This window comes from Cannabis sativa, unplaced genomic scaffold (genome assembly GCF_029168945.1).
Source record: "Cannabis sativa cultivar Pink pepper isolate KNU-18-1 unplaced genomic scaffold, ASM2916894v1 Contig3, whole genome shotgun sequence".
NCBI lineage: Eukaryota > Viridiplantae > Streptophyta > Magnoliopsida > Rosales > Cannabaceae > Cannabis > Cannabis sativa.
In genome coordinates, this window is record NW_026870039.1 from 100,833 (window position 1) to 172,583 (window position 71,751).

The following is a 71,751-nucleotide window of genomic DNA, read 5'->3' on the forward strand; positions in this document are numbered from 1 at the left end:
TAAAAAATATTTAAAAAATTTATTATAATTATTAAAAAATTCAATCTTAAATATTAATTATTATATAATATGATTTTTTATGTAATTCCTAATTATTTTACGAAACAAAACAATAAAAATTAATATGAAATTATCACTTTTACATTAAAATACATAATTTATTTTAAAATATAATATAATTATTAAAATGTATAATTAGGAAATTAATATCATAGTAATTATACAATTATATCTAAACACTCCTTATTAATAATTTTTGTAACGTGCAATTTTATAAAAATATTTTGTTTTAATAATTGGCCCCCCTAAATTTTTCGTCCTGGCTCCACCCTTGACTTCATTCTTACTTTTTTTAATATTAAATTTAATTTTTTTTTTAAAAATGTATATAAATATCAAATTCAAAAATAATCTAAATTTTAAAAATATCATCAACAATATTAACATAAAATATTTAAAAATAACCTTCCATATATTTTATATTAACAATTTAAAATTTTATATTCACGTTATCATATGAAATTTAAACATATCAATTAAGAATAACAGAACATGGACGGAAAGGTTTTCTCTGACAACAAATTAGTTACGGTGATGACAACATGTGAAATACAGTGATAAAAGGGGTAAGTTGAAAAATGCCTCTTTTATTCATCAATTAATCAAATTTACCTCTAATTTTATATTTATTTGAAACATACCTCTTTTTATATGTATTGTACCCAAATACCCTTACATAAGAGAATCACATGGAGAGTATCTTGAAGTGTCAGGGGCAAAATTGGTACAATGTTTAAAAAAAGAGGTAAAAATGATAGATTTTAAAAAAGAAGGTAAAAATAAAAGAGGACAATATAAAAAGGGTATAGAGTGTAATTTCCTCGTGATAAAAACATATAAGATACAATAATTACAACAATTTTAAATGAATAAATAGTTATTTTTTATTATATTACTTAAAAAAATTAAATTAGCCGCGCGAAAAACGATTTTCACCCTTATATTGCCTATTTTAGTTTATAATGTAGTAGTTTCACACAAAATTATATATTTTTTTTTTGTTAAAACTTAAAAAAAAAACATTTTTTTGTAAGATTTCTTTATTTTTTTTTCTGTAACATGCTGAATTGCTGAGGATGTAAATATTTTAAGGGAAATTTACATGGTATACTAACTTTTGCCATTTTTTTACAAAAATACTGTCAGGCGGTATTTTTTACTTTTTTACTGTGTTTTTTTATAAGTTTCATACTGCAGTATACTGTGTTAAGTTTTTACTGGTGTTCTACTAGTGTTTTACTAGTGTTCTACTGTTGTTTTGAGTTGTTCTGCTTTGTGTTTTACTGGTGTTTTATAAAAATACAGTATTTTTGAAAAAATTTCCGTGTAACAGTATTTTTGTAAAAGTTAACCCAAATTCCAGTATTTTTGTAAATTTCCCTATTTTAACGTATAGCTGCCATGGTTTAAAGAAGAAACATGGGCCGAAGCCCATTTTGTCTTAAAAGATAACCGAAGATTCCTAAAGTTCTTATGTTTTTCATTGATTGTTCTCTTCGCCGCCACCGTAATTTGTAACTCGGAGTTCTGATCTGAGTTCACTGAGTCAGTTTCACTAGTTCACTCCCTACGAAGTTGAAGTTGCTTCTCAAGCTTCGGTATCATTTCCTTTTTCTTCTCTACTCCATTTTTTCGTGTTTAAATTCTTTGTCTTCGTTTATACTTGGTATAATGTTCGATGTTTTGGGTGGTACTGGTCGCGAGTACACATCTTTTCTGCCTGAAACTTAGGTCGACCGGAAAATTTGGTTTAGGGTTTTGTAGGATTCTGGGTATTGAACGGAACATTAGGGTTTAGTGTTTCTTGGTGTTCGAATAAAATGCGTTTAAAAAGTGCCTAATTTCACACTGCTACTAAGTATGTATTTATTCAGATGAAACTTCTCAGTTCTCGCAATGTGATTGGAGTAGGTAGGGTTTAAGGGTTTAATTTGGAATGAATATATGTATATATTTTGGTGGAATTATGATCATATTTACTATTCTTTAAGTGGGTTCTTTCACATTACTTTTCGAATTTTTTCCCTTTGTGATTATTATAGTTATGAACCAGTAAACCCAAGGTGAAAATAATTTATAATTAAACATTAAGGTTTCTAGTTTGAGAGCCGAATCAGTTTCCTTATCAAGAGGTTGAACACGAAAGCAGTAAAATCTACGGTCCTTGATAATATTCTTGTAAAACATTTATCGTTAGACAGTTTAGGCAGTAAATTAGGCATTGGGTAGATTGAGGAAGAACTAGTTTTTGTCATCATTTGGAAGGACTAAAGATTTCTGATTCAGAAACTTGAACTTGCATAGCAGATTTTGTTGATTTTCTGAGCTATCAGAAACTTAGAAGTCGTATATTGGTAATTTAGTTGTCCAACATATGGATTGTATCACCATTATGATCCTAATTTCGTAGTTCAATGCTTAAGCGTTAATTGGTCTCCTTTTCATAACACAAATTGTTGATGTGAAGACATGCTTGTAACCGGTCTCTCTCTTGATATGCTACATTGCTAAGTGCTTCTTTTTTCTCTCAAGCGTCCTTTGCTGTCACTCTCTCTCTCTCTCTCTCTCTCTCTCTCTCTCTCTCTCTCTCTCTCTGACCCCTGTGAGTGTGTGCGTGTGTGTTTTTTTTTTTTTTTTTTAATGAAGGAGCTATGAGCAAGAAGAAAAACCCTCATGTTTTTCTTGATGTTTCAATTGATGGAGATTCTGTGGAAAGAATTGTTATTGAGGTGAAACACCAAACTAGCAGCTTGTTTCATTTATTTGAGCTTCTGGCTTTCCTTCAATTTATGGAAGAAACTTTAAGCCAAGCAGTTTATCTTTAGGGTGCATATAAATTTGTTCTTTTGAAATGTGCAGCTTTTTGCTAATGTGGTCCCCAAGACAGCAGAAAATTTCCGAGCACTCTGCACTGGTAATTTAGCCATTCTCTTTTATTATTATTTTTTTTTATGTATTCTGCTGATGATTTGATTTTCTTGCTATTATGTATTATTTAGTTTCCGTTAAGAGTGGTTGCAGGAACAAAAATCTTCATGTCTTGTTATTTATGATTTGTTAACAAAAGTAGACTAAATCAATAAATGAATAAATCCTAATTGGCTTTTTCTTATATTCTATTATGTTATCTTGAATCCTAGATTCTGGAAGTATTTGTGCATGCTTCAACTAGTTCAAGCTTGAAAAAGAAAGCAAAAAACTAAATAATGCTCAAACTTGTCTTATTTGTGTGATCTGCCATTTTTATTCTTTTTGGGTGTAAAAGCAGTTGCCAACACTATCAAAATTGCTTTGCTTATGGCTGTAGGTGAGAAGGGCATCGGGAAGTCTACTGACAAACCCCTTCATTACAAGGGTTCACATTTTCATCGAATAATCAAAGGATTCATGGCCCAAGTATGTTGTTTAAATCTCTTTTGAACATTTGCATCATTCAAATTGCTTCTGTACAAGTGTGATTTTAGCTATCTATTCAACAAGTTTTAATTATAATTAACATTTGCATTTTGTTTATCTTTGGTCCTACAGGGTGGTGGGGATTTTTCCAAGGGAAATGGTATGACATCTTTCTCTGCAATCCCTTCCTACCAATGCAATTTTCCTATTGACTCCTACATTCGTGCCCTTATATTTAACAACACTTGGTTGGTTTGTAGGTACTGGTGGAGAAAGTATTTATGGAGGAAAGTTTGCAGGTGATTATTTGTGTGGGCACTTAATGGCATGCTTATTAAATATTCTTCATTGGTGATGCGTTATTTCATTTGCTTTGCAGATGAGAATTTTAAGCTTACACATGATGGACCTGGTTTTCTCTCTATGGCAAATAGCGGTCCAAACACAAACGGGTCACAGTTCTTCATACTCTTCAGGCGGCAGCCTCATCTTGATGGGTATTTTTAAAATGCTCGTTGCTAAATTTCATGTTCAAGTTCATGGATTCTTGTTCTCCTTATATTAGTCTGAATTTACTAATAATTGTGTGATCTCAATCTAATTTTGCAGGAAACACGTTGTCTTTGGAAAAGTTGTGAAGGGAATGGATGTACTTGAGAGAATTGAGCAGTTGGGATCCGCTGATGGTAAACCTTCCGGACCTGTAAAGATTGCAGATTGTGGCGAAACTTCTGCAAGTAAAATTACTGATGTAGTTGAGAAAGAGAAAGGTAATAAAAGTAAATGTTGGTGCTGTTGGATATTGTTGCTTGGTTCATACATACTGTGATGCAATAGTATTGATTGTTTTGTCAGTCTATTTGATGATATTGTTTTATTTTTCCCCAGAGAAGAAAAATCAGGGAAAGTACCAACCTCTGATGATAGTGCTGATAAGGGTGGAGGAAGACAAAAGAAGTCATTGAAGGACAAACGAAAGAAAAGAAGAAGAAAAAGATACTCATCATCAGATTCATACAGCTCTGATTCTGAATCTGAGTCTTCTTATTCTGATTCTGAATCGGATTCAGATTCAGATTCAGATTCATCATTATCTGACTCAAGCTCTAGTGATGGAAAGCATAGGAAGAAGAAATCTGCCAGAAAAGATAAATTCCAGCAGGGGAGGAAAAGGAAAGTAAGAGAAAAGGAGAGGAAGAGAGGTCGGAAGGACAAACGATCAAGGCGCATATCCAAACGGTGTGATCATAATTATTTTAAGTGCAAACTTTCCTAAATTTCATTGTATCCTTGGTTTTTTTTTTTTTTTAAAACTAATGTTGATCATGACCTTGCTTGTCCAGTAGATCAGATAGTTCCAGTGGCACAGATAGTGAAAGTATCAGTGGTGGAAGTAGCCGTGACAATCGTAAAAATGGCCGTCTCTCATTGGAGAAAAAGGGTAATAAACCAACTTAAGACTTGCATTTTAATTGGTTTCATTAATTTATATTGTCACATTGACAAATCAACTTAAAACTTGGTTGATTTGGATTCACAGATGTGGAAATTTCTCGAGGAGCTAGAGACACTGATGTAGAACGGCATAGGAGTTCTGAGATGAAGACTAATAAGGGGACTTCATCCCAAGAGGAGGGTGAATTATCTCCGAAACTTGTAAACAATGCGGAGGCTAAAATTGATACTCGACATTCTGACTCAAATCAGTCAAGGTTTCTTTCACTGGCTTATTGCCTTATTTGTTTTTGTCATGAAATTTTTTTGCTGCATATTGGATACTTTACTGGAGTGGCAACCATGTACATCTGGAGTTTTGAAGCTGAGTTTGGATATTACTTTGATTTGCAGAAGTCCATCTCCCAAAAAGAAGGTTAAGAGGGAGCCCTGTGAGAAGTCCTAGCTCGAGTCCTAAAAGAAACCCTCGTGATAGCCCTGTTAGAAATTTTGGTAGGGAGAATAGAATATCTTCAAGGAGTCCCATTCGCAAAGCCCCTGAACATAATGCTCCAAATCTTGTCCAGGGCTTAACAAGAAGCCCGTCTCCTAATGGCAATCCAAAGCGTGTTAGAAAAGGCCGTGGGTTTACTGACCGCTACTCATATGCACGTCGCTATCGAACTCCTTCTCCAGATCGTTCGCCTCGTGGTTATCGTTATGGAGGACTAAATTTACCTAGAAGAAATGATAGGTAACTTCAGCATTTTGTTTTGATAATTAAAATGGTATTATTAAAACATTTATGCAGTTAATATTTTTATTTATGCTTTCCTCATCTTGGAAGGTATTCAAGCTACAGACGTTATCCTGAAAGATCACCACCACATAGGCGTAACCGAAGTCCAATTAGAGGGGAGAGCCCTCCCAGGTTCACTTTCTTTCTCAAAGAATATAATGAAACTCTATCAGACTTGCTTTTTTCATTGCACTTGAATCTTTGATAGTCCAATGATGCTGCTTCTTGATGTTTTGGCATTTAATATGAATTGTTATACTTATGCATATTTTCATTTGTTTATTGTTCTCCTATGTTCCCTATAGGCATCGAGGTCGCAGAAGTCGAAGTAGGAGCATTTCTCGTAGTCCAGGGCGCAGTCATAGGCGTTACAGGGATCGTAGCCGTAGTCCTATCCGTAGTCCTAGTCCCTCAGACAAGCGACCCCTTGTTAGTGAGAGACTTAAATCTCGTCTGGGTCCCCGGATTGATCATCAACGCTCCCCAATTAAGAGTAGCAGGAGGTCAAGGTCCAGGTCCAGGTCCAGGTCTGGGAGCAAAGAACCATCTGTTTCCAGGTCTCCAAATCCCTCACCGCCAAGGCGTCGTAATAGAACACCGGCATCTTCCAGCAAGTCAAGATCAAGCTCTCCACCAGGACAAAGGGGATTGGTTTCATATGGAGATCTTAGTCCAGATACAAGGTAGTTTGCACTGGCATTTTTGGTCATGAAGAGAGGCAATAGTTTTTTCGTTTACCGATGGATGGAATCACCCTTCTCAAAAGGGCTGACCTACCTTTTCAGTCAAATCCATCTCAACGCAAATATTGCAGGGCAAGACGAGATCGTCCCTGTAGTTGGCTTTGAATCTGTGATATGCGTGATTAAAACAGCGACTGATATTAGTAGAATATTTATGGATATGTTTGGCTACAAAAACTTGGTTGAATATGATGTAGGAGCTCAAAATAACCCAGTGAGTATGAGTTGATTATTTCGATCTGACCCTTTTTTTCAAATAGGTTTGATAAGAACGAATACCTGAAATTTTATGTCATTATTTATTCCCAAAAAGGAAAAAAAGTTGTCATTGTTTGGTCACTTATAAAAATGTCATTTTGCACAAACATGAGCACTATTAATAAAATCCATTTTTTTTTTTGAAAAAGAAATAAAAACCATGATCAATATCATAAAACAACGCCATTGTTTGACCATGTTGTATGTTGGGCATAGTTTGCTAGTTATCTTTGAGAAATGCCAAAAGGCAACAGAGCTACCTAGCACATTTTGTGGTATTATAGGCTATAGCATTGATCCAATTAAGTATAGTATCTTATATAATTTATAATAATTTTTATAGAATATTTTTACAAGGTTGGAAATTGCATTTAATATGAGATTTTAAAAGCTTTTTATTTTAATATGGCAAATTTAATTTTGTCTATTTTTTATGACTTGTTTTTTGAGCTTTTTATGGGTTTAAGTTTTCCATAATATTGTAAATATTTTTCTAAATCCTATACTTAATGTTATAATTTTAAAGTTTCTCTCCTTGTTTTGTTTGTAACATAAACTAGAGAAGTTAAATGTATTCTATTATGAAAACTAGTTTCTTCATCAAATCATTTCTTCTTCGAACTTTTCGATCTTTCTATTCATTACTCGTGGGCCCTTCTTTCCCTAATTCTTTCTATTCTGCTAATGAATAATCGAGAATAATTTCCAAATCCAGATCTGCTAGTTGTTCTCTAATAGCACCTGCTCTAGTAGAAATTTCTCAATTTCGAAACGCATCAAAGCCATGAGTAGTAAAAAAAAAGGAATGCTATATTTTCAGGATTGGATTTCATATTCGAATGAACCTCGTAATCGTAAGAAAGTAGGTTTTTAGCTATGGGCCTAGCAAAAGAAAAATTCGAATAGGATCCTATAGGATCTCCCCATTTCAAAATCGAACGTGAAAGTTTCCTTTCATCTGGCTCAAGTAGTTACATTGGACTTAAAAATCCACCTACAGACGCTTTACGGCCAATCATTCCGGGTAACGCTTGCATCCTTTGTATTACCGCAGCTGTTGGCACAGAGTTAGTCGATGCTTATTCCCTAGATACCGTCATTGCTTCTTCTACGGGAAAAGGATTTGATGAGTCGTAGGCCTTCTACCTCCACGCAGCATTGCTCCGTCAGGCTTTCGCTCATTGCGAAAAATTCCTCACTACAGCCTCCCGTAGGAGTTTAGGCCGTGTCTCAGTCCCAGTGTGGTTGATCATCCTCTCGGACCAACTACTGATCATCGCCTTGATAAGCTATTGCCTCACCCTAGAAAGGCGTAGAGATTGGAAAGAACACCTATAGCGAAAGCACTCTACTGGGCCGACACTGCATTGAGAGATGAAAGCTAGAGGCAAATGGGATAGAATTTCATGACGTGTAGGCCTTCTACCTCCACGCGGCATTGCTCCACCAGGCTTTCGCCCATTGTAGAAAATTCCCCACTGATACCTCCCGTAGTAGTTTGGGCTGTGTCTCAGTCCCAGTGTGGCTTATAATAATTCTTCACTTTATTTATATATTTATTCTTTTCCTTTTAAAATAGATATGGATTTGAGAATTATTATGTATTATTCGTTAGCAGAATGGAAATAATTAAGGAAAGAAGGGCCCACGGGTAATGAATGGGAAGATAAGAAGGGCCTACGTGTAATGAATGGGAAGATTGAAAAGTTTGAAGAATAAGAATTTTTTGGTTAGACGCATAGAGTTAGCTATGCATTCCAGTAATCCTAGCCGTAAATAATGGACACTAGGCATTGTGCGTATCGACCCGTGCAATGCTGCAGTTAACGCATTAAGTATCTCGCCTGGGGAGTACGTTCGCAAGCAGTGGAGCATGTGGTTTAATTTGATGCAAAGCGAAGAACCTTACCAGAGCTTGACATGCCACGAATCCTCTTGAAAGAGAAGGATACCTTCGAGAATGCGATTTTAAATTGATGCCGATTTTTTTTTGGGTAACCTAGTGTATTCATATCTCAATTCAAAGTTCCTACAGGTAACTAATTTATGTTTTACTAAGAGACATCCCAGTGTCAATTGTTATTTAGTCATTCAAAGGTCTCTTTAATTTTTTATTACTTTTAAATTTTAATAGTAGAAAAGAAATATATCTTCTATTTTATTTGTATCGTTTATCCTTACAAAATACTAAATAAAATAAAACAATTTTTGAAAGGATATAATAAAATTTTGTAATTGGTTCTTTCCATATAAAAGATTCTTTTATTTGATTGATAGAGACAATAATCAATTAATTATAATATACAGAAAAAAAAATTGAAAACTAAATAATATTCTATTTAATTATAATAATAATAAAAAAGTAATCTTATTCCAAACACCCTTATAATCTTCAATCAATTCTGCACTTCAATATGATTACTAGGAATAAACACTAAAGTAAAAATTATGTATAGTGCTCTTAAATTTTGTATAGTATTCCTTCTTTTCTATTTCTTTATCAAAAAAATAATTTTTTTATCAGAAAACTAATTTCTTCATTATTAAACTAATTTTGATTATATAAAAATAAAATTTACATATAAGTTTTAAGTTCTTTATGTATTCTTTCTTGTCTATGCCAATTTGCATGTCATATATATCAAAACTTTTTTCTTTTTCATATTTTTTTGTAAATATATATATATATATATATATATATATATATTTATATATAAATTGAAAGATTTTAAATGGCCCATTTTACATTACAAAAGATTAGATAATTTAACCACCAATCCAGCTTCTTATGAACGATTAAATTCCTAAAATTTTGAGTAGGAAGAACGAGAAATGGGGGTAGCTGGCCAGTTAAAAAGTGAAAAGAAAAAACTTCAACGGCATAGCATGGTGTTCGAACGAGACAGCAAAAAGACATTCACCCTCAGATAGGTTGGCCTTTTGGTACAATTAGATCTTTTAGCCACATGTAAATAGGCACCAGCACATAGTACATCCCTGCCAAGGACCCCAACAAGAAGCGTAGAAAGAACACAAATGGATTTACTGGCTTTTCTTCTTCTTCTACTTTCGGACCAAGCTGCAATAAACAACAAATCTTCATCAAAAAACCACACCACTTATTGGTAAGAGAGAAACAAGGCACAAGGCACCAGACTTATGGAAAGAAATAAAAATGAATTGATTTACACACAACCTGTTTTCTAGTGATGAAAGATACACCACTATTTTCTTGTGTATATACATACACAAGTGACTATATTATTATATATTAGTATTAAACAGAAGGCAAAACAAGCCACTTTGAATATCACGGAGAAGCAAATAAGATAGCATAAGCCTCTGTAACGTTTCCACGAAACAACATTGGCTATGTTATTTATACTAATGATTTAACAAGGTATGGAAAGAGAATCAATATCATTCATACTGTCAATTAAGGTTAGTGTTTCCATGAGACATTTCATGAACAGAGGTACTAGGTTAGCTCTAATTGCTTTGTGAAAAGAATGAGCATGTTAATTTGGAGCTGCAAACAGAGAAAATCATGAAACAAAGGAATTCTAATATTAACGAATAAAGCAACGAATACCTGAAGAGGAGAATCTCCTGATGCAGGTTTAACACCTGTAACAGAACATCCCATGATCAAACCATGGCGGCGAACCCCACGGTACCACTTTGGGCCAATCCTTTTCAGTTGCACATCCTTAAAACCTGCCTTTTGGAACCAATCAATATACTCTTCCTCCTTTGGAAAGAGCATCCACACATCAGCAAAGAAGCGAGATAACCAGAATGTTGGATACACAGGACCAATCAAGCATGCTTTTCCTCCAAGTTTCAAGACCCTGTATGCTTCTTTGATTCCACGCTGTGGGTCTGGCCAATACTCAATACTGAAGAAAATACAATTTTGTTAACCCCCAGCATTAGGGATACCACCACAATGGTCAGTTTCTAAACGGAAAAAGATTACACATATCTACAATATAAATAGAATGATATTTTAACTCAAGTACATCACTACACAAACATGATAAGGGTTTGATGATAAATTTGAGAGAAGATGTTATCCAAAAAGTTTTGAGATGTACCTTCCTGCAGATACATATCTATCAGCATAATCAGTACGGAAGGGTAAGTCCTCAGCATCCCCCTCAATAATCTTGCACTCCTTCAAGGGCTCCTTCTGCTTAGCCTTAGCAAGCTGATGAGGTGACTGGTCCAAAATGGTCACATTTTTGGCATCCACATGCTTAACTATACCCAAAGTAGTGAAACCAGTCCCACCACCAACATCTACGACAATCATATTCCTGTTGTTCAAATCTGCTGGCTCAAGTGCGTCATCTCTCATGTCCTCAGTCCAATGGCCAGGGTTTATAACATGGTCATACACAATCGAGAGAAACCTATAGAACCAAAACGCCTCTTTCTTGTTCTGAATGAACCTAGGTTGTGAAGCTGGCCTAGAAGCTGAAAGGCTGCATTTGGGCACAATGGCTCTGGTACCAGATTTGGAGATTCTAGTACTACAAACCAAACCCAGCTTGGGAAAATGTTTCCCATGAAAATCTGAACCCCGAAAACCCAATCCATTTGGGGTTATTCCTCTTAGCAGAGTGAGGTTCTCGGCTCCATTAAGCATCGCAGACGCCATAATTTGGAAAAACAAAGATCACCCACAAAAGGAAAATGGAATATCTCAACTGGGTCTCTCAATGATTTGAAGATTACGATGAAAACCCAATACTCGAACTTAGTGGTTCTTCAAAATAAATAAATAAATAAACGATTTGTGAATACTCAATAGCCTCAGCAGGCTTAAAATGAAAAGTGAGAACTTTGGCTTACCAGTTTGAACTTTGAAGTCGGCGGTGTATATTGGCACTGGCACCACAGGATTTGGCCGGATGATACGAACAGACAAAAGATGGTTGTGAGAAGTGACTACCACAAACCAAGTGGTCAGTGTTCTGCCTACGTTTCATAAAATATTGTGGTGGTAGCGTTGTGCTATTGCTACTGCTACACGTGGTGGAATCTCATATTTTTGTACGTTTCTATTGAATTAAGCCAATAATAATGCTACATATTATTTTAGTCTAGGATTAGGATTCCTTTTGAGAAATGTTCTATCTCTACCACTGAAAATTAGTTCCTTAATCATCGTTTTAGATAAGGGACACCGGATTTAATTGACAAAGGGGTAATTAGGAGTAACAAGTTCTCTCTCACGGGTGGCAAAATAGGTTTCGTCCCTACACACATACACTACACGAATTTTATGTGTTAAGATTAAGAAAATTAGATGCAGATGAAAAACGAGTCAACACGATTTAACACAAAATAAAATTAATTAGATTGGATCGGATGATAAAATCTAATATCTAATATATAATTGGATCGAATCTGGATAGACCTAAAAACATGAGATGTAGTCTAATAAACAACCCATAAAAAATTAAATTTGTATTTATTTTTTTTAAGCTAAACAATTAAATAATAATAACAACTAAACAATAACCCAATTATAAAATAAAAATAAATTGAGCACCAACAAATTATGTTAACTCAAAACAAAATTATAAACGACACAAATAATTTTAAAAATTAAAAGTAATACCCATAAACAAATAATTATATACTAATTTAATAACATATGCTATTTTTCTCTTGGCTAACAATTTAATAACAACGAATAAACATGATAATAATTTCACTTTAATATAAAAATTAATTAGGCATCAACATATTGTGTTAAGTTAAAAAATAAATAAAAACAACACATACATAAATAATCTTAAATAATCTTAGGAAAATGAATTACAATTGTAAACGAATTGTACATTAACTCAAAAATAGATGTATAAAAAAAACTAAACATATACCCATTTAACACAATTTAATTTAATATTTTAAATTGGTAATATTTTATATTCACTTAAATTGTTAAAAATTAGCAATAAGTTAGTTAAAAGTTGCTTTAAGTGCTTAAAGAAGCATACTTATATGTATGTAAAAATTCAAAATAAATTAATTTTATTACAAATTTTAAGAAAATTAATGTAATATATTTTTATTCAAAATATTTTGTAAGAAAAATAATTTTGCAGTACATTTGAAAATATAAAATAAAAAAAAGATGAAAATGCCATTTTTATAAATAAAATAAAAAATTAAGTAAAAATTTAAAATAACAACATAAAATAAACTTAGAAGCAACTAAATAAATACTTAACGAGAAAAAATTATGACACAAGAAAAAATGGAAAGAGAGAGAGAAAAATAAAGAGAAAAAAATGGAATTATAAAAAATAAAATGGAAAAACAGATTTTATAAAAAACGTTTAAAAAATTAAACATAAATAAAACTATAAATAAATATAGCATCTTAGTGTAAAAATCTCTTATCTTTATTGGTTTTCTTATCTGGTTCATGTCATTGATTTAATTGCCAAAGAATGCATATCTTGCACTATAATAGATACTGTATGTTATATTATATGGCTCATAGAATATTTGCACCTTTCATCAATAAAATTGTTATTAAAAAAAAAACTACATGATCCATTCCAAAAATAATATGAGCCAAAAATAGAAACATAATAATCATAAGTAAAAGGACACTAGCTTCAATGAATCAGTAATAAATTAAGATATTCTCCTAAAAATGAAATAATAAATTAAGATATTGTTCAAAAAGTATTAACTATAACTTCTTTGGGAGCATCAATTCTAGCTTTATCCGTCACCCAAGTTTGGCAACCATGAATCTCTTATTTTTATATACAAATAAACATATAATCTTACATATATAATGGTACTAATGAATCTCTTCTCCATTGATACTAATAGCAATTATCACATTACAAAATTTGACCACTGATTCTGAAAAGTCCCAAAACTGGAACTCAATGGATGCTATAGCCACGACGACGACCTTGCCAGAGAACCTAATCCCAGATCTCGGTAGCCCAGAATGGATGAGCAAAGGCGACAACGCCTGGCAGCTGACGGCGGCGACTCTGGTGGGCCTGCAGAGCATGCCGGGCCTAGTCATCCTCTACGGCAGCATAGTAAAAAAGAAATGGGCTGTCAACTCGGCCTTCATGGCTTTCTACGCCTTCGCCGCCGTCTTAGTTTGTTGGGTGGGCTGGGCCCACGAGATGTCTTTTGGCAAACCACTCCTACCTTTTCTGGGTCAGCCCAATCCTGCTCTGGCCACTAACTACCTTCTTAAACAAGCCTTTTTGGGCCAAATACCGAACGCCACCATGGTGTATTTCCAGTTTGTGTTTGCGGCCTTAACTTTGATTTTGGTGGGCGGGGCCTTGTTGGGCCGGATGAGCTTTAAAGCATGGATGATGTTCGTGCCTCTTTGGGTTACGCTATCGTACACAGTGTGTGCATACAGTATATGGTGCCCCACTGGTTGGCTCTCAAAGCTGGGTGTTATTGATTACTCTGGTGGCTTTGTCGTTCATTTATCTTCAGGTGTAGCTGGTTTCACCGCAGCTTATTGGGTATATTATATTCATTTGCCATTTTACCTTGTTCGGTGTTGTTTTTTTTTTTAAAAGAGAAATGCTAAAAGAAACATCTTCTATTTTAGTATCGGGTCCATAAAGTTTAATATAATAGTTTTTAGGTAGTATCGTTAGCCAATCATAAAGCGACACGTGTGACGCTGGTGTCTAATAATAATGCTCTTTTTTAGTTTGTAGATCAAATGAACTAAGTTGGGTTACGTGGATGCAGGTGGGGCCTAGGTGGACTAAAGACAGGCAGAGGTTTCCGCCGAACAATCTGCTATTGATGTTGGCAGGAGCAGGACTACTGTGGATGGGGTGGACAGGATTCAATGGTGGAGATCCTTACACCGTGAGTGCCGATGCATCTCTAGCCGTCCTTAACACCCACGTGTGTACAGCCACAAGCCTGCTGACGTGGCTGCTGCTTGATATCATTTTCTTTGGAAAACCTTCTGTAATTGGGGCTACTCAGGGCATGATCACAGGCCTTGTTTGCATCACCCCTGCTGCAGGTCTACCTACTCGATCATCTTCTCAAACCTATTTAAATATGTTCACATGACATTCTTAATTTTTTCGTTGTCAACTTTTTATAATCACCTAACAAATTAATCAAATGACTCCAAAATAAAATATTAAAATTAAAATAATGATTATTACTCACCTCAATACAGGGCTACAACAAAATTATGGAGCTTTTTGTTTTTTAAAGTGGTATTTTAAAAATTACTAAAAAAATATGTGTATTTTTAAAATGGTTATTTTTCTCTTTAAGCTCTAGGCAGAGTAGATCGTAGGCGTAGGCCGAACCCGGCTTAGCCGAGGCCCGGACCTGCCCCAATGACACACAGAAATTCAGTGAAAACAAAGCATTAGTTCTTAATTATAATGATTATATATGTATGTCCAATCTTGTGAAAGTTAACACTAAAATATGTACATTCCATGCATGTTTCCTAAATTTGAAGAACTTTTGAATAGATAACAAAATATGATAAAGAGAAGCTTGTGAATTTAGATCCAATTAAGATTTTTCTAACAATGAAATATAACACTTATGTTGCTCACAAGTCACAACGATGATGATGTTGATAGTACTAGTACAACTTTTCAAGCTCTTGATCTAAATACTATTTAGTATTATAAATTGATATTAATTACTGTTAGCTACATTAAAGAGTACAAGTTAATTTCAAAGCTCGCAGTAATATCATTAATAGTATTTATTTATCTTGATAGAAAATTATATTATTTTGTAAAATACAATTAGACTATAGATTTTTTTTTTATTCTTTTATAACAAATGATTGTGGTTACAAAATTTTTAAAAAAAAACAGGAGTAGTACAAGGGTGGGCAGCCATAATAATGGGAATGATGGGAGGAAGCATCCCATGGTACACAATGATGATCCTCCACAGAGAAATAAATCTCCTCAAGCAAATTGACGACACCATGGCAGTCTTCCACACCCATGCAGTCGCTGGCTCCCTAGGCGGCATTCTCGCCGGCCTATTCGCTGAGCCAAAGCTCAGCCGACTCTTCTACGCTATCCCCAACTCCCAACGCTACATTGGACTCTTCTACGGCATCCAAAACCGCCAGTACAAGGCCGGGTTTCGACAACTTGGCGTTCAACTTCTGGGAATAGTATTTGTTGTTTTTCTAAATGTCATTGCCACTACTGTCGTATGTTTGATTATTAGATTGGTGGTTCCACTTAAGCTCGCTGACGATGTGTTACATAGTGGAGATGATGCCATTCATGGAGAAGAGGCTTATGCTTTATGGGGTGATGGTGATAAGTATAGCTTTGTTCACGCCGTCAAAGACCTCGCTCCGCCGCAGGAACTTGTGCCTGTAGTCACCGATGAAACTAGAGTTGATACTCAAGCTCAAACCTCATAAATGTGGGCTCATGTTGTTAATTGATAATATTTTATATATGCTACATCGTTTTTAATGTTATTATTACTATTTTTTTTTTGTTGTTGACCTAAATATAGAAAACACGAACATATTTTTGTATGTCCATATGGAAATTCTATACAAATTCCTTCTAATCTTATGTGGTAAGTATTTTTTTTTTTAATTAATCAATATAAGATGATGTGATATAGTTTATCCAAATGGAAATATCTCTAGTCAAAGTCTTCACGAAAGCTAGTCTTCATCTGGAAAGGAGTTCCATATAGCTAGCTTGTCCAACCGAAAGAAATCTTACGGAAAGCTGGTCGTCATCCAAAAAAGAGTTCTGAAAGGCTAGCTTATCCATTCGAAAACTAGTCCTTCCAGATTGCGCTTCATCAGTTTGAGATGTCTATCCAAGAAGTGTGATACATGTTCGGAGAGAGAGCTCGATGCCAAGAACTGAGTTGGAGATCTCATTGTAAGGAGCCAATTAAGTCGGTTAAGTCTTAAACAAATTAACTGCTTAGTAGTTGTTTGAAGCCACCACATTTGGGATTCATATCCTTGATTTATAAGTACAATCGTCCTCTTTATTTTTTTTAAAAAATAACACAAAACACCTGAAGCAGAGTACGCAAGTTCTTTGAGAGAGAGTTTTGATTGAACGGTAGAAAGAGAGAGGTATAGAGAAAAGAGATTATTGGGTTGTGTAAAGGGGAGCCTTCTCAAGGAAGAGTGTTAGAGTAAAAACACATTGAGAGAATTCAAACAGAGAATTGCTCTTAACTGTATTGTACTTATGTTCTTGCTCAATCAATAAAGAAAGTTTCGGTGGCGTTCCAGAATTGAAGTATAGCCATATATCATATCGATATATCGAACTTGAACCCGTATAATTTTTAGTGTTATTTTTTACAGTTTTCTTGCATTTTTTATTTTTAGTTTTATCATCTCTGTTATACTTTATTATTCCTCTAATTATTGAATTGTGTTTGGTTGATTTTATCATTGCTAATTGTCTATTGATTCATTTTAAGTTAGTTTGATTCTGCACAATAGTTGAAATTTCCCACAAATCAGAGCTTGGTTATCGATCAGACAGTAAAATTAAGATTCTTTTCGCTACAACAGTCAATGTCATCAGTGGCAACATTCGAATTGGAGAAGAGAACATGAGACTTCACACTATGGAGAGAAAGTCCGAAAGGGGTCCTAGTGCATCAAAAAATCTCCAAAGTCATTAGAAATGAGAAGTTACTGGACGAGAAGAAACTAAACAACATGTTGCCTAGTGCCAGGTGACATGTCGCCAGACATGTTTTTTTAGCACACTTGTCTTTGGAGTTTTGTAACTCTTTTTCGACTCTCTTAATTTCTAATATTTTCTACCTCATTTTAATTACGTAAATGAGTATAGTATTAATTGTTGGGAATATTTTACCAGGATCTAGATTTAATAATGTTGACCGAGATTTTCGGCAACTGATAAAATATGAATATAATAATGAGCTGTAAGAAAGCGAGATGAAGACTTTTTACGTGGTTGGGGCGTTAATGAGCCTTAGTCCACGAGCCACTGATATTTATGGATATCTTTAATACAGATTCTACACTTGGGAGAATGTTTCTCTCTTTAATACAAAGAATGTTCTTGGTGAGTTTTTTCTCTGTTTGCTCTTAAACAGCCAAGATTCTCCGACCCCCTTAAATGAGCTTTGAGGGGGTATTTATAGTGTTTTTGCGGGGCAATCCCTAGAATTATACTTACACATGTGTCTGTAAGTATCCATAAAGTTGGGCATTTCCGATGAATATACCATGGGTGATGCATGGTCAAATCCCTAGGTGCTGTAGGGTTTTTATGGGGAATGTCCTTTTTGTCTTATGATTGACGTGACTCTTCGCAGAGTAGCCGTCACTAGACTTAAATGATCATTACTGTAGCGCTGCTGTTTGGGGGATGTGCCGTCAGACTTTATTGCGTGTACAGTCCCAACACGCTTCCTCCCATGCAGCATTAAATGCGACTTGATGTCTCGGGAGAGACCTGACACATCCCGGAGTGCCTTTGAGCTATGCTCGCTTCCGGGAGTACCTTGTACTCCGGGTGCATCCTCCTGGATCCGTGCGAGTAACGCTTCCTGGTGTCATTCAAAGACTTAGTAGTTCTTCTCAAGTAATTTGATCCACGTGTCCTTTCCTGACTGGTCCACGTATATTGGGCGATTTTAGGAGCAACATTTACCCCCCAAGCCTTGTTTACTTAGTAAAAATAAACCAAGGCTTGTTCATGTGTCTCCGGTTGACTCCTCGTTTCCCCAGCTCGAGTCTCGAGCGCGTGGGGGGCACATTAAATGATGGTATTTAATGCGACAATACGTTTGTTCGTAGGAATGTTTCCAGCCGCCTCCTCGATCTTACGATACGACGTGGGGCGCGTGAAGGTGTGTCTAATAATGGCATTAAATGCAGCGATTCACTTTTGCAGAGGTCGATTCGTTTCACGCCCCATGATTGATGCGGCGCATTGATGGTGTCAGGTGGATACTCAAACGTTTGCACCGCCTTAATGGCGGATTGATCTGGCCCGTTGATCTGCTGGGAATTCGAATCGTGCGTTCTCCCTACCGTACGATTGGTAGGTGAAGACGCCTGTTCCTCATGCATTTTTGCCTATAAAAGCCACCACCTTTCCTTCATTTCGGTTACTTTCCATTCCTTACCATTTTTGCCCGAATTTCTCAGAGAGAAAAATTTCTCAAAGTAGCACAAACCGTCTTAACACTTGAACATTTTCTGTAATCTTCCAGTGTTTGATTTCGCCAGTGCTTCTCAACTCTCGCTCAACCATACCCAGTACCCCCAGTTCATCAATCAATCTGTAAGTCTTTCGCATCTTTAGACAATGGCATGCTTACATTTATTTTGTTTGTTTTCTGGGTTCGCACTCAGAGATTTCTGGAGTGTGAGTGTTGAGCTCTTTGAGTTCTGCTCTTACGTTTTACTGTATTAGTTGTAGGCATACAGTTTTGTTTTAAGAAGGCTGTGTATCCTTCGTTTAGCTTTGGCTTAGGGCATAGGAAGACTTTTTCTTTTCCTTTTTGCAAAACCACTTTTACTGTGATTTTACTGCACCCGACATTTGTTCAGGGATTCTCTTTTGAGTTTCCCAGGTGACACGTGTCCGGAGGGGGCCTCTTTCCAGCGGTTAGGGGACCCCCACTCCCTTTTTTCTGGTTTAGGGTTTGATATGGGGCCTAACTGCTGGGTTTTTTTTTCTTTTCATTTTTCTCAGAGCATATCATGTCTGCTTCTGGCTCAAAGTCCTCGAAGAAGAAGGGGAAGAGTATTGCCACCCTGGAGGAGGTTTCTCTGGGACCTGTTGCCCAGGAAGGGTACAAGTCCCGCGCCACTGGCTGGGAGGCGGCCGAGCTCCGATCGACCCTGACCTGCCCTCACCAGTTGGAGAACATCATTAACGTAGCTGGAATCAAGCCCTCTACCTCAGGGACCTTTCACCGGCCTCCCCGTGACTCGGAAACACCCAACCTCAACTATGATGGCTTCGGGGCTTGGAGTCAGACCCATCTGATGGCCGGTGCAATGCTCCCGCTTCAGGACTATTTTGTTGATTTCCTTGTATTTGTCGGCCTTGCGCCATACCAACTTATTCCCCAAGCATACCGCCTGCTCTCAGGCTTATTTTATTTTTATGCCGCACGCGGCTGGGGGTCTCCCAGCCCGGCGGAAATTTTATATTTTTACGAACTTGTATCCGTCCCCAAGAAAGGGGACAAACTTAAGGACGGTTTTTATGGGTTCCGGATCCACCCTGCTAACGAAGGGGTGGTTCCGTATAATAGGCAGACTCACGTTAAGGAGTACCGCCACCGATTTTTCTTCTCCTCCGGTTTTAGGGCCGTGGACCATCCGGAGCTGCTCACGGAGTGGGTGCGGATCCCACCTTACCAGCGGACGCTCACCACTCAGGCGTTCCTTCGAAGGGCCCAAGGCTTCGCCTCTTACGACCATACCGATCTTGACGTCGGGGGCTTGGTCACCACGGAGAATTGTAGAAAGGCCAAACTTATCCTTTCTCACCAATCCGTGGATGACTCCAACCTTTCTAAGGTTATCTGCCCTAACGTGAGGGCGCCAGTCGCGGAGAAGGCCTTCCGGGATGAGCTTATTGCTACGGCAGAGAAGAAGTACCAAGATTATCTCTACCGGAAGGCCCAGGAGAAGGCGTATTCCAAAGGCCTGTGCCTCTGGGAGAGGGCTCCGTGTGGGGAGCCCGGTGGTGCGGAGGAGCCAAGCCATTGGCGGGAAGTCCGAAGCTAAATTTTTTGATAAGATACTTCAAGAAGAGATTGGAGGTCCTTCCGCCGGGGGACCCCTTCGTCTTGAAGGTTCTTCCGAGAACCGTACTTCCCGGCCCCGGCCTTCGGTCCGAACCAAACTCGGGCGCTCCCGGTGCTAGCACTTCTGGTGCTGGTGGTAAGTCTCCTTTGATAATTCAATATGTTCCTTCCGTTGATGAGTATACCAGTCGTAGGCCCATAGGGTTCGACGAGCGTCTCCGTAGGTTTAAGATGCCGTCGACCCGGTGGGGGGATCATTTGAAGGAGTTTTATTTTACAAACTTAGGAGATTACCTAGGTCGGTCCCGGATGGGCCCCGCCCTCCGAACCTATTCCCTTAGGTCCGTCGGCTTACATAGCGTCCACTGGTTTCGTCCCTCGGACAGTTATCTTGGAGATGATCTTTTGCCCGGCATTAAAGTTCGGGACTTTGCTAGGGCCGAACTAGGGAGTCCGGTAGGAGTAGTTTATTTGTGCACCTCCTTGTAAGTAGCTTCTCACGGACTTTTAACACTTGCTTGTTTTATTGGAACAGTACCTCCATGGATGCCATCCCGGAACGGCCTGGCCGGGGTCCATACTCCGGTGGCTCCTCCGCTTTCACCCCTCTCCCCCGGCCCCTTCCTTGAAGGTTTCTTCCGGCGCTCCTCCCGAAACCATCGACTTGGTGGATGACGAGGAGGTGCTTCCGGGAGAAGGCCAGGGGAAAGGGTGGGACTTCTCGGAGGAAGCCGCCGAGGGTGCTGGAGACCCTCAAGCTCTCCCAGTGGTAGCAGAGGAGGACGAGGAGGAGTCTGAAGTGGCTCTGATCCGCAAGCGCAAGGGCAAGATGATCGCCCAAGACGAACCGAAGAGGCCTCGGAGGGCCGATACTCCCGCTCATGGCCTAGACGGCGGGGTGTCTCCGATGGAGGAAAATCCTGCTCCTCCTCGCATTGAGCTCACCCCGATTCCGGGGGATGAGGCAAGGCAGGAGCTTCGCATAGCGAAACACAACTACGCTATGGACGAGTACTCCCGGGGATATGCCGATGTGGAGGCCCTTAGGAGAATTCTGCGATCGGAGGTTGAGGCGAGCATTAACCATCCGGACTATCATGATCCGTGGAACCTCAACCTGGATCCTTTGGCAGACTGGTTCCGCCCCCTCCTAGGGCCCACTCTGGCTCCTTTTGCCGCGGAAATGACCGGTGAGTTCGCCTCTCAGCTTACACGCTGTGCGCCTAAGCGGTTTGCCACTTGCGCTTCCCTGAACTCTATCTTCCAAGTCCAGGACCTCAGCCATTCCCTCACAGTGGTAAGTACTTTGCAGTTTCTTGCGTTTCCTTTATGGTGTTTGCATTTTGTTTTCTTCCTTTGAGAAATTTCTCCTTACGTCCCGTTATGGTTCAGCTTGCAGCTGAGGCTGGTCGCCTCTCCAAGAACATCATAAGCCATGGCTTCGCTCTGTCCGATTTTGGGGACATGAACGATGTCAAGAAGGTCCTCCAAGACCTTACTGCGGAGAGGCAGATCTACCAGGAGGCCGCCGAACGCCAGGAAGCAGCGGCCAAGGCTAAGGAAGAGAGGGCCAAGGCCAGGGAGGAGGAGGCCATCCGGAGGGAAGCTCAGGCGGAGGACATGATCCAGGCCGAGGCCCAGCGGAGAGGCCGGATGGAGGCCCATCATCAGGAGGAGCTAAGGGCTCAAACCGAGGCTGCCGAGAAGGCTAGGCGGGACCTTCGGGAGGCCAGGGAGGCTTTGGACAAAATGGCCACCAAGGTGAGGTCTCTAGAGGAGACTCACCAGTCGGATATTGAATCCAAGGCCGCTCTGGCTGCGGAGTTGAAGGAGCTTCGGGACTATAAAGATCAGTCTATTAGGAAGGCCAAGAGGGCCGAGCTCCTTTCTCCCGTCTCCTGCGCCCGGTGCCCGAAGCGCTTTGATGATGGTGTCTATATGGCTTGGGCCACCAACGATCAGAGTATCAAGCTTTCTTTCTATCCCAAACCCGAGGACATGATTGCCAAATTTCGGGAGAAGAAGAAGAGACTTGATGCCGAGCTTGAGGCACGGATCGGACCTCGTCTTCCGCCGCGGGCTGACTGAGCTGCCCTATCATTGACCCAGATTGTACCCGTTCTTTTCATAACTCTTTTTTTTTCTTTGTACATACTTGCTGCTGCCTTAGAACAGTTTACTTACAGGCGGCAGCCTTTATTTAAAGGGGAGACAATTTGAGGCCTGTCCCCGGGCCATTTATATGTGTATGACCTAGCCTCCGGGCTAGGATATTTTTTTTTATTTATATATATGTGCGATCTTTTTTCCACACTTTATATATTTCAACCTGTCCTTTGGCTCAGGATTTCATACTTACGCCTTTTATTTTTGCGTATGTTTTTGACCTGCCCTTTGGGTCAGGGTATTTTACTTAGCTTAACCTGCCCTTTGGGTCAGGATGTTTTACTTAGCTTGACCTGCCCTTTGGGTCAGGATATTTTACTTAGCTTAACCTGCCCTTTGGGTCAGGATGTTTTACTTAGCTTGACCTGCCCTTTGGGTCAGGATATTTTACTTAGCTTGTTTTTGTTTGTCCGTGCGGTATACCCTAGTACCCCCCTGAGTGGCATAGAAACTTTGTTTTTAAGGCACTCAGTTTTATTTAATATAGAGGAGGCATACATTTGGACGGTACAAACCCTTTGAACAAAAGCTAAGTTTAATTCGCTACTGGTAGTATTTTCTGAGGTGATCGGCATTCCAGGCTCTTGGGACAGTAGTTCCGTCCATTCTTTTCAATTTGTAAGTGCCAGAGCCGATTTCGTCCTCGATTTCATATGGTCCTTCCCAATTTGGTCCAAGTACCCCCACTCCGGGTTCTTGGGTGGCTGGGAAGACCCTTCTTAGGACCATATCACCGATAGCGAATTTTCTGTTTTTAACCTTGGAGTTAAAATACTTGGTCACCTTCTTTTGATAAGCGGCCATCCGTATTTGGGACTCATCCCGGAGTTCTTCGACCTGATCCAGAGCTTCTTGGAGCAGGGCCTGATTGGTGGCCGGATCATAAGTCGTTCTCCTGTGGGATAGGAATAATGTTTCCACCGGGACCATTGCTTCACAACCGTATGCCATTGAGAACGGCGAGTGACCGGTTGTGGTTCTGGGGGTCGTCCGGTAGGCCCACAATACCCTTGGCAATTCTTCAGGCCAGTTATTTTTACAAGCCAGCCTTCTTTTCAAGGTGACCTTTAGGATTTTATTGATCGCCTCCGCCCGGCCGTTTGTTCGAGGCCGGCTACCGCGGAGAAGCTTTTCACTACTCCGTGTCGGTTGCAGAAGTCAGTAAATTCCTCGCAATCAAATTGCTTTCCATTGTCTGAGACTATTTTGTGAGGTAAGCCGTATCGACACACTATGTTTTTGACCACAAAGTCCGACGCCTTCTTAGCGGTTATTGTCTTCATCGGCTCAGCCTCTGTCCATTTGGTGAAGTAGTCTACTGCTACTATTGCATACTTTACTCCTCCTTTTCCCGTAGGTAGAGACCCGATGAGATCTATGCCCCAGACCGCGAAGGGCCAGGGGCTTGTCATCAGCGTGATCTCATTTGGAGGAGCTCTCGGTATGTTCGCGTACCTTTGGCACGAGTCACACTTTTGGACATAGTCTATACAATCTTTTTTCATTGTTGGCCAGAAGTATCCCTGCCTCAATATTTTCTTTGAGAGGCTGGGTCCTCCCGTATGATCTCCACAGAACCCTTCGTGGACCTCCAGCATGATTTGTCTAGCTTCAGGGTCCGATACACACCTTAAATAAGGCATGCTGAGTCCTCTCCGGTAGAGAATTTGGTCCATCATTACATAACGATGAGCCTGATACTGAATCTTTCGAGACAGTGCCCTCTCTTGGGGCAACTCACCTGTGGTTATGTATTTTATGATGGGGACCATCCAGCTGGGTTCTTGCCCAACCGTTTGTGTGGTCTCTTTTATTTTGATGCTTGGCTCTGCCAAATGTTCCACGGGTACTACCCCCAGCTCTTCGATCTCACTATCCGAGGCTAACTTAGCCAGACAGTCCGCATGAGCGTTCTTTTCTCGGGGGATTCTTTCTATTTTATAGTCCGTGAACTCGTGGAGCAGCTCTCGGACTATTGTTACGTACGCGGCCATTCTTTCGCCGCGGGTTTGGTATTCTCCGGACACTTGGTTTACGACCAGCTGAGAATCGCTGTAGACTTCCACCCTTTTGGCTCCTACAGCTTTAGCCAATTTTAGCCCTGCTATTAGGGCCTCATACTCGGCTTCATTATTCGAAGCTGTGAAGTTGAATCGGAGTGCTGCCTGGAGCCGCAACCCAGTGGGTGATATCATAGCTACTCCGGCTCCCGAACCGTTTTCGTTTGAAGCTCCGTCCACGAATACTCTCCAAGTGGGGATGGGTGGCTCCGGAGTATTGGCTGTTGCCTCGGCTTCATTACATTCGGTGATGAAGTCTGCCAAGGCTTGGCCTTTTACAGAAATCCGGGGCACGTAATGCAAGTCAAACTGACTCAGTTCCATTGCCCATTTGAGGAGTCTTCCGGAGGCTTCAGGTTTCTGGAGGACTTGCCGGAGTGGATGATTGGTCAAAACTCTGATTGGATGGGCTTGGAAGTATGGTCTTAACTTCCGTGATGCCATCAGGAGGCAGAACACTAGCTTTTCAATGACCGGGTACCTTGTCTCGGCCCCTATCATGCGTTTACTAACATAGTACACGGGATGCTGGATCTTTTCTTCCTCCCGGACCAATGCAAAGATCGACGGCATGTTCGGAAACAGCCAAGTAAAGGAACAAGTCTTCTCCAAGGACGGGCTTTGATAGGATAGGAGGTTTTGCCATATGGTCTTTTAACCTTTTGAATGCCTCCTCGCATTCGTCCGTCCATTCGAACTTTTGGCATTTCTTCAGTATGTTGAAGAAGGGTATGCACTTGTCCGTGGATCGCGAGATAAAACGGCTCAACGTGGCCACCTTTCCGGTCAAACTTTGCACGTCCTTATGTTTCCTGGGGGATGGCATGTCCAAGAGAGCTTGAATTTTCTCCGGGTTCGCCTCAATCCCTCTTTGGCTGACTATGAAGCCCAGGAATTTTCCCGACTTGACTCCGAAGGTACACTTTTTTGGATTGAGCTTCATGCCGTATCTCCGGACGACTTCGAAACATTCTTCTAAGTCGTCTGCATGGCTATTGCATGCTTTGGATTTGACGAGCATGTCGTCTACATATACTTCCATGTTTCGTCCCAGGAGGCTTTTAAACATCCGGTTAACCATTCTTTGATAGGTTGCTCCGGCGTTTTTCAGTCCGAAGGGCATGACTAGGTAACAGTATACCCCCTTATCGGTCCTGAAGCTAGTGCACTCCTGGTCTGCCGTATGCATCTTTATTTGATTGTACCCAGCATAGGCATCCATGAAAGATAGCAGTTTAAATCCGGAGGTGGCGTCCACCATCTGGTCAATCCTGGGCGGCGGAAAGCGATCCTTTGGGCAGGCTTTGTTTAGATCTGTGAAATCTATGCAAACCCGCCAAGTCCCGTTCGGCTTGGGCACCAGGACCGGATTGGCTAGCCATTCCGGATAGTATACGTCGCGGATCATGCTGTTGGACAAAAGTTTATCCACCTCTTTCTCTAAAGCCTCGGCTTTCGCCGAGTCGAGCGGGCGTCTCTTTTGTTGTATAGGGGGCATGTCCGGGTTGACGTTGAGGACATGGGTGATGACATGAGGGCTGATGCCGGTCATGTCCTCTTGGCGCCATGCAAAAACATCAATGGCGCCCTTCAGTGTTTTTATTATTTTATTTTTTTCCTCCGGATCTAGGTCTCTCCCTATCCGGAGTACTTTGGTGGAGTCGTCGTCGCACACTGGGATCTCTTCGACGTCCTCCATTGGTTCTACAACCCTTTCGGATCCTATACGAGGATCCAACTCGTCTTCTTCAGCCTTCTCTACTTCAGGGGGCCCCCGGACCATGAGTACTGGCAAGTGGGTGGCAACGTTGTAACATTGCCTGGCCTCTCCTTGGTTTCCCCTCACCGTTCCGACTCCGGCTTCCTGAGTAGAAAATTTTAGGCATAGGTGTCGGATAGAAGTTATTGCACCAAAGTCGACGAGGGCCGGTCGGCCTAAGATAGCGTTGTAGGCTGTTGGACAGTCTACCACCACGAAGGTGCAATACTTAAACGTGCTCTGTGGAGTGTCCGGGCACAGGGTAACTGGGAGCCTGACTTTTCCCATCGGGATTAGAGTTGTCCCGTTAAACCCTGTGAGCTGCGACCCGCTGGGAGAAAGGTCCCGGTCGGTCAACCCTATCGCAGTGAAGGCCTCCTTGAAGAGCAAGTTCACGGAGCTTCCATTATCAATCAGGACCCTGGCCACCACTTTATTTGCAATGGGGGTCTCTATGACCAGCGGGTCGTGATGAGGAAAACGCACCGTCTTGGCGTCTTCTTCCGTGAACGTTATGGGTTGGTCCATTAGCCGAGGCCTTTGAGCTGGGAGTTGAGTGACCTCCCACACTTCACTGTGCCTTGCGGCCTCGGCATATCTCTTTCGCTCCTTCCGAGTGTTTCCTCCGATATGGGGACCTCCGGAGATCATGGCTACCCGCCCATTAGGCCGGGGCGGTAGTCCGGGTATATGCTGGGTGTCACCTGCGGGAGCAGCTGGAGGCAATACTCCTGCTGTACCCCCTGGTGTCCCCGAAGGCATGCCCCCGGCCACCTGCCCCGGGTTAAGGTGGGGTAACCTATTTTTGATCCACTCATAGAGGTGGCCCAACCGGATCAGATTCTCAATCTCATCCTTGAGATTTTTACACTCGTTGGTGCTGTGGCCAATGTCGTTATGATATTCGCACCTTTTGCTCGGATCTCTCCGGGAGCTGTCCCTGTACAAAGGCTGGGGTCTCCGGTAATGCGTATTCTGCCTTGTGGCAAAGTAGACACGTTCCTGAGAGTCCGTGAGCTCTGTGTACTGGGTGTATTGGGGTGTGTACCCCTTCTTCTGGCGCTTCTCTCCCGTTCGGGTGCTGCCCTTGGAAGACCTCTTGCTTCTAGACCCTTGAGTGGGGCCTGTTAAGCTAGCGGTTGGGGCAGCCTGTGAAGGAGCCCGTCCATTCACCCCGGACGGATTGCCGTAATGGGAAGATGCCGGGGGCAGAGCTTGCCCTTGGTTGTACCCGGGAGTGGCAGAAAACTGTATGCCACTAACCGGAGGGGTCGCGGTCGGGACAGTACCCGAGGGCGATACTCCTGGCATGTATCCAGCCATCCCGGTTGGATAATAGCCTCCGTAAGCCACGATCTGGGCTTCTTCGAGGTTAATATATTTTTGGACTCGCTTCTGGAAGTCCTGAAGGCTAGCAGCGCCTTCTTGCTGTAATTCGTTCCAGAAGGGAGTCCCAGTACGGATTCCTGCTTGGAGAAGCGCAAGCTGTTGTCCGTCGTCAACCTTCTTGGTCTTCGAGGCTTCCTCTCGGAACCTCTTGATGTAATTTTTCAAAGTCTCGGTGGGTAGTTGCTTGATGTTAGTCAAGGCACTAACTTCCAAATTGACCTTCCTAGCGGCGACAAATTGTCTCCGGAAGTTGGTTTGGAGTTTGTTCCAACATCCCACCGAACCTGGTTCTAGTTTCTTGAACCACTCCTCCGCCGAACCGCTCAGAGTGAGGGGGAAGCATAGGCACTTGGCGTCATTGCTGACTCCGCATGACCGTCATGACTCGGTTGAATCGTGACAGTGATCGCCGGGCTCGGAGTTCCCGCATATGCCGCCATTTCGGGCATTTTGAAGTTTTTAGGGAGCTCCGCCTCCAGGATATGCTTGGCGCAAGGCTCCCGGTCCTCACTGTCCGAGTCGGAGTCATCTCCCTTCTGCCTTCGGGAGACTCGGGCAATATCTTTTCGAAGGCTGGCAAGCTCTGCCATAATCCCTTCGTTTACAGTACCCGAGGAGGCTTCGGGTCTGTATCTTTTTTGATCAAGGTGATCCCGGAGGTCACCTTGATTCCCATTGATTTGATTTCTCAAATCAACGGGTGGACATCTCTGTCCTCCTCTTCCTCTACCCCCCGGTTCCTGGTGCACGGAAACGCTCTTTCGGTCCCCTCGATCCTGAGGGCCAAGACTCCCTCTTTGGGGCTTGCCCCTCTGCGGACCTTTCCCTTTAGGGAAATCTGAGCGGACCTTGCGCGGATCCTGCGCCTTTTTCTTCCGACCAGGGGCAGAAGTAGGGTTTTTTGTTTGGTTTTCCTCAGCAGGGTGCCTTATAGGGCTAGGTTCCCTAGGCCTTTGTTGCTGGGAATTAGGCGAAGACGTAGCTGGCTCCTCCTCGAGTCCAGCGGCCATTGCCTTGGGATGCACGTGAATGCCAGCTGCCTCCATGGCTTTTTGCATGGCTAGCATCACCTCATGCATCTTTTGATTTTGCACTTTCTGAGCTTCGATCTCAGCTTCGTGATCGATGGCTTTTTGTCTGAGGAGCACCAGCTCTTGGTAGCTTCCATCATCGTAAGCGTATTCGTCGAGGTGTTCCTCGTGGTTTTCATCTGGAACTTCTTCCTCGGACTCCTCCGCTGCCCTCGAGGCTACATCCTCTTCATTGGGATCTTGAGCGTCTTCTAGAGGGCGAGGGTGACGTGTAGCTCTTGTCTCCACCATTGTTATGAAGTTAAATGCTTGTTGCGAAGCAGCTTTCCTCAGCTCTCAATGAAAGCACCAAAATGTTGACCGAGATTTTCGGCAACTGATAAAATATGAATATAATAATGAGCTGTAAGAAAGCGAGATGAAGACTTTTTACGTGGTTGGGGCGTTAATGAGCCTTAGTCCACGAGCCACTGATATTTATGGATATCTTTAATACAGATTCTACACTTGGGAGAATGTTTCTCTCTTTAATACAAAGAATGTTCTTGGTGAGTTTTTTCTCTGTTTGCTCTTAAACAGCCAAGATTCTCCGACCCCCTTAAATGAGCTTTGAGGGGGTATTTATAGTGTTTTTGCGGGGCAATCCCTAGAATTATACTTACACATGTGTCTGTAAGTATCCATAAAGTTGGGCATTTCCGATGAATATACCATGGGTGATGCATGGTCAAATCCCTAGGTGCTGTAGGGTTTTTATGGAGAATGTCCTTTTTGTCTTATGATTGACGTGACTCTTCGCAGAGTAGCCGTCACTAGACTTAAATGATCATTACTGTAGCGCTGCTGTTTGGGGGATGTGCCGTCAGACTTTATTGCGTGTACAGTCCCAACACGCTTCCTCCCATGCAGCATTAAATGCGACTTGATGTCTCGGGAGAGACCTGACACATCCCGGAGTGCCTTTGAGCTATGCTCGCTTCCGGGAGTACCTTGTACTCCGGGTGCATCCTCCTGGATCCGTGCGAGTAACGCTTCCTGGTGTCATTCAAAGACTTAGTAGTTCTTCTCAAGTAATTTGATCCACGTGTCCTTTCCTGACTGGTCCACGTATATTGGGCGATTTTAGGAGCAACAAATAACAAGTATGTTTTATTAACAGCCTAAATATGAATATCTCTAAAATAATAAAATTAAACACATAATAGTTTAGAAACCTTACATTGGTTGCAGCAGAATAATATGACTCCTTCCGCTCAGATTTCTAACCCTTGTTCCTTTCTTTCGAAGAGTATTATCAATATCTGAGCATGGATCTCTTTCTGTCCTTTAGGTTTGGTTACTACCATCTTACTCACTATGATTGAGTACTTGACTTGCTATGTGTTGGCATGACACTCTATCACTATAGACTCGAGTATGAAGAACAATGAAGGAGGCAAAATCACTATAGAAAGAATTCTCTCATCTACTAATTGTTAGAGAATGAAAACTATATTCTGTAGGTTGAAAAGTCAAGTGTTCAAAAAATTGGATGAGATGAGAACATCATGTTCTTTTTATAGTGTTTCAACTAGAGCATAGGTTTGAAATATATGAATTAAAAAAGAATTAAATATTGGTCAATAATTCACACTAGTGGCCGGCCATAAAGGGATCATTCTCTAGTTACAATTTTGCCACTTCATTTCAACCAGTTATTCTTCTTTCAATAATACCATATTTTTCAATTCATTCATATAAATGCCAAAACTATTTATTTAATAATTATAATTAATTATCAAATAAAATTGCCATTTATATTATTTATTAATTAGATCATACAAAGTCTCTTAATTAATAAATAGACTCCAAAACCTCTTTTCTTCACAATTAAGACCTTGCTTAGTAAAAATTCATAAATAAGATATAGTCTAATTTTAGAATTGTAATTGATTAATTAAAACCAATTAACTGAGTATGCAAGCAGTATTATCTCAATTAGTGAGGGGACCATGAGCCTATATAACCAAGCTTCCAATAAGTATATTTAAAATTTACCAAGTAAATTCCCTAACTTATTAATTCCGCCTTGCGCCACTACAGATTTGAAATTAAATTACACTCTCAATTATATAGAATGCTCTATATGTACCAAGATATAGATACATTATGATTATCCATTGTTACAATCCTAATAGTCGAAGATCATTTATAGATGATCTACATCGAAAAGGGACAAATTTACCGTTCTACCCTTCAATATATTTTATCCTTAAAACACTTAGCTACCTATAAATGATATTCCAATAAACTAATATAATTACTGAAATGAGGCCTCAATCATTTTTATCTCTATTCAGCCAAGCTCGAAGAAAAGCATCGTTTACTTCTAAATACTTAGAGAAGTTATAAATTTCATATCTATGATTAGCGCTCCCACTCAATAGAACTACCATGCTCCCAAGATGTAAATATCTGCCAGAACCATTAGTTAGTTTCCACAAACAACTTGAAGAACATAAATAATACAACTAAGTTGAACTTAACCATATCAGGATTAAGATCCATAGACCTAATATCAACCATTGATATTGACTTAGAAATATATAACGGTAAGTTTATGATCTTATCTAAGTTCAATATTGGTCTCATCCAATGTATACTCCATACATCTGATATTAGTAAATTTTGCCAATGCCCTAGAAAGGACATAACACTTATCCAAGGTGTAAGTATACCTTATCATCGATTATCATGTCAGTCTAATTCCAGTGAACAGAAAAATCATGGGAATTAAATTTTTGAATATATAATCATGATTATATTTCACTGTGCTGACGATATATACTATACTCATGAACAAATTTATATATTTACATATGTTCTAGACTTAATAGAATTTATACATAAAACATAATCATGAAATAAATCATGTGAATTATGCAACATAAAATGATTTCTGATTTTTTTATTAATTAGTAAATCTGATTATATTAAAATGAGTTTTATTTAGGCCTGACAACCTAACACTAATATCAATATGATAACTTTGATCCTATATTAATTTGTATAACAATTTTTTAAATTACACTCTTCTAAATTGTGATGAAGAGTTACAGAACAATTACTTAATTTTTGCTCTTCCAAAAATGAAGTACTAGTTTTATTATCACTTAAACTATATAATTTATTCAAATGTAGAATGGCATGAACAGTCGATTTAATAAAGACAATCCGAGCTGCTAACTCCGGTTTTCCATCGTTCAAACCTACAGTTCACTTTGTCGAGAATGAAAGCAAAATCTATAACTCTTTTGTTCTTGATATTCTATTTAGGTCACTTACATATATGATATATATTTATATATGGGTATGCTCTTAATGGGTATTACCCGTGTATGGGTATTTTATTCTTGACCATTGGATCAAATATCTAATGGTTGATATTTATAATCATTAATTAAATATTAAAAAATTAATATTTCCTATTTTGTATTCACTATATTCCTAAAATAGATAAAACTATTGATAGAAATAAAAAATTTATAAATGGAATTGTTATTTAAAAAATAAAATACACTAAAAAAATTAACAAACTATTTTTTTTAGTAAAAATCATTTTAAAGATTAAAAAGAAAAAAAGTGTATATTTATCTTTTTATAAAATTTCTTCATACTAGAATTCTAAATTGCATTACTGAAAATAAAAAAAAATAATAATTTTAAGCTTTAAACTGTAATACACATAAAATGTATAAGATTTTTTTAAACCTAAAATCTTTAATTTTATAATAATTAACAATTATTTATATTTTTTTTTTTAAATACTTGAGCTTACCAAATCTATAAGAACAAAACCAATGAAGAAAATTTTAACAAAAAAAAAAATGAAGGAAGAAAAAAGTGTCATGAACATTTTGAATAATGGCAATTGCCAACACAAGAATTTCAGCACAAAAAATTATATTTGACCCCTAGACAAGATTATCATCTTCTAATCCTAAAATTATAAATAATGTACAACACCTCATTAGTTATTCTAGGAGAATGATTCATGATAATATCAAAAAAATCATTGGATGGTAATAATATTTTTCTTACAATGATAGCCTAAGTAAGAACTAAGAAGTATTGTAGCATTTTATTTTTAAGAATATGAATAATATTAAGATAATTAGATTCTACAATCAAGCTCCTATTCTTCTAATAAAAAAAAATGCATTAATATACATGTAAATGATTTTTAGTTTTACAATAATAAATTATTAATAAACTCATAATTTCATAAAATAATAAACTAGTAATTTTAATTAATTTTTAAAAATAATTTATAATTTTTTTTTTCAAATTATTAGTTGTAATTATTATTTTCAATTTTATAAAAAATAAATATAATTTTTTTTTTAAAAAAATTATTTTTAGAAACTTGCCATAAAAAGTTTATTAGATTATTACCTTATTAATTTTTTTAAGTTCCCATCAATGGGTATTACCCATTAAGAAGTGTTCCATATATATATATATATATACTAGCAAAAAACTACGTGCGAGGCACGTATACTAAATTTCATGCTAGTTTTTTTTTATGTTAGTTGAAAGTGATACAATTAAAAATTAAAAAAAATATATTATTAGTTATTAGGTGAGATTATTATTATGTGTATCTAAATATTATAGTTTATAATATTGTCAATTAAAAGTGAATACCGAATGTAATATATTGGTGTTTAAGAAAGTTTGATGATTTAAATATGTTCTTAAGTTAATCCAAAAACAAATTAAAAGTTGATGTTCCAATACTTAAAGAAACATTACTTAAATAGGTGTAAGATAAAAAGAAAATTAAAAATCAATCTCTAAATTATTAATAATTGAATATAACATTTGTCTAAAAATTGTAGATAAGAAAACTAATGATAGTCATTAATGGATTTCAATCTTCATTTGCTTCGATAGAGACAATAGTGTAATTTTTATATTTTGTACTTTTCATTCTAGCCGGGTCCACATATATCTGAATTGTCTATTTTTTCGTTGATAAAAATATGGTAGTGTCGACAAAGCGGCAGTGTTCTTGCAAACCGTGATGTATTTTCATTTAAAATGATTAGACATGGTGTGCATAGCTTATTTAATTAAAAAATCAACTTATGAAAGGCATGTAAAACTATTTTATTTTTTTTTTAAATTACACCTCTGCAGTATTAATCATTGGTTGGGCAACAGTACACGAAAATATTTTTTCCACAATATCTGCGAACATGACAGCAGATAGGCTTTTTGTATTGTCATCAAGTTCAACATATGTTATAGCACTGTAAAATGCATAATAAGATTGTTAGTATCTTTTTTTATTTTAACTTAATTTCAATAACATCATATGTTTTTTGTAATGAGTTGAGATTCTCCTTCTCTTTGGTTTCAGAAAAAACCCTAAAAGTGCATCACCCTTCTCCCCGACCTAACTCCGATAGAAATACTGAATCGTTTTTCTAACTGATATATCAATTAACTTGGTATGTGATTCTAAATTTAAAGACAAACCCAAGAAAATAAGCACAAACTATATATTTAAATTAAACGGACCATAAAACATACATTCATGTATACTAACAGTATCATAATTAAGTTATTAGAACAAAAATAAATATATCACAAATAATTGAAAAAAACAGACAAGTTTCAAACATCAAGAGCTGAGACAATGGGAGAGGAAGTGAGGGCAGGAATTTTAGTTGGCCAAAATGGATAGACAATAGGGAAGTGTTGTAGGCGAATTCCAAAAGCATGATAGCCAGGATCATCTAGAAACTGATAAAATTTTTCCATCTTGTCTTCCCTAATATCATATTGGTAAACATGAATATTGTCAAATAGAATGAACAAAACATCACCATTGGTGGGATGGAAAGCCATCACAACCACATACTTAGACTTAAAACCAATTCCCCTCTTCTCAAACTCATGCACCAAACTCCATGAGCTGGTCTTCCCATCATCACCATTGTTATTATCATAATTCAATTCCCATACTTTGACAGAATAGACCCTCTTCTTTCTAGTCATGAAGGTAGTAAGTGAAATCCTTAGCCGCCCTGAACCAGTCCAAGACGAATGTTAATACAATACTTGCGCCTCCAATCATGGGGAAAACCTAAAAGAAATTGAATAAAATTGTAATAATTCCATCAATATTATTTGATTTAATGGGGTTTGCCTAAGAAACTTGAAAGTAACCCTTGAAAAGTTTTATTATCTTGTCCTGCTTTAACTGTAAAACTACGAACAAATTCATTAATTAATTACCAAAACATAAACTCAGCTATTCAAGGAAGTATAATTAAGGTAAACTATTAAACTGAACATCTTATGAAGTGAACAATTCTAGCTACTTTCTTACAACATTCCAATAACATGTAATTGGATTCAAACTATGAAGATAGATCGAGAGCTAAAAATCGATGGGTCAATTAAAGGAAGGAAGAGTCAATTGCAACCCAAATTGGCTCAATTATATAATTGAGTTTACTGATATGAATTTTTTAGAAGTTTTAAAATTCTAATCGCTGTATTCTTAGGTAATAGAGAATTCATTTCAATGGGATCTTTAGGAAGCCCAAAAACATGGGTAACATACCTTAACAACAATCTCTTTACAAGATAAATTATATGAGGAAAAAAATTTCAATAATCAACTCTTTCATATCACTAAGTAAACAACCAACAACATCCTTTTAATACATATATCCTGTTTTTCAACCTCAGATGGTTTAACTACTATCATAAAACTGTATAACATTTTAACCTTTATCACAGACTAAAATTATTATTTTCACTAACTATAGTACTTAAAATTATTAGCTATCAAATTTTAGCCAAAAATTGATACCTTTAGGGAACGCGTAGATCTATAATGTCTCTGCAATTCAATCTCTTTCTATTACCATTACACATGAGCTTTCATTAACACCAAACAATAAAAGATCATTCTCAAAACCTTGTCAATAAGTGAAACAAACATAATTAATATGATGCAAGTAAACAAACAATAAAAACACCAACAAAAGAGATAGAAAAAAAGAGGGTTATGATTTAATTACTCCTTCATCAGTTCGGCTATTGCTTGCCCATGCAATTTTCGGAAAGTTTCCATAATTACTATCTCGAATACCACCGGCCTTAAAAATGGCAATTTCCAGTTCTTTTTCTATAGCTACATTTCAAAATTCTAATGCTTGTTTAGCAAGACCCCAATCCACCAATCTTTAAGCTGAATGAATTATATGACTCTGGTCAATACAAAAAACATATACAAACACCATACTTTCCCCCCAATAAAGACACCACAATTGTAGCAACAAAAAAAACAATAACGAACAATGCATCAATCTCACGAAATGGAATTAAGCTTACTGGATAATGAATGCTCGTCTCGTTGCATTTGTAAGCCTGAAAATAATTATATAAACAAAATGAAAAGCTATTAGAGAGTTGGCAAAATATTAGGAACCAATTGATAATTTCATAGGATATGAAATGAATCTTTGTAATCGGTACCAACATAGCCAACTCGCATAACTACTTTCTTCTTTCGTAAGGGTTCCCATTTCCCCAAATCAATTATTGTATCTTGGGTGGTAAAGGACGCAGAAGAAGTAGAGAAGCAAAGCCCAAACTCCTGAATGCAAAATCTCAAATCTCAAAATCACAGTGTATATTGCCTCACGATCATCGCACCCAAAGATTCGGACGAACAAAACCCAACATCAACCACAAACGAAAAGCCTTCCTAAACAGATTCAACTTCTGACCTGGAAACAAAAAATAAAAACTAAAAAACCAAAAATAAAATTGAAAGAATTTTTTATTTATTAAAATATATATATGTATATCGAATTTTGGCTGTTGGGTTCTTTCTCAATCCTCTTAAACCTACATTTCATCAAAAAAAAAAAAAATTAATAAATTCAAAAGCAAAAACAAAAACGAAAAATAATAATTATAATTATAAAAGTTAGAATTAGAAGAGCAATCTACAAAAACATAAAATAATAATTATAATTATAAAAGTTAGATTAGAAAAGCGATCTTTTATTCAAGGAAACAAGGTTATTATTATCATTCTTTTTCGTACCAATCTCATCAGAAAAACTCAAACTTTTCTTTTTTGATTGGGTTCACATTTATTGTTTTAGTTTATTGAATGTTGTTAAAATCAGTGTATATGGTCTCATGAAATACTTTTTGTATTCAGCGTTCGTCCATCACCGAAACCCCTAAAGTCTACAATCAAAATCTTATCATTTCGGAACTTAAACCTGTTTGTTTTATTTTTATTTTATTATTTTATTATATATAAATAATATTTTATTATTTTATTAAATATAAATAAAAAGTTACCCATAAATTTCTCATAAACCAAGAATTCAGTTATATAGGCACACTTTATATAGAATAGATATATATATATATGGCACACGACTCCCTCCCACACTGTACTAGCTGCGGACACTACATAATAATATGAATTATAAGAATTGAACTTTCTCCAATTATTGTCCATTTACCATAACAGTGAGTGTTACTATGAAGGTTTTGTAGTAGACCCATTTATATTCTCTATTTGTTTTAGTATTTTTTTTTTAAAAAATTAGTCTATTTTTTGTAATCGTATATATTGTACCAATTTATGACTACACATCAATTTTTATAAAGTTTTAAAACAGCAAAAATTATAAAGTAAACAATCAATATCAATATCAATATCAATATCTATATATAAAGGAAAGCACCAAAAAATTCAAGTGACATTCCCTACATTTTTTTATTCTATTTTTCTTAATTTTTAAAAGCTTGACATTTTCTCCAACAAAATAAAATAAGAGATGTGTTGCATTAATTTTGCACATTAATTTTGTAACATTTGATATCTATTAGTATTCTTTAGAAAATAAATTAGTCTTTATTAAGCACAAAAAATTTCATGTATCACAATAATTTTATAAAATTAATTTTTTTTTTTTAAAAAAAAAGTCATGAAAAATAAAAAGCTAATGTAAAAATAATGACAAACCCATAATATTCTAACTATCATCTCTTTGCATTTAAGAAAAAAAAGTTATATCATCCATTTTGTATTTTAGTATATTTTTTTTTATATATTTTGTATTTCTATATATTAAGTGTAAATATCATCCATTTTATATTTGAATATATTTTCTATATATTTTGTATTTCTATGTATTATGTGGAAAAAATAATAAATTTTAAATTTATTTTGTAAAAAAATAATTAAATAAATACTCAATGTTTACGTATATATAATTGAAAAAACAATGGAGATGTAAGGTGATTTCTAATCTTCTTTTAGTTTATATCATCTATTTTTCTTTTCAATAAATTTTACTCATAAAAATATTCAGTTATAAAAGTAATGTATTATTAATAAAATTTATGATTAATTCATTCATTATTAGTAAATACAATGATGTATATTTGATATCAAATATTTACATAGTCCACACTCTTTCATCTTCCTATTTAACTAATATAATAATTATTATTTATAATCAATATTAACAATTGTACATTACTCTTGAAAATTCAAAAGATTACACGTTACTATATATAACATTTATGTTTTGGTGTTTGTGAAGACTATAAAATTCCTAAAAATTACATACTTATATATATAGGTATTTAACTTTAGAAGCTCCAAACGCTAAATCATTCCATCTCTAGAAAACTACATGATAAAAAGTCATTTTTATGTATTTAGTTTGGAAAAACCAAAACTCCAAATGCTAATCATTTCATCTCTAGAATTACACGTTAAAAAATCACTTTTATGTATTCAGTTTAGAGAAATCAACTGAATTTGGTTTATTATTATTTAATTTATTATGATTTTTACGGTTAATATTGTTTAGTCTCTCTTTCTCTCTCTCTTTTTTTTTTTTCTTTTTTCTTTTTTTAAGATTTTGGTCTCTATTTTTTTTTCTTCTATTCTTGTATGAGCCACTAAAAATATTCAAGTAGTATATATTATGAAATTAAAAAATATTATCTTTATTTGTTGGGTTGATTTATTTGTGTTGTTTTTACATGATATTTTTGCAGGGTTGGTGAATAAAAGAGAGAAAGAAAAATGTCTTCAAAGGAATAGGTATATTCTAATTGCTATGGTGGCAAGAAAAATAAAATAAATTAGGTCAGTCATTTTTTTTATCTCTAATATATCTCATAATTCTATTTTTATACCATCCGTTAAAAAATATTCGAGTATGATGTATTTGTCTTTATTTGTTCATTTAATTTATCAGTGTTATAATTCTTACATAATATTTTGCAAGATTTGTGAAAGAGAGAAAGAAAAATATCTTTAAATGACAATATGTATTATGATTACTAAGGAAGAAAAACAATTAGATCTTTCTATTCTATTTTTATTTTAATTTATTTTTATTTTTAATATATTCTTTTACAATCTTATTCTAATGACTTCATATTTTCTATTACAAAATAAAACCAAAGTATATCTATGTATATATCTATATATTTATATAATTTTTTTTGTTAGGGTAAATAAGGTGGCCGCTTAGATAAATTTTCAATTTTTTTTTTTTTATTTTCTCAATTTCTCAATTTTGTTAATTTTTCTTACTTAATATTAATGTAACATTTAAACTAAATAAATAAATAAACCCTTCAAATTCTTCTTATTAAATTCACTTATATTTATATAAATAAATTTATTTTATTATTTAATAATAATATAGCATTATTATTTAAATGAAATTAGTGATAATAATCAACGCCTCTTTATTTTTCTCTTATATATTAACAATAGTTATTAAGTGTTTATTGTGATAATAATTAATTAAAACAAATCATACTCTATTATAAATGAAGCCACCATATTATAAGATGAACCCTTCTTATTGTTAGAGATTTTATAACAATGGAAGAAAATTAAGATTTATTACAACTCTATTGTAAAATAATACAAGGACTAAAATAAGAGATTGATTAAATATATGTTACAATACATATATATACACTATATATTATATATATATGAAAGGTAGAAGAGAAGATTACAACACATGCAATATAAAATATGTATATATATAATAAGAGAATAATATATATATAAACACTCACTCACAACCTTGAGTGTAGATTAGTGGGGATCACCATGACTTGAACAAGGTATTACACCTTTGTCCAAAAGCTTATTTCCCCCTATCTCTAAGCACTAAGGGAACTCTCTAGGAAATAGCTTTGGGAATTATCAAGCCTTAGGGTTTTCTAGCAAAGTGCTTTCTTGATAGAAAACTTCATCTCTTACAAATGAGCACCAAAGACCTCCTTTTATAATGTATAGGTGATCACTTAGAATTCAAAATACACAACACTCATTTCTCTCATATAAATGAGTATTAATATAGTTTGTAACAACTATATTTCATACCATTTGAATCCTATCATCAAATTGTGTAACAACCCTTTTATTACACTAATAATGTGTGATCAACACATGAGTTACAAGTGACAACAAATTGTAACTCCTCTCCAAGTTACAACATGTAGGTTACAAAAGTGTAGGTTATAAAATCATAGGTTACACATTTATTTACCATACACTTAATATATTATTCACATATATTTATCACATTTTAATCTACTTTATTATTATATTATAAAATAATATAACACTTATAGATAAGTTTATTAGACTATATATGACCAATAGCTCTAGATAAGATTATGATTCTGTTTAACTATTTTTTTTTATTATGTTAAAGTTTTTTATTCAATGATAATTTATAAGTAGTTTAATAATAATTTTATTTTTTCTATTGAACTTTTTATAGATTTTGGTTTCCATGAAACACATTTTATTTGGATTCTAAAATATTGTTCTTATACACAAAAACCAATTTGAGGTATTTTTTACATTTGACTTTTTTTATGTTTGTGAAAATAGATTTATAATTTATTTTATGTATATATTCATAATTGTTTTCTCAACCATATTATTTGACTATATCTATTATTTAAGATTTTTATTTATTTTTTTTTTTTTGTAAAAGGAAAAATTCAATAATGTAAGATTATTATATATGAATATATTATTACTTATTTTATAGTGATAATAACATATGTCCCGACTAATTTAGGGTTAAGTGATAAACTTGGCCACAAAGAAATACAAAAGACGATTTTATTTATATTGTGTGATGATTAATTTTGTGCTAATCATATAAAAGAGATTTATTATATAGTATTCATATTATTTATTAATTTAATAATAAAATAATATTCGATTTAAAATTTTATTCATAATAAAATAAAATATTAACTTTGTTATATATATAATTTTGAAAAGTTATTAAAACCGCGCGAAGCGCGGTACTATTCTCTAGTTTATTATATATAAAGAAATAATAGTTGCACGTGCAATTAAATATCACTTTATTTTCAGCACTGTATACTATTTTAAATTTTTTTAAAAATTTACAAGTAATCCTATACAGCTGTAATATATGTGATCATAAAAAAACTTTAACTAAATTTTTTTCTTCATACCGAAACAAATAAAAAATTTACCGAAACAACTCTTTAAATAATGTAATATAAACTCCGCCTAAGGTAATACTAGCATCATAGCATGGCGTGATTTAGTAATAAATTCCACATATCAAGACGATATGTCATGATGTTCTAGATCTAGAGTGGTCGTGCCTTTAACATTTTTCTCATTATAATTCATTCATTAATTGAGTAGAATTTCTCCTTGTTTTTTTCTAACTCTTTGAAGAATGAGTTATTTTAACTCAACTATTAAGAGTACTCTTCATGATAGTGATGGTATGATTATGATACCCAATTCATTTTTTTTTTTTTTTTGAAAAATACCCAATTCATTTTGATTGAAAAGAACACGAAAACGATGCCTTTTATTTTCTTGGCATAGTAAAGCTTCTTTATGAATATAATACTCACTGTTACTAAGAATCCAAGTGAATAAATGAAATGTCTTTCTTGGTAAGACTAAGACATGAAAGCGATGGTTTAAAATATTTTAAGAACCACATGTTTGAACTTTCGGATTATGTATGACTTTTGCACAAAATTTATGATATTGTAGGACAGTTCTAATTACTAATTAATGATAATAATTACTAATTACTAATTAATAATTATAATTTATTTTTCCCGTATACTCACTCTCAAGTGTTGTTATTTTACATTAATAGTATCTAGCACTATTTAAAAATGACATTTTGCCATTAGTTAGTAATAATTTACAAATGAGAAATGTTAAAGGGAAGTATTAGTGCTTAATACCCTCCTATGTGTCAATATCGTTATTGATCCAATTAAGTATCGAGTTTCATATAGTTTAACATAATAATTTTTATAGAGTATCACTAACTAATCGCAATGCGATATGTGGAGAAGGTGTTATTAGGCACCACTAATGCTTAATAACAATACTCTTTACAAATATATCGCATTAAAATTATATAAAATCTATACTTCATTATAATAATAACTTGTAAATGATGGGCCTTTTAGTATTCTAGCTACATCACTCTCGTTTTTGGATTCTAGCTACACCACCAATACCATTAGTTGCTCACTCTAATGTCATAACAATTGACAACTCATAACAAGTGACAACTCACTATAAAAATATGATTAGCCTAACATTATTTGAGATAACACGGTTATAAATTTAATAATATTATAATTATTAAATTAAAATTATTGAATCTCTTGGCCATGATCAAACTCAAGTAACAAGAACAGAGAAACAAGAAGAACAGAGTATAGAAGGAAAGAGAAAGAAAGATTGAAAGGAAAGGAAAGAGAGAGATTGTTTAACCAAAGATCAATCTTATTCAATAGGTAAAATGATTGTACATGATTATATAGTGACAGATTGAAGCTTAGAAAGAGAGAATTAGTTACAGTAGGAATAACAAACTCTAACTGAATCTTGATAACAACTAACGACAATAACTGTCACTAACAGTACAGACCATATACCCTTAACACGGCCCCTCAAGGTTACAATTCAAGGCTTCTGCAGCAGTAGATAGGTCTTGAATTGTGAGCTTGGAACAAAAGAGGGGAAAGCGTTCACTGGAGATTGCTTTGGTAAGACCATCAGCAAGTTGGTCAATAGCTGGGACATGCTTGACATGAACCAGTTTCTGCAGCACTTTCTCACGCACGAAATATAGATCAAGTTCAATATGTTTTGTTCGTGCGTGAAGAACAGGATTGGCTGTGAGTAGTATAGTGCTGAGATTATCACACCACACAACAGGTGGTTTAGAGAGTTGAATTTGAAGCTCTGTGAAGAGAGAGTGTATCCAGGTTATTTCAGCCACAGTATTCGCGAGACTTCGAAATTCAGCTTCAGTGCTGGAACGGGAAATAGTATGCTGCTTCTTACATTGCCAAGCCACAAGGTTGTTACCGAGAAAAATGGTAAAACCAGAGGTAGACCGACGATCATCTGGATCGGTTGCCCAGTCAGCATCACAAAATGCAACAATGTCAAGGTCTGGTGGTCGTTTTAAAGTTAAACCGTGAGTGAGAGTGCCACTGAGATATCGCAGAATGCGTTTCACGGCAAGCCAGTGAGTGAGGAGTGGTTTGTGCATAAACTGACAGACCTTATTGACACTGAATGAGAGGTCAGGTCTTGTGATGAGTAGATACTGAAGAGCTCCAACTATGGAGCGATATAATTGAGGATCCGACATTGGTTCACTACCATGAGCAGAAAGACGAAGACCACTCGTCATTGGTGTTGGAGATGGCTTGGCATCATGCATTTGAGCTTTTGCAAGTAAGTCACGAGCATATTTGGCTTGAGATAGATGCAGACCAGTTGGTGTTTTATGAACTGCAATGCCCAGAAAGTAGTGAAGATCACCAAGATCTTTTAACGAGAATTTGTCATTGAGTGCAGCAATCAGATTTGACACTACTTGAGGGTCACTCCCAGTGACAAGAATGTCGTCCACATATATAAGAACAAGAGTGGTGAAGGTGGAGGTATGTTGGATGAATAGAGAGTGATCCGATTTGGAAGGAAAGAACCCCAACTGAAGCAGGCACTGGTGTAATTTGTCAAACCAGGCTCTAGGAGCCTGTTTGAGGCCGTATAGAGCTTTGTGTAGTTTACACACAAGTGGAGGTGTTGATGGGATTTCGAAACCTGGGGGTTGTACCATGTACACCTCTTCTTTGAGATCACCATTCAGAAACGCGTTGTTAACATCTAGTTGTTTGATGCACCAACCATGAGACAAGGCTAGAGTGATAACAATGCGAATAGTGACCGGTTTGACAACGGGGCTAAATGTCTCTGTAAAGTCGAATCCTGGCTGTTGATGAAAGCCTTTGGCTACTAGGCGAGCCTTGAACTTGTTGTGAGTGCCATCTGAGTTTTCTTTGTGTCGAAATATCCATTTGCACCCTATAGGTTCTCGACCAGGTGGTAATGGAACAAGTGTATAAGTAGCATTGCGAATTAAGGCAAGCATTTCATCAGACATTGCTTGGTTCCATTGTTCGATTTGTAGGGCTTCCTTCACTGTTTTGGGAATTTTGAGAGCCATGTACGCCTTCATTTTTCGAATACCAGATTTGCCACGAGTTTGCATAGGATGGGAGTTGATCATGGGAGACTGAGTAGCTGCAGCAGATGAGCTTTCAGTGGGAACAACAGGAGGAGATGCATGACCAGTGAGCGTAGGAGCATTAAAAGGAGCAGTAGTTTCTCTCAGGCCTGATTCTTGTGTAGTCGCACCATGTTCAGTATTAGCAGCACTGATATTATGAGGGACAGTTGGCTCTGGAGGAGGCTGAGTTGAATTTGCTGGTGTTGACACACCAGAACCCTGCAAAGGCACAAGATAACTTGCCAAGTTTGGCACAATTGGATTAGAGGGTGTAATTCTTTCATTAATGATATTGGATGAGGGAGTGTGTGCTGTAGGAATGATAGCAGATGTAAAGAATTCATCATAGGCATAGGAATCAGTGTCAGATGGAGAAATAGCAGAAAAAGGGAATGATATTTCTTCAAAGATAACATCCCTTGAAATATAGACACGACCCGAAGCATCTAAGCACTTATAACCCTTATGATTCAAACTGTATCCTATGAATGTACATGGGGAAGACCTGAACTGGAGTTTGTGTTTATTGTATGGGCGAATGTTGGGAAAACATTTGCAGCCAAAAGTTTTTAGAGTTGTGTAATCAGGTGTAATAGAAAAAAGTTTTTCTATTGGAGAGACATTCTGTAGGACAGGAGTTGGTAGTCTATTGGAGAGATACACAGCTGTTCGAAAAGCCTCATCCCAATATTTTAATGGCATAGAAGCATGAGCAAGTAATGTTAAGCCATTTTCAACAACATGCCTATGTTTTCTCTCTACTAGACCATTTTGTTCATGGGTTGTGGGACAAGGGTGCCTATGCAAGATGCCAAATTGTTTAAGTAGATCTGTGAATGGTCGAAATTCACCCCCCAATCTGTTTGTAGACATTTAATTTGTTTTCCCAATTGCAATTCAGATTCGGCTTTAAATTGAGAAAATGTTCTTAAAGCATCAGACTTGTTCTTTAGTAAGTATAGCCAAGTGAATCTGGAAAAGGCATCAACAAATTGAATATAGTATCGATAACCATTGACAGATGTAGTTTTTGCAGGACCCCATAAGTCAGCAACAACAAGTTGCAGGGGTTCAGAATAGATGGTGAGAGACGATTTGGGAAATGGCAATTTATGTATTTTGCCTAAGCAACAAGCAGTACATACAGAGAAATGGTTTTTATTACTGATCTTTACATTACAAGAATCAAGAACAGATTTGACAATCCTTTGAGAAGGATGTCCAAGCCTATTATGCCACAAATCGTAGTCAGATATATGAGAGGGAGAGCTCTGAGGACAACCAGTAGCAACTGGGTCATTATTCTGGGGTAGGGAGGCTGTCAAAGCTCTTGGGGAGACACCAGGTTGTGGGACTTGAACACTGAAGTGGGAAGGATTAAAAGTATAGAGGCCATTCTGGTGTATCCCAGTGAGTAGAATGGCTTGATTGACCTGATCTTTCACAAAGCAAAAATCAGCATGAAACTCAAAAAAAACATTATTGTCACGGGCAAAACGAGAGACACTTAATAGATTTTTTGTGAGTTCAGGCACATGTAAGAGATTATTTAGCACAAGTGGGTGAGATGAATTAGAATTAATGAAAGATTGACCTATGTGTTTGATAGACAGACCTGATCCGTCGCCAACATAGAGCTGATCTGGGCCTTCATATTCAGTGCTACTGGTCAGATTTTGAACATTCGGTGTGCAGTGATTTGTTGCTCCAGAATCAGGGAACCAGCTGGTGTCATCTACTTGTGAGGTTTGCACAAGATTGGCTTGAGTAGTAGGGGGAATGGAACCTGGAAACACCCCTGTAAAGCTTTTATCGAACCTGTAAAAGCAGTCTATTACAGTGTGTCCTAGCTTGTGGCAAAGCTGACACTGAAGACGATTAGGTGTTGTGGAAAATCTGCCTCCTCCTCTGTTGAAACTGGTAACACCACGACCATTGTTTGCAGGAAACGACCCATAATTTCCACCTGTAGACATCCCACGACTCATGAATCCACGGCCACCTCCACGAGATGTGGCTGAAGGAGAAGGTGTCCGATTGTAACTGGGATATCTATTATTTCGATTGGGATAGTTCTGGTAAGCGATATTAGCTTCTGAGACTTGATCAGTATCAACCATGGCAAGATTGACGCTGAGTTCAGAGTCTTGATCAAGATCAGATTTCTCTATTCGCGATTCAGACGCAAGTAATAGAGCTTCGATTTCTGCAACGGAGTATTCTTCTATGCGAGTATTAGAAGATATAATGAAAGTATCATACTCACTGGGTAAGCCTTTGAAGATTGCTGCAATGTGGTCTCTGGCACTAAGAACTTCACCTACAGATGCAAGAAGGTCAACATGTTGTTTGACCTTTAGGAGATAGTCATTTAGGGACATTGATCCTTTACGAAGCTTCTGCAATTTTGTTCGAAACTCCAGGATCTTGGAGGATACTTGCAATGTAAAGTGTTTCTCAAGAGCATGCCAGATCTGCCTTGCCGTATTACAGCCGACCATGCGTGTGAGGAGACTTTCAGTCATTGACGAGAGTAGCCACGACACAAGCAATTGGTCCTGAACCTCCCAATCCAGAAAATCTGGATTAAATGTGTTAGAAGCTTGATCTGCATCATTCAAGAACTGAGGCGGTGGAGCACGATCTTGAATGTATTTGAGCAGTCGATTTCCACGGATTGCTGCAAGTACCTGTTGTTTCCACAAAAGAAAATTGTGATCGTTCAATCTAATGGACATGTTATGATTGAAGTACACAGGGTTAGATTCATCTGAATTGTTTCTTGATCGATTGAACGCCGAGGCTGTATTTTGCTGGTTCTGTTGTCTGCTGGTATTCGAATTCGTCTGATTTCCATTGTTGTTGATTCCTGTGGTCGCCATGTTTGCAGACAGAGGAGGAAAAGGCTCTGATACCATATTGAATCTCTTGGCCATGATCAAACTCAAGTAACAAGAACAGAGAAACAAGAAGAACAGAGTATAGAAGGAAAGAGAAAGAAAGATTGAAAGGAAAGGAAAGAGAGAGATTGTTTAACCAAAGATCAATCTTATTGAATAGGTAAAATGATTGTACATGATTATATAGTGACAGATTGAAGCTTAGAAAGAGAGAATTAGTTACAGTAGGAATAACAAACTCTAACTGAATCTTGATAACAACTAACGACAATAACGGTCACTAACAGTACAGACCATATACCCTTAACAAAAATAAATAAATTCAATATTAAGTTACAGTATATGATACTTCATAATGATATTGCACACCACAAAAACCATTTAAATATTTACCATTTCTCAAATTGTAAACCAAACTTTTAAGTATTAATGTATATAATTTGTAGAATAGATAATGAATTTTGTTAGTATATGTTAATAAAATAATAATTTTCTTTATTTTTATTTTTTATTTTTGATGAATAAATTCTTTATTATTATTATTATTGAAAGATTTAACATAGTCTCTTAGAAAGAAAAATTAAGATTATTTTAGATCATATATTTTGCTATCGTCATCAGTGAATTTTTTATTTTATTTAATGATAAATTAAATTTTATATTTTTCAAAATGATAAAAAAATTATTAAAATTTGAGTCTAGAGTACTATTTTATATTTTTTTAAAAAATATAAAATTTATTTTATTATCTAACAAATGAAAATTTAATGCGTAACTTTTACAAAATACAAAGTTCAAAATTATATTTTTTTAAAAAAAAATAAATAAAACACTTGTAATTTTATATTTGATCTTATCATTAATGTTGACATGGCATCAAAGGAATGTTCATACCATTACCACCACTAGTTTAGCGACCAATAATTCCACCTAAAGATAGTATGCAAATGCTTTTGGATTTAGAACCGTCGGCCTCCACTCACACAGTATGGTGAGCTTAAATTCAAGCCATCATATTACTTTGGTTTATTTTGCACATACATAGTTGATTGTTACATTTTTGAGTTTAAATAACACAAGTGAGATATAAAATTTAGTTCAAGATTTGATTGACTGAGCTCTTTTAAAATTGTGTTGTCAAGCATTTTATTGGCATTTATATTTTATGCTAGATAATAATATACTTGATAGTCATTTTAAAAAAGAAATGGAAGTTCTCTCTAGATCTTTCTGGAACCGTATCCCTCTTTCTCTGTTTGGTACCCGAAATGGGTCTCTGATCCACCCTTAAGAGTTGTGTGGTGGAAGTTGGTATCGTGTCCCTTTTTTCACTACAAGAAAATCATCTTTTGCCGGCGCATTGTTGCGCCGGCAAAAGTACCCTAACTGCGCCGGCAAAGCTTTGCCGGCGCAGTTGTGCGCCGGCAAAGCTTATCTGGGAAGCTTGGTCGGTAAAGGACTTTTTACCGGCGCGTATAGTAACTGCGCCGGTAAAACTTCCTTTTACCGGCGAGAAATAACGCCGGTGAAAAATAAGCGCCGGTGTTAAAAAATGGCCTTATCCGCCATGAACCTGCTATGATAAGTTTTTGCCGGCGCACTACTTGCGCCGGTAAAACTATTGGCGCCAATCTTACTGTTGGCGCCAATAGTTTTTTCCACTTTTTACCGGCGCACTATTGCGCCGGCAAAAGTATTAAATTTTATTTTTAAACAAATTTAATTAATTATATTTAATTAATTATAATATTAATTAATTAAATTTTTTTAAATAATTATAATATTATATTAACAAAATAAACCAACATAATTTACATTAAAAGATAAACCAACATTAATTACTACTAAAATTAGTATATAAACAAAATGTTAAATGTTCGAACCGGATAATAAAAAAAATACAGTTCTATAGGCGGGTAATGTCGTCATCGTTGTTTCTCTGAGTCTCGGGAGGCTGCGATGACGATCCAAAGGCCACGACGGCTCGACGATCTAGCACCAGGAGTGGGCAATGGTGGAAGATCCATGGGAGGCAAGTTGAAACCCGGCACAGCTCGAGAAAGATACTCAAACTGATCTTGAAATCGTCTGAGGTAGAGTTGTTGTGTCTCATACTGCTGCCTCGTATGTTGAGTTGTCTGCTCCGCTTCCTCCACTTTTTTCTGTAAAGCCTCGTACTGTTCCATTGTAACAGTCGGTTGGGCTGAAGGATGCGTGGCAGGTGCTCTTTTGGCCCCAACTCCCTTCAGTCTGGGGAGATGGCCAAAGCCTCTAAGATGCCGAGATCGTTCCCCGAGTACTTGCGTCATAACAGGTAAGTCTCGGGGGTACTGTGTAGGATCGACAGCAGGCTCTTCGGGCGCATCTTCAGTGGGCGCTGGTTGAGTTGCCGCTATTTCAACCATTTGCTCCTAAAACAATTAAACAAAAAAGTTAAATGGTTAATTTTAACACAAAATAAATTGAAAGAAATAAATAAAAATTGAATTAAAACGTAAACTTAAGTAAGCTTGTTGCACGAACTCGTTGCGCCAATCGTTGCCTTTATGGTGAAACTTTTGAAAAGTTTCCACCGCAGTTGGCAGTTCTCCTGTGTCGGGGTTAGCCTATTTTCAAGAGAAAATATATTAGTATTGTTATTTTACTAGAAAAATTTAAATGAATGATAGTTAAATATAAACTTACCCCCTCCACAACATGTGAAACAATAGGCTTGGAGCCCCAGCCTCCTAGAAATTTCATCTTACCCCGACTTTCTTTATTTTTCGCTGCTCTCGCCTGAAATTAATAATTTTTCTAACAATTAATTATTTATTGTTGACTATATAAATTAAACATTACCAAAATTATAAATTTTAAAAAATGTACCTTTTGTTTGTCTGTGCTCCAATAAGCGATGCAGTCACTCCACACCTCTTGAGTTACTCCCTCAGGAGGTGACATGTCGGCCCTCTCCTGTCCAAGCTCCTCAATGTTTTGTATCCACTTCTTCTTGCAGTCTGCCCTCCAGTCACGTAAACCCTTTGACATCTCGTACTCACCGTAGTCTACGAATGTAGGGTTATCTCGTGGGAGGACAAACTTGGTCTGCAAAAAGTTACACATTAATACATTAATTACAATTTAAGTATAGTAATTTAGAAATTAAAAAAATTATTAAGGCATACCTCAAGTCTATCCCAGAGTGCGTTGACGTCAGCTCTACTGACATCTTCCCATTTGAATTTATTAATGGGGATAGACATCCGAGTCATCCATTTGGCCATATTGTTGAATTTTTTTCCGTTTTTGCCTACGGGGGTGCCAGTCTCTGCGTGCATCTCAATCGGTAACTTGGCAGATTGTGTTTTGGAGAGCTCCTCCTCAACATTCTTGCCCTTGTATTTACCTCTGACGCCTTTCTTTTTCGAACTGCTGCCACCTGGTGTAGACATACTACATATACAACACATATTGTTTATTTAAAATAAACTAACATATTGCAAACATATTAAAGAAGAAGGGTTGTAATTTTTATTTTATTTAAAACACTATCTCAATTACAATTCATCATCCTCATCATCAGTTACATATACAGCATTATCATCACTGTCACTCTCTAATTCTAAGGAGTTGTCTTCTTCGGTATTTAGACCCTCGTTGTCATCATCGACAATGAAATCATCTAATTGTTGAGGCTGTGAATTCACACGATGGATGTTTGCAACTTCAGTTGGGTCGACATCATGGCGAACATAGTCAACATCATCCAACTGTGGAAGTTGAACAACGAACTCGGTTTCAGCTGAATTGTTTTCCTGTACAAAGGGTGTCTCCCCATCCGTGTCCGGGAAGTCCCAAACATTGCGCGGTATGTACTCATTTACAATCATCCAGTCTTTACCGTTCTTTAAATCAGGAATGTAGTAGATTAATTTTGCTTGAGATGCAAGTATGAACGGTTCATTTTGGTACCACTGTCGGTTGACGCAGATGCTAGTAATAACACCGTCACTATCCATTCTACTCCCGTTAGTGTCAAACCACTTACAAAAAAATAAGAGAACACTGCAATCTTTCAAATAAGTGAACTCCATAATTTTTTCAAGTGTGCCGTAAAAATTTTGTCCATCTTCACCGGGGACCATGACACCGCTATTCTTTGTTTTGCGGTTATCATCCCTTTTCTTGACCAAAAATTTAATACCGTTCACTATGCACCCTGGATAAAAATAAATTGTTGTATTCGCTGGGTTAGCGATAGCATACAACTCATCTGACACTGCATCCTGGTTGCTCAACCGTAGTTCATTAATCTACATATCAGGGAAAATATTAAATTAAGAAAAGTTGAACAGGTATTGAGAACAAGATTAAGAGTATTGAGAGGCAACAAGGCTTACTTGAGTTTTGAACCATTCAGGGAACTCAGTCTCTTGCACTGTCTCAATATTGCCTACACCCCTTGCTTGAAGCAACTCCTTGTGCTCACTATATAATATAATGCACTTAGTAAGTTAAGAATTTTTTAGATGAAGTCGACATCCGCTATTTTGTGTTTATGGAATTTATACTTACTTGATATACGGTTCAACCTCTGTGCAATTGTTCAAAATGTACCACTCCGCCTTACGCTTGCTTTGCATGGGTAAGGTGTCGACTGTCCTCATACCGAGGGGTCGGCCAACATGCTTGAATACAGAAAATTGTCGAGTTGGCATGTTTTGGACAATGTCATTGTTCCGGTCAGGACGGTTGAATCGAGTTTCCACTTCCCGAAAGTACATTGAGCAAAAGGTTAATGCCTCATTAACCACAAAAGATTCAGCAATAGAGCCTTCCGGACGGGCACGATTCCTGACATATTGCTTGTACACAGACATTGAGCGCTCAATGGGATACATCCACCTGTACTGCACTGGTCCACCTAGTATAGCTTCTTTAGGGAGATGCATAACTACGTGAACCATTATGTCGAAGAAGGCCGGTGGAAAAATTGTTTCTAACTTGCACAAAATAGTTAGAATATTTGTTTGCATTTTTTCTAAATCCGAAACATGAAGTGTTCTTGAGCATAATTGTTTGAAATACACACACAGCTCAATGATTGTGTCCCGGATTTCTTTTTTCAAGAACTTACGGATACCTGCCGGTAGTAAACGTTGTAACAACACTGCAAGTGGGACACGCCATATACCCTTTTGTGCTCCAACCAGACATTAGAGCATAAGCAGGAAAGTCATTTATTGTCCACAACACTGCCGCACGCATTGAAAACACAGTTCCGTTGTAGGCATCTCGGGTTTCAACACCCGTCTCCCACAACTGTTTCAATTCATCAATTAACGGTCTCATGAATACATCTATGTCTTTCCCAGGAGATGATGGACCTGGAATTAATAAGGTCAACAACAACGATTCAGAACTCATACACTTCCACGGTGGCAAATTATATGGGACACAAATAACTGGCCACAGGCTGTAAGAGTTGCTCATGTTGCCAAATGGATTAAAACCGTCAGTCGCCAATCCCAGTCTGACATTTCTAGGTTCAACAGCAAAAGACGGATGAAGGCGGTCAAACTGCTTCCATTCTTGTGCATCCGCAGGATGCCTAAGCACACCGTCTTCTTTTGGTCTCTGCGAGTAATGCCACCGCATATCCTCCACAGTGTGTCTTGAGCAATATTCATTTATAATTTTCTATTTTTTTTAAACTTAAAAATTACAACCTTTTTAAAGTTAATAATATCACTTACTTACTTTTTAAAATTAAACAATAAATAGTAATTTATAATTTTCACATTTATTCATTTAAATTAAAGATTAAAAATTTTTTAAAATAAAAAATAATTGATTACCTATTATAGATTATAATATATACTAATTTATATATTGCATTTTTTTATTTTTATTATTTTTTTTATCATTTATTATTTAAATTAAAATTACTAACTTTTTCAAAATTTTAATGTATAGTAAATTATATATTACATTATTTTTTACTTTTATTATTTTTTAATCATTTATTATTTACATTAAAATTACTAACTTTTTAAAAACATTTAATACCACTTTATTACATTTTAACTTATATATTACATTTTTTAATATTTTTTTAATTAAATATTTTTCTAATTATTTATTATTTAAATTGAAAATAATTTTTTTTTAAAATAAAATTACTTCACTAAATTTTTAAATTACATGTTCCAATTTCAATTTTATGTTTTACTTTATTTATTTTATTTTATCAACAATTACTTTATTAAGTTATTCTTATTTTTTTTTAAAACAATTAATTAATTTCACATTTTACCTACTAAAATTGCAAAAATAACAACTTGTGGCAGCTTGCAGTAATCCCGAGCGGTTGAACACGGTCCTAATTACATAAAAAAAGTCAAATCAAATTAAAAATTTAATACCTAAATACATATCAACACATACACACATATATTAGTATATACACTCACATACACAGCTATTCACCTACACCCACTTATACACATACACATACACATAAACTCACATACACCCATACATATATACGTATATACATATATATGTTTACATACATATATACATACATACACACATATATACATACATATTTACATACATACATACATTCATATATACATACATACACATACATATTTACATACATATATTCATGCATACATACATACATACATACATATATAAATACATACACATACACACATATATACCTACATACATACACATACACAAATATACATACATACACATACACATATACGTATATACACTCACATACATATATATACATACATACATACACATACACATATACATACATATCTACCATACACATACACATATATACAAATCTAAATATTTAATCAATACACAAAAAATTAAAAATACCTTGAGATGGTGCGTTGGGCGGTGCGGTGATGCGGAGGGCAGTGGTGGTGCGGTGGTGCAGCCGGCGGTGGTGAGGTCGGAGTGGTGGTCGGATTTTTTATTTGGGGAAAAAATACATAAACAAAGAGGGATTGAGTGGGGGAGATAGATTTTCAGAGAAATTTAGAGAGATTGAGAGAGATAGAGGGGGCGGCTGAGAGAAAACAAGAGAGAAGAGAGGGGGCGGCTGAGAGAAAACCAGAGAGAAGAGAGGGGGCGGCTGTTTTCCAGAAAATGAAGTGGGGGGAAGAAAGGGGGGGCTTCGTAGCCCCTGATACATATTAATACTTTTACCGGCGCATCCAATTGCGCCGGTAAAAGTATTAAAAAAATATTTGTAAACCTAAACCCAAAACGTGCGTTTCACTTAACACTTTTGCCGGCGCATAATTGCGCCGGCAAAAGTGGCCCCACCTACCACATAAAACCCACGCGGGAATTTTCCCTCCAATATTTTTGGTTACTTTTGCCGGCGCAAATTTGCGCCAGCAAAAGTATAAATGCGCCCCAAAAATGAAATCAAAGGCGGCAAAGTCTCGCGCCTAATGTTTTCACGTTTTACCGGCGCATTTAACTTGACATCGCCGGTATAGATATGTTTTGCCGGCGCACATATGCGCCGACAAAAGTAAACCCAAAAAAAAATTGAAATTCCATATATTTGTTTGTGTCGACAACTTTTGCCGACGCATGTCACGAAATGCGCCGGCAAAAAGCCCTTTTCTTGTAGTGTTTTTTCCTTCATCTTTCTCGTTCTAACCGCATTAATTGTTGCATTAATTGCTTTGACGAAGATTATCTTCGATATCTCCTTCCAGATGACATTTTCAACCAAATTAATTACACTTTGCCCTTTCGATATCTCCAGAAGCTGTGTTCTCTGTCCCCTAAATTAATTTCTCCCTCGACTAAATCTAACCATCAAATCAAAAGCTAGATCAAAGATCCTCTCCTCCCTCTAAAAATGGCGGTAAGACGAAGAGTTTGTGATGATGGAGCTTGGAAGATCGTAATAATCGTGATGTCTAAGGAGTCTACAGCAGGGGCTATGGTCAGAAGCAAGCCAAGAGTCATCCTTCGAAGCCTGGTATTTTTCCTTTATAAAACACAATTATAATTTTATTTTGGGATACGTGTTATTTTCTGTATTTCTTTACCTGTTCAATTAGTCTTTAGCATTAGTTTCAATATGGATGAACTAGGTTTTAACTCTCTTCAACCCATGGTTCTAACTTCTGATGAAAATATGGTCTACACTCTTGATGACATACCAACTGAAACTCCTAATGATATTACTCTACTTCTTAAGATTTGTACTTTCAAACACTTTAGCCGTCTCTCTTTAATCAAAACTCTTTCTCAAATCTAGTCTTCTCAGTGTAGATTTCCTATTATTGTGTCTGAACATTCAGATGGTCTTTTTCTGGTCACATTTGGCTGTGAGGGGAATATAAGCGTAGAATCTTAGATGGCTAGCTTTGGTATTTTGCCCAAAGTCTCACAATCTTTGCTGCTCTTGATAGCTCCTTTCCCATAACCCCAGAGTAGTTGCACTATGTTCCTTTTTGGGTCCAAATTTATGGTATTCCATTTAGGTGTAAGTCTTATGATTTGGCTAAGCTCATTGTCACCATATCTTAATTCCTTTTTTTTTTGGTAAAAAAATAGGGGAATTATTTCATATACTATTTTTTAACTTTTTTTTTAATTTACGGTTTGGGTTTCTAAAATGGTTGCAGCGCTAGTTGCAATAAGAGTTTCTATACGATTTTTTGTTGCAATTTAGGTTGCAGCGTTAGTTGTAATAAGGATTTCTATGTAGAATTCTGTAAAAATTAGGCCTGCACATGGGTTGGGTTGGGCGGTTTTTGGGCGGTTTGGCGGTTTTTTTATTTAGCGGTTTTTTAAAATCACAACCCATACCCGCCCAATAAAAGTTTGGGTTGGGCGGTTTTTTAGGGGGCGGTTTTATGCGGTTTTTTGGGCGGTTTGGGTTGCTTAAAAATCAAAACTTCCAAAGTATATTGTTGCAATGGAAATTGGTAAGCCTCCACATTCATTAACAATTTCAAGTGCCCTTATTTTGGTTCAAGCCCCACTAATATGTGATGCACCCAACACTTAATCATATTGTTATTATTATTACTTAATAGAATACAATACATTTATGTGCCTCACTCTGCTTTCTTTCTCATATATTCCCTTTGTTCGCACTACTGTTGATCATAATCATCATCATCATCATCATCATCCCTGTCGTCTTCGTCTTCGTCGTCATCATCATCATCATCATCCTATATGAATGTTGAAGAAAGAATATATAAGAGCATATAAAGGCAAATATAAAAGTAAAATGTATTATTATATGAAATTGTACATGTTAATTAGGTAGAATAAAGATGAAAGAACTAACCAAGTGGCAAGTACTACACTACCAAAACTCCACCATACTCTATTCTATTAGAAAACATGCATTTGTGTATTTATAATAAACCAGTAGCAAAACATTATCAGATTTATTATTATCACAGCAAAACATTGCATTGGGAGTCAAACTCATCTTCCTAATAAACAAATTAACATCACTGAATTTAATTAGAGGGATTCCATACTTAGAAAGAATCATATACAAGAAGGGGTTGTTAATATGAAATTACCGATTCATCCAAATTGGCCGAAATTTCCATTACCAATTTAAAGGGTTTGTGGATAATATAAAACTACACCAATCACAATCAAACGTGAAGATCACTACCACAAGAGCTATAAACATATATGTATATAAAATTAAAATTAAATAATATATATAAATCTAACTTATTATTCTGTACAAATAAAAAATACATACATATATATAAATAATACCATACATGAGGAATTGAGGAGATCGGTTGTGGAGTGTCGACGGTCCGGCGAAGTGGCTGGATGAAGGTCCGGCGAAGTGGCTGGGTGAACGTCCGGCGCTCGTCTACGCTGGCTGGGTGGGTGAAGGTCCGGCGCTCGTCTACGTTGGGCTGGCTGGAAGGGAGTCGAGGGCCGGGATGGCATGAGGCCGGCCGGCAGCCGACGAGCAGAGAAGAAGGGTGGGGGGGGGGGGGGGCGACGACGAGCGGAGAAGAAGGGGGGGGGGGGACGCTGGCGGCTGTGAAAAAGAGGGGAAGATGATTTAGTTTTAGGTTTTTTTTGTTTTAGTTTTTTAGGCAACCCGTATAAATGAAATTTAAAAAAATATATATACATATATTACGGGTACGGGTTGAACCCGCCCGTTTTTAGGCTAACCCGTACCCGCCCGCCAAACAGCGGGTTAAAATTCAACCCAATCCAATTTTTGCGGGTTTTTAATGGGCGGTTTCCATACGGGCGGATTCTAATGGGTTAGGCGGTTCCCACGGTTTAGCGGTTTTTATGTTCCGGCCTAGTGAGAGCCATGTTAATGAGTTGTCTGTTGCTGTGAGTGTTGTGCCTACTGTTATGTTGTTAGTTGTTTGAGATAAGGCTGTGCTTGTTAGAAGAATAAGAAGAAAACAGAGCTCATAAAACAGAGCCATTTCTTTTTTTTTTTAGGCCTTATTATTTTCTGAGATTTTGGTTACTTCGATTACAAATGTACGGTGATATGATATATATATAATTTCTTTGGAAGATTTGGGTTCAATGAAATTTGACTTTATGTTATCTGAATAGTCAATTAATATTGTTTGAAGGCCTAATTAATATCATGATCGACTCTAAAGTATATGAGACCTAAGATAAAATTAAATTTTGGGTTCTTTATATATTTATTAGTTATTATCAAAATAATTATTCTAGTAATTTAGTGTAATGATAACATTTTTTTTCTTAGATTCAATCCTTTGTAGCTACGCATTTTTACAATTTTGAAACCTTAAGCGTTTAGGAACTCGAAACGTACGCTTGGCTCGTCTACCCTCGACCCTCATTCATATTAATGATAATGAGTTCTTCATGTCGTTTTCATATTAATGATGATCGGGAAAAAATGGGTGGTTAAAAGAAGGCCACGTCATGTTATAAGGTTCACTTGACCACCAATTAAGAACATTGTTTAATTGAATATTGTTGTAGTGTAGGACTTAGTCAAATTGAATTATTTATTTAATCAAAGTGAAAATTCTTACACCACATTTTGTGGACTGGACTGTATGTAGTGTTTGATTATTGTAATTGCATGTTTGAATTCTCACACTATAGATTTTATGGTGCGGAGAGTAATTACATGTTTGAATTCTCACACACTAAATTTTTTTATATGAATGATTTCACCAAGAGATATGAATCTAATAAGTTATCAAACATTTATTTGTGAAATGTTTTTATTTTTTTTTTTATTATTATAGATGGAGTTGTACATTCGGGTCGGTTTTGTTGCACAAGTTTGGTGACACGAGTATTGTGGATATTGTTTCACATGAAATAAATAGTAGAGTATTGAGTCATATATAAGAAGATGACTACTCCATCTATCACAATAGTTTTAAGATGGAATTTTATAATTTTCAACAACGAGTACGACACCGTACGAGATTAAGCATAATACAATAAATCGAATGTAAGAGATGAAATGAAAGCTCCAAAACACGACAAAGCTGCATGAATATGTCCAACTAGACATGGCGGAATCTTCAATTTAAGAACTTCTTCAAGCATTTGTAAAACCTCTCTCATGAAGGGCCTAAGAGAAGGGGCTTCCTCAATACACACAGAGCAACATTCACATACCTCACAAGCCTTTCTCTATCATTCAAGGCATCACTCTCAAAATCCACAAGAATATCTAACAAGATTTCTCTCAAGCAGAGCCGACCCTAAAATTAAGCGGGCCATAGAAAAAAAAAATTTAAACCTTTATTTAGAAAAAATAGTATTTTTCAAAATTAGTAGAAAAAATGTATAATTTTAAAAGAAAATAATATTTTGGAATAATTACATAAAATACTATTTTTTTTGTAAAAATTACGTTCAAAGATTTTATTTTTTATATTTTTTAAGGTATATAAAAATAACACAAAAATAATATGAAAATTACATAAAAGTAATAGAAAAATAGTATCAAAACAACACCAAAACAACAACAAAAAATAATAAAAACTAACAACAAATTAACAAGAGTACAAATCATAAAAATCGTAAAAATATTTAAAATTCTGTTAAATTGTATTTTGTAATTTTTTTTTGTTATTTTTGTGTATTTGTAAAATAATCCCTAATATTTTGGGGCCCCTAAGCTAGGTGAGCCCTAAGCACATACCTAGGCCACCTATGCCCAGAGTCAGGCCTGCTCTGAAGCAATCCTAAGCCCAATGCGTATTAGTAAAATAATTCCTAATATTTTGGGGAACCTAGGCAAAGTGGGTTCTAAGCACATGCTTAGTCTACCTATGCCAGAGTCGGGCCTGCTCTAAAGCAATTATAAGTCCAATCTGTAAATATTTCCTGACCAACTATCCATATCTATTATCTATACAAAAGAACAATAACAAGATAAAAAATTTAGCAGAACATTCTAAATTTCTACAAAAGAAACATTTTTTTTTTTCACAAAGATAGATATGAATTATAAAACTACAAGAGATGAAACATTTAACTGCTCTCTAAGTACTATTTATAAATCATAAAAATCTTAGATACAGCCAACAACACATTTTTTATCCAAGTATATAGAAGTACAAGAAAAATTGTCTTACTGCTTTTTTTTTTTGGGAATTACTTTATCAGCCATTTTCTTGTCACCAAATAATTAACAAATATGAATTAGTAATACAAACATAAAACATAATAAAATGTTAGTCTCAAAAGCACAATTAACTTTAAAAGGTATGGTGAATGAAAAGCTTTAATAACATTATATTAGTATTGTATTTGTTTGTACTTTTTTCTCTCTTTCTTATATTTAATTTTAATGGAAAGTTCATCAAAAGCAAGCAAACCACTCATGGGTCATCAGCAAGCCTACTTCTTTTTTCTTTTTTCTTTTCACACTTACACATTGATTTTATTTTAAAAAATTAATTAATAAATAAATAAATAAGACATGTGTTGTGTATTGTAACTTTGTAACTAACACTACAAGCTACAGCATTCTTTGATTTTAGAATTAACATATATTTTATTGTTTATATTTCTAAGTTTAGCAATTAGTTTAATAATAAAGAATAATTTTTGTGCTGTAATCATTGGAAAGAAAATTATAAAGCATATTTAGTTGGTGGAATACAAATATAAAAGAAAATATATGTGTTATATTGTTAGAAGATGGTAAATATTGAGCTTTAATATGATGAGAATCATGTAATAAATAGAGTAACCCATGTTTTTATATATGATTTAATATTTTACTATTTATTTCATGTGGAATAATATTGATGAGGATCATGAGATTTTATTTTAAAACCAATTCATAATAAGTAGAGTAATCCATATTTTTTTATATATATGGTTCAATATTTTATCATTTATTCATTGTGGGACAACATCTCAAAATATAATATTATGTTAGAATTTGAAAATATGGCAGAGAAAGTATAATAAGGTAAGGTGTATGATAAGATAAGAAGAACCACTTGGGGGTAGCTCAAGTGGCCATAGGTGGGTGTGTGAGTGTTGGAGGTCCTGGGTTCAAGTCCCAGGTAAAACATGTTGTAATATATAAACGCTTCAATCAAAAAAAAAAAAAATGATAAGATAAGAAGTATTGAGTTCTATCTCAAAACTAATTGTTGGGATTAAACTCAATCCCTCAAGTCAGTAGATCCATCTTAACTCTCATCAAATGAATCCGAAGAAAGCTGTTGTTAGTTATAAATAGAAGTGCTTTTACTCTCAAGTAATTTCCAACGCTCATGCTTCAAATTTCAGAGTCAAGTTTAGAGAGAGAAAGAGAGTCCAAGATCATAGTGAGTGTGTGTGTGAAGGGATATAATGGGAGTATCACTCTCGAAGTGATTTTCCTTATTGTAAGATATTTCTTTGTAATTGTTCATATTGTTGAGTTGTATTCTAAAACATATCTCTTTTGTGTGCTACTGACTATTTTTAATCAATAAATATTTAAGTCATTTATTTTTATCTAATTTCATCTAAGTTCTAGTTTTGATTTTGTGATTGGTTCTAGTTTGAATTGTGTGTTCTTGAACATCACTTCTGCTGTAACATCAGTGTTTTGAGGGTGATCATTCACCACACTAATTGGCTAAGAAATGAGTATCCTATCTATTTTGTATTATTGTATTAAGTTTTCACACATTATAATTATATTAATTAACTTCAGTGCTTTAATGAGCTAGCACATATGGTGCACTATTGTTATTATAATAAGATAATTAAACAGATGTGCTTTTCAGAAAGCAAGGAATAAAATTAAGGTATAAGTAGCCAATGTTGAATTTAGCTAAATATTGCTATTAAGTGTAAAAATAAAAAAAAACTCCATTAATATTTGCTGTCTTTTGAGCTATAAATTTATATATACAAAGCAACTGAATATGCATGATGATCGAGCTACTACTCCTCCATCAAAGGACAACCACCAATCAAATTAAAATAAGGCTAATAAGCAATTTTTTTTTTCTCGAACTTTGACATATACCAAATCATGCCCCTTGAACTTTTTTAGTTGTTAAAAATTTTCCTTGAATTATTGAGATTGTTAGATTTAAAAACTTTTGTCTAATTTCATTCAATTTTACTGTTTTTGTTTATGTACTAAACCATACTCCTCAGACTTTAATATCTACCAAATAATGTCCCTCAAACTTTGATATGTATTAAATCATACTCCCTGAACTTTTATCCATGTTAGAATTTTTTTACTAAAATTAGACAAAAGTCCTTAAATCTAACAATCTTAATAGTTCAGGGAGAATTTTTAACGACCAAAAAAGTTCAGAGGACATGATTTAATACATGTCAAAGTTCGGAAGAGAAAATTGCTAATTAGCCTTAAAATAATGATAATAATTCTTAGAACTTACCAAAAACAAATGACCACTTGCTTAAAATTCATTTAAAGTCAATTAGTTTTGAAAAAGAGAAAAAGGTCACTCGTCTTAAACTTCCCCCGATATATTATTCACAGTCTCACTTGTGGTCCTATCCGATCTGCACTTATATAGATAGTGATTATGTCTACTTTAATACGGTTCAGGTTCAAGATTAGTGAGCAAAATAAATAGTGACTATGTATGTAGTATGATTAATAAAGTAAGCACATATCAATTAAGGAGGATGGCACTCGGGTTTCTAATTAAATTAATGAGAATATATTAATTAATTAACTTGTGGTGCTTTGATGAGCTTGCACATATGATGTGCACTATTATTATGGGATTACAATAAGATAATTAAACAAAGGTGCTTTTCAAAAAGCAAGCAATAAAATTAAGGTATAAGCAGCCAATGTTGAATTTAGCTAAATATTGCTTTATAATTTTATCTATTTAAAGCCATATTATTTGCACTGATCATCATCATATGAAATGCAATTCAATTTCAATTAATGATGTTTGATTGAGTGAAAGTGTGATATGGCTGAAGCTATTGTTTCATCTGTAATTGAAAGAGTGGGAGGGTTAGTAGTTTCAGAAGGTAAATTCTTGTATGGACTACAAGTCAACAATGCCCAAATCAAGCTTCAATGTATGAGCGCTTTCTTAAAAGATGCAGATGCTTGGTCAAGAGACGGGCGTAATGAGAGAGTAAGCCTTTTGGTTGAGTTCATGAGAGAAAATTCTCTTGACTTAGAGGATGTTATTGAAACTTACCTCTTCCAAGGGGCTAACAATTCTATTGAGAGCATTGGAGTTTTCAGATATGCAATGAAATTGCCTTTTCTCTTAGTTGATGTTCACATAGTTGGATCAGAGATTGAGAGGATATCATCCAACATTGCTACTTGGACGTCAGAATTAGAAGCACTTGGAGTACAGAGATTAATATATGACAAAGCAGCTAACGAAGCTTGTTCTTCAAGTTACTATACACAAAAGGAGTTGAGGAAAGTTTCTTCTCATGTTGTGGACAATCATGTTGTTGGCTTAAAGGATTACATCGAAGAGTTGGTTGCGCTTTTGATTAAAAAAGAGAATACTCATAAGCATAAGGTGATTTCGGTCCATGGGATGGGCGGTTTGGGCAAGACTACTCTTGCCAGAAAGGTCTATCAGCATCCTGATGTGAGGAAACACTTTGACTTTTATGCTTGGGCCTCGATATCTCAACAATGTAACAAACGGGAAGTCTTGGAAACTATTTTATTCGGTTTCACTTCTCCCAACAAAGAAAGAAGAGAAGAAATCAAAATGAAAAGTGATGTTGAATTAGCCAAGGAGCTTCATGACTTCCAAATAAAGTGGAAATGCTTGGTGGTTCTTGATGATATATGGACTACTACAACTTGGGATCTTCTAAAAGATGCATTCCCTACTACTCAAGGAGACACATTGCATAGCAAGATCTTACTCACTACTCGAAAAAGGAATGTAGCTTTGCATGTGGATCAACATGGTTTCCTCCATAAACCTCAATTCCTCGATGACAAGGAGAGTTTGGAGCTGTTTCAAAAAAAGTACTTCCCAACCAGAACAGATCTTCCATCAAGTAAATACATTCAACTCTCTCTCTTATGTTTTTTTAATATATATTTTCCATGATCACATTTTTGTCCGTTTGGTAGGTAAGATTAGACTGGACTAGACTAGATAATTTTACTAGTCTAGTATTTGGCCATGCTAGTGGCTAAATCTCCCAAGTTTCATTTTCGTTAGCAAATTTATTTTTCCATTCAACTTCCTCTGCTAACTACTAAGGTGGACAGCTTACCTATACACTCCACCTTGACAGTTAAAGGAGGAAGTTGGATGGAAAAATAAATTTGCAACGATAGTGCAGTTTGAAAGATTTAGCCATTAAAAAAAATATATATTGGGGGTTAACTGTTATAGAAAGTGAAGTTTGGAGAGTTTAGCCGCAAATTTTCCTTTACCTTAACTAAGATATGATATTAGACATTGTGTTAAGAATGTGGAAGCGTTGTGAAGTAGGATAAAAGGAGTGTATAGGAAGATGTATGGAGTTTCATATTAAAACTAACTGATAAAAAAGAATAGCCATTATTTATTAGGAACCACTACTAATGGATGAAACTAATAAATTGTAATAACACTTAAAAAATCACTCTTTCTTTAAAAAAAAATTGTGGCTAAAATACTTAAATTTTGTAATTACTTGCATATATGATGGGGAAATTTGATTTTCCATACTTAGAAAACTAAAATATTTTATTCTTAAACCAATACCTTTAAAACTAACAAAAATATGACACTTTTTTCAAAACCCCAAAAATACCCCCTCTATCTACTTCGTCTCCATCAGACCGAACAAAAAAAAAAAAAGGCACAGTAGTCCGATGGTCGGACCATGGGTCCGACCATCGGACCACTGTGCCTCTCTCTCTCTCTCTTCGTTTCCCTCAAACCGAAACAAAAAAAAAAAATTGCACAGTGGTCCAATGGTCGGACCCATGGTCCGATGGGTCCGATTGGTCGGACCCCATCGGATCATATGGTCCGACCATCGGACCACTGTGTAATTTTTTTTTTTGCCCAAAAGAAAGATCAAACAGATCCCTCTGATTTGATATTTCCCTCCATCACTCCTTCTCATCCTTCCACCTGTCCCCTCTTTCTTTTCCACCAAACTAAACCTACAGTACTATAACAGTACCAACCTCTCTTTCTCCTCTTCTCTAATTAACCCTTTCTAGCTTTTTCAGTTATGTACGACATATACACCTTTTTTTCCCATTTAAGCTCACTTCCTCTCAACCATAAAAGAAAAAATCAAGTAAAAGATCCTCACACATCATCATATATACTGTCACCAACAGTGTACAAAATTTTGATTATATTAATAACAAAACAAAACAGTAGTGATAGTTCGTACATTAAATTAAGTTGGTTCTCTTTCTCTTCTCTCTATATATATCATCATCATCATCATCATCACTAGTATACATTTAATTATAATAACACAAATCAGCACTATCGAACTCTCCCTCTCTCTTCGTCTCTCTCACCCGGAATGAAAAAAAAAAAAAAGCCCCAGGTCTGATGGTCGGACCATGGGGTCCGATGGGGTCCGAGTCAGACCCCATCGGACCCCACGGTCCGACCATCGGACCTGGAGTTGTGGGATGCCGAGATAGAGTGAGAAAGAGAGATGCTGTGAGAGTTTGAGGGGTATTTTTGAGGTTTTGAAAAAAGTGTCATATTTTTGTTAGTTTTAAAGGTATTGGTTTAAGAATAAAATATTTTAGTTTTCTAAGTATAGAAAATCAAATTTCCCATATGATGACACACAATTTAATTATATTTCTTTTTCTGCATATTTTCATATTTAGACTCAAATGATGATGATGAAAGGAAGACAGATTTGGCTAAAGTGATGCTTGAAAAGTGTGGTGGTTTGCCACTAGCTATTATTGTGCTTGCTGGTCTTTTATCCAAGATTCACACCATATATGAGTGGGAGTTGATGAAAACAAGTGTATTGAAGTGCATGGATCAAGATGAACAACATGATGATGACTCAGAATACCGTAGTGTTTTGTGGGTGTTAGGTTTGAGCTACACCGAGTTACCACCTCAGTTGAAGCCTTGTTTTTTGTACTTGGCTCGTTACCCTGAAGATGCCACGATAAGAGTAAGAGAGTTATGTCTTGTGCTCATGGCAGAAGGTTTTATATCACCAAAGAGAAATTCAGCAAAAACAACGGAGGAAGTGGCATATGATTGGCTATGTGAGTTGGTGGAGAGGAGTATGATTCAGGTAAAGGAAATGAGCTCAATAGGAAGAATAAAATCATTCTGCATTCATGATCTAATGCGACACGTGTGTATAACTAAAGCTCAGGATGAAATGTTTTTACATTTTATTGATTTGAGGAATAAGGAAGTGGAAGAGAACATAGAAACAACAAAGGCAAGAAGAGTTTCCATCTATGATGATAATGTTGTTGATAGAAATGCCCGTTTTCCTGGTATGGTTCAAAATATGAATGACTCTCTTAGGTACTTCTCTGTAGAAGGGCCAAGTATGGAGTTCGGAGAAGGAGTATTCGGACATGTATGCAATCACTTTCTAATGCTTCGAGTTTTGATTATTGATGACATGAATGGGACTCTGGAGTTGCCTGAAGAAATCGGAAATCTTATTCACCTAAGGTTATTTAGTGTTCCTTTTAGGAAGATTAAAGAGATTCCATCTTGTTTTGGCAATTTCAGATGCTTGCAGACTTTGAGAGTACTTGCCTCAAATAGTATATTACCAGAGTCCATGTGGAAGTTGGAACAACTGAGGCATTTGAATTTTTCACTTGCTTCTAATGTACCAATTGGTAAATTCTTGAGGTCAACTAAGTCTAGAAATATTCAAACATTGGTAGGTATTTGTGCCAAGGATCTAGTTCAAAGTGATTTTCAATATCTAAATAATCTCAAGAAATTAAAAATCTATGTGGATCCAAGTTCTGTTCCACTTTTCAACACACCCCAAACTCTCACATTCACTTGTTTGTTGTCATTACAAGTGAATAATTATTTTGACACCATAGATGTTGTTCCTTTGATATTAAGTTGTCCTCGAATTTATAAGCTTACATTGAACTCGGGGATAGAAAGATTACCAGAAGTCAACCAATTCTCCCGAAATCTCATGAAGTTAAAGTTGAGTAAGCTCAATCTTGAGAATGATCCAATGCCAACGCTAGAAAAGCTTCCAGAATTAAGAGTACTTGTCATTAGTAATCATAGTTTTGTGGGCAATGAGATGGTGTGCTCAAGAGGAGGTTTTCATCGACTCGAATCTCTTGAGTTTATCGGTCTGATAGACTTAAGAGAGTGGAAGGTGGAGGAGAATGCATTGCCTAGACTTGGCTATTTACGTATTCGTGAATGCAGGGGATTGAGGAGTGTTCCAGATGGATTAAGAAACATTGTGACACTCAAGGAGATAAAGATATCTTATATGCCTAAGAAATTCAAAGAAAGGATGGAGGAAGGAGGAGACGATTTCGATAAAGTCAAGCACGTGCCATCTCGTGTATTTTTCGAATGTGATACAGGTACATACACTATACACTATAAACTATACTCATCCATCTTTCTTATGCACAAGCTTTCTTCTTTCTTTTCTTTCTCTCTCTCTATATATTTATTACTTCTTTACTCATTTTTGTGTATTGGCATGACTTTGAATGCAGATTGAGACAATTGAATCAAATCAGCTTTGGACTTAAGGATTGAGTTTTCTACCAGTGAGTGTTGAATAATAAAAGTTTGGAATTGTGTGGCTTTTCTCTTATAGTACAATTGAATAATATTTGTTTGGATTGCGTTTGTATTTTCTCCTTCAAAAACTATTGATGAATAATATGTTTGGATTGTATTGCTTACATTACTGGTATGTGGATTTGCTATAGTTTTGGTTTATGCTGTGTTGAGAGAGCAAAGAGATCTCTAACGAACACACTCGAAAATATTTCACAGAACCAAAGGCACAACCACACACCGACTTACTAAAAATTCCTCTGTTTTGTTAATTGTGTAATACTTTACAAAGTATTTCACTTTCTTATTATAATGTGAGTTAGGGAAAAATATTTATAGCTAACTAATAGACTAGAGTACTAACTGTCTTAACTGCCGAGACGAGAAGACAGTTGAGACAGTTGTACTTATAACTCAATAACAGAAAAATACACTTAAAACTAAAAATACAAAAAAAAAATTATTTTAAAGTGTAAAAATAAAAAATCCCTAAAAAAATATTATAGCTACAATGATCTCCTCTTATTATTAGTTAAAGTGACTTTACTATCATTGTTTAAATTCATGATTAATTTAATAATTATGGTACAACTTAAATTATTATAAAAATAAATTTATATTTTTTTTTGAATTATTATCGAAAAACTGTCACCAACACTAAATATTCTCTTAAACTATTTCAATTACAGTAAGACCTTTTCTTATTTTGATAGACTAATTTGGCACATAAGGCCTTGGCATGCTAATGGCACAGGTCATTGTAACATCAATGCAATAATATAAAATAAATAAATATTTCACCCCCTAACTACTATCCAAAAAATTATGCTCTTTCAATTTATTAAAAATAATAAACTAATTTTAAAACTTAAAAATATTATGAAAAAAATTGAAGTGACGAAAAATCATTTATATTTTTATGTGTAAAAGTATATTTAAAATTAAGTATGGTTATGCAGAATGCATAATAAATTAATTCTAACTTTTATTTTCTTTGAGCTTTTATACAGTACTTAAGCTAATTAGAAATTATGGGTTTAATATGAATTAGATCCAGAAATTATGGATTTAGAGCACTCCCAATAGCTGTTATAAAATACAACAAACTATAAATTTTTAAAGAACTAAACCAAAAAGAAGCTCCAACAAATGCTCTATAATACATTAGTATAAGTCTAGTCTGAAGAAATAAAGGGTGTAATGAAATTAAAAGTTACATTCCATTATTTACTTTGTCTTTGAATCTATTGTAATAGTTTTTTTATTGTAATCATTAATAGAATAGTCATTACATTACTATAGCCATGTAATAGTAATAACGTACCTTTGCTTTTTAAAATTAAATTGGTTATTAATTCATAAATGTAAGGATATTTTTGTCAATATAATATTTATTATATGTTCCATTCTCATTTTCATGTTCATTATATAAATAAACCAAATATCTTAATATTATTCTCATTAATATTCTTATTACTTTCCATTATTATTCTCATTACCATTTCTATTACATGTAAACCAAACACAACCTTAATTTCTTACATATGCTAGAGTACTTAGATTTAGAACATGTTGTTTATTCTTTAATTCATTTTTTATTAGTTTCTCTCTTCTATATCTTTCACTTCAGCCTTTTTCTTTTCTTCTTATTTCTTTGTTATTGTTTTTATCTTTTCTTAAGATAATTATTTCTCTTTAATTATTTCTTAGCAGTAAAATTAAAAATATATGTACAATATATATACATATACATATTAAATAATTTTATTTATATTTCGAGTGTAGTGAAGCATATATACATAAAAATCAAAATAATAATTTTTTTATTATTTTGAGTTAAACCTAATTAACTTGTATAAACATAGATATATATAAATAAAATAACAATTAGTATATATGAAGATGAAAATAAAAAATCATACTAACATGTATATATACATAGAATAGTATATTATTTGGTGGATCTTTAAAATAAAATCATACTAACATGTATACATATATAAAATATTATATTAAACATTATTTTTGACACGGTAAATTATTTGAAATTTTCTAAATAATTTATAGGTGATCTTAAATATCTACAACGTACGCGATCATAAAAATAATAAAAAAAAGTGACTAAAAAACATTTTTGTACGCCAAAATAAATTGGAGGTCTACCAGAACTACCTTTAAGGGGGTGTACTACATAAATTTTTTAAATTTATATATATATAATACATTGTTGATCTCGCTTTTAGTCAACAACACTGAATCAATTAAAGCGATGGGAACGATTATAATAATGATAATAGTGATAGTTTGTAAAGAAAATAACATAAAATTTTATAGAGGTTCATCCCCGTGATAATGGTAATAGCTTACTCTTCTTTTTATTGGATTACTTGTGAGAAAAGAAGCAAGTAAGTTTCTTGATCTCTCTCGAAAGCTTATAGATATTTCTAAGTATTTCTCTCTTTTTTCGTAGTGCTTCAGGTCAAGAAAACCCTCCCTTTTTTAGTGAATATGGCTCACCGGGAAGCGACTCTAGCATTTTTTCCATTTAATTACCAAATATTGAATACATTCCTAAAATAAAGGGAGAGAATCATGGGAAAGAGAATTCAAATATAAATTCCCACGAATCTTTCTAGTTTCTCATAAGGACATACATCATGTTCCGAATGTTAGTCATATGATATCGAACGGGTACAATCTGTGCATGTTTTGTTTGGCCTTTTCTAAGTAAATTATGTATTCATCTTTTATCCACTCACTATTGAATATGCTTGTCATGTGCCATATGACATCATGCCACATTGTTAGGACAATTTTTGGGATAACATTTGCCCCGAACTCTGTGTGGAGACTTCCGGCTGCACGGGGACTTTTTAAGCTTTATCCTTTGTCTGGTCAAGCGATGTGTAGTTTTACCTGGATGATCTGTCCAATATAGATGTCATGTCTATAGAAAAAAAAATCTCTTGTCTTCCCGAATCTTTGCATTAAGTGAATCTTTAGAGTTTTCCTTCCAATATGATCATTATACCAACCAGGTTAGCAGTGAAAGTTTTGACTATGACCTTCTAGAGTCGAAAAGAGATTAGAGGCAATTTTGGATGAGGCTATGGCCGGCCAATCTAGGGAGGTAGTGGCCAGCCAGGTTGTTGATTCCATGGCTGGCTAGCCTATTGAGGCCATGATTGACCAGTCTTTTGGAGGTCAAGTCGATGCTACAGTTCGATCCCATCTACACTCGGTTGGCTTTACCCCTGACATGATTTCCATATAGCATTTATGCACTCCTGTCAATAGCTATTCAGCTTATTTCTTAGTAACACTTCTTAAATGTAGTATTGGAATACCACATCTGTCCGTTATATTGTCCAGGATCGGACACCCAGCAACTATCCCCCCTCATCCTTGCTTTTTAGCAAGATTTTTTTTTGGAAGCATGCTATTATGGGTGTCATCCATATCTGATGGTTATCCCACATATCTATTTTTTTGAAATAGGGATGCTTAGTTCTTTAAAAAACTGAGCAGGAACCAAGTTTGCCTTGATTGTCAAGACGCAACTAACTAGTTCAGCGAGTACGTCGGCTGTTGCATCGTCTGTAGGGACTTGCCTTTTAGTACAACCTTTGAGCTAACTTAACAAGTCTTGAAATTAGCTCAAATAGGCCATCATATTTTTGCATTGAGCTGCATATTCGCCTAGAAAATGACCTACGACTAGTTGAGAGTCGTGGTATATGTCTAGGTATTCAGCCCGCACTTTGTGTGTTGGCCCGAGGCCAGCAACTGGAGCTTCATGTTCAGTCTCGTTGTTAGAAGCTTTAAAATAACCTTAATTGCCTCGTGCAGCCGTTGCCCCAGGTGTCCTGAGGGCCATGCCTGCATCAGGGAGGTGGTCAATGCACCTTCTGAGTTGAGTTGTCCTGCTCTTGCTCTCACTTCTTCTCGGCTCTTGCTTTTCTCTCGAATATTGAGAGATTTAGGG

General features: G+C 35.8%; 5 protein-coding genes and 1 long non-coding RNA gene across 26 annotated transcripts; 3 read left to right on the forward strand and 3 right to left on the reverse strand.

Annotated features, from left to right (window-relative positions):
* The first annotated feature begins 1,466 nt into the window (after positions 1–1,466).
* LOC133033168 (peptidyl-prolyl cis-trans isomerase CYP63-like) lies at positions 1,467–5,505 on the forward strand. The gene is made up of 12 exons (XM_061107789.1): positions 1,467–1,658; positions 2,707–2,789; positions 2,920–2,974; positions 3,368–3,456; positions 3,589–3,616; positions 3,717–3,755; positions 3,836–3,953; positions 4,066–4,235; positions 4,350–4,695; positions 4,800–4,897; positions 4,997–5,168; positions 5,305–5,505. Exons 2-12 carry the CDS (start codon positions 2,712–2,714, stop codon positions 5,354–5,356), a joined length of 1,245 nt encoding a protein of 414 aa, XP_060963772.1. The 5' UTR covers positions 1,467–1,658; positions 2,707–2,711; the 3' UTR covers positions 5,357–5,505.
* Positions 5,506–9,414: 3,909 nt separating this feature from the next.
* Positions 9,415–11,761, reverse strand: LOC133033167 (2-methyl-6-phytyl-1,4-hydroquinone methyltransferase, chloroplastic-like). The gene is made up of 4 exons (XM_061107788.1): positions 11,548–11,761; positions 10,788–11,461; positions 10,283–10,589; positions 9,415–9,769 (listed from the first exon to the last, which is right to left on the reverse strand). The coding sequence occupies exons 2-4, from the start codon at positions 11,351–11,353 to the stop codon at positions 9,614–9,616; spliced, it is 1,029 nt and encodes a 342-aa protein (XP_060963771.1). The 5' UTR covers positions 11,354–11,461; positions 11,548–11,761; the 3' UTR covers positions 9,415–9,613.
* A 1,669-nt stretch (positions 11,762–13,430) lies between these two features.
* Positions 13,431–16,758, forward strand: LOC115717585 (ammonium transporter 2 member 5-like). The gene is made up of 3 exons (XM_030646582.2): positions 13,431–14,219; positions 14,455–14,740; positions 15,567–16,758. The coding sequence occupies exons 1-3, from the start codon at positions 13,611–13,613 to the stop codon at positions 16,133–16,135; spliced, it is 1,464 nt and encodes a 487-aa protein (XP_030502442.1). The 5' UTR covers positions 13,431–13,610; the 3' UTR covers positions 16,136–16,758.
* A 17,678-nt stretch (positions 16,759–34,436) lies between these two features.
* Positions 34,437–37,207, reverse strand: LOC133033170 (uncharacterized). Of its 21 annotated transcripts, XR_009685527.1 has the most exons (6): positions 37,018–37,113; positions 36,441–36,815; positions 36,297–36,332; positions 35,984–36,153; positions 35,773–35,880; positions 34,437–35,037 (listed from the first exon to the last, which is right to left on the reverse strand). XR_009685527.1 is itself a non-coding variant. In XM_061107794.1 (4 exons), exons 2-4 carry the CDS (start codon positions 36,488–36,490, stop codon positions 34,566–34,568), a joined length of 495 nt encoding a protein of 164 aa, XP_060963777.1. In that variant the 5' UTR covers positions 36,491–36,694; positions 37,125–37,207; the 3' UTR covers positions 34,437–34,565. The 21 variants fall into 21 exon arrangements, 6 of the variants coding, with proteins under 6 accessions (XP_060963777.1, XP_060963775.1, XP_060963774.1 ...); XR_009685539.1 differs by lacking the exon at positions 35,984–36,153 and having other exon boundaries at positions 34,437–34,978; positions 35,773–35,840; positions 36,445–36,815; positions 37,018–37,157; XR_009685529.1 differs by lacking the exon at positions 35,984–36,153 and having other exon boundaries at positions 35,773–35,840; positions 36,445–36,815; positions 37,018–37,157.
* A 19,211-nt stretch (positions 37,208–56,418) lies between these two features.
* Positions 56,419–57,496, reverse strand: LOC133033179 (uncharacterized). Its single transcript, XR_009685540.1, has 2 exons — positions 57,291–57,496; positions 56,419–56,714 (listed from the first exon to the last, which is right to left on the reverse strand). It is a non-coding gene; the product is annotated as an uncharacterized LOC133033179 (long non-coding RNA).
* A 5,318-nt stretch (positions 57,497–62,814) lies between these two features.
* Positions 62,815–67,891, forward strand: LOC115719504 (putative disease resistance protein At1g50180). Its single transcript, XM_030648577.2, has 3 exons — positions 62,815–64,038; positions 65,840–67,561; positions 67,700–67,891. The coding sequence occupies exons 1-3, from the start codon at positions 62,967–62,969 to the stop codon at positions 67,702–67,704; spliced, it is 2,799 nt and encodes a 932-aa protein (XP_030504437.2). The 5' UTR covers positions 62,815–62,966; the 3' UTR covers positions 67,705–67,891.
* Positions 67,892–71,751: the final 3,860 nt, after the last annotated feature.

Bases quoted from the DNA above. Each gene is read 5' to 3' on its own strand.
- LOC133033168 (XM_061107789.1), top strand. From the start codon at position 2,712: ATGAGCAAGAAGAAAAACCCTCATGTTTTTCTTGATGTTTCAATTGAT. The intron at 3,756-3,835 runs GTGATTATTTGT...TTTGCTTTGCAG, and splicing joins TTATGGAGGAAAGTTTGCAG to ATGAGAATTTTAAGCTTACA. The intron at 5,169-5,304 runs GTTTCTTTCACT...TTTGATTTGCAG, and splicing joins TCTGACTCAAATCAGTCAAG to AAGTCCATCTCCCAAAAAGA.
- LOC133033167 (XM_061107788.1), bottom strand. From the start codon at position 11,353: ATGGCGTCTGCGATGCTTAATGGAGCCGAGAACCTCACTCTGCTAAGA. The intron at 10,590-10,787 runs GTACATCTCAAA...TATTTTCTTCAG, and splicing joins AGATATGTATCTGCAGGAAG to TATTGAGTATTGGCCAGACC. The intron at 9,770-10,282 runs GTATTCGTTGCT...TGTTTATTGCAG, and splicing joins CAGGAGATTCTCCTCTTCAG to CTTGGTCCGAAAGTAGAAGA.
- LOC115717585 (XM_030646582.2), top strand. From the start codon at position 13,611: ATGGATGCTATAGCCACGACGACGACCTTGCCAGAGAACCTAATCCCA. The intron at 14,220-14,454 runs GTATATTATATT...ACGTGGATGCAG, and splicing joins GTTTCACCGCAGCTTATTGG to GTGGGGCCTAGGTGGACTAA. The intron at 14,741-15,566 runs GTCTACCTACTC...AAAAAAAAACAG, and splicing joins TTGCATCACCCCTGCTGCAG to GAGTAGTACAAGGGTGGGCA.
- LOC133033170 (XM_061107794.1), bottom strand. From the start codon at position 36,490: ATGGGAACCCTTACGAAAGAAGAAAGTAGTTATGCGAGTTGGCTAT. The intron at 36,333-36,444 runs GTTGGTACCGAT...AATTATTTTCAG, and splicing joins TAGTTATGCGAGTTGGCTAT to GCTTACAAATGCAACGAGAC. The intron at 34,979-36,296 runs GTAAGCTTAATT...GGACTGGTTCAG, and splicing joins AGACGAGCATTCATTATCCA to GGCGGCTAAGGATTTCACTT.
- LOC115719504 (XM_030648577.2), top strand. From the start codon at position 62,967: ATGGCTGAAGCTATTGTTTCATCTGTAATTGAAAGAGTGGGAGGGTTA. The intron at 64,039-65,839 runs GTAAATACATTC...TTTCATATTTAG, and splicing joins CAGAACAGATCTTCCATCAA to ACTCAAATGATGATGATGAA.